At 46.2% G+C, this 68,753-nt stretch overlaps 6 protein-coding genes and 1 long non-coding RNA gene across 11 annotated transcripts in view; 4 read left to right on the plus strand and 3 right to left on the minus strand.

Annotated features, from left to right (window-relative positions):
• LOC308109420 (uncharacterized protein) overlaps positions 1-5,066 on the plus strand; it is a 7,793-nt gene extending 2,727 nt beyond the window's left edge. The window contains exons 4-6 of one of the 2 annotated variants that reach the window (XM_080462961.1): positions 1-528; positions 2,097-2,220; positions 4,079-5,066. The exon at positions 1-528 is cut by the window's left edge and continues 1,137 nt beyond it. In XM_080462961.1, the coding sequence (XP_080319087.1) occupies positions 1-528; positions 2,097-2,192 (624 nt within the window). In that variant the 3' untranslated portion in view covers positions 2,193-2,220; positions 4,079-5,066. The remainder of the gene's footprint in view (positions 529-2,096; positions 2,221-4,078) is intronic. The other variant, XM_080462962.1, reaches the window with a different exon arrangement.
• Positions 4,865-9,239, minus strand: LOC308109421 (group XIIB secretory phospholipase A2-like protein). The gene is made up of 4 exons (XM_080462963.1): positions 8,797-9,239; positions 8,159-8,247; positions 7,599-7,764; positions 4,865-5,298 (listed from the first exon to the last, which is right to left on the minus strand). Exons 1-4 carry the CDS (start codon positions 9,047-9,049, stop codon positions 5,180-5,182), a joined length of 627 nt encoding a protein of 208 aa, XP_080319089.1. The 5' UTR covers positions 9,050-9,239; the 3' UTR covers positions 4,865-5,179.
• Positions 9,240-10,792: 1,553 nt separating this feature from the next.
• On the plus strand, positions 10,793-12,363 carry LOC308109758 (uncharacterized protein; the record flags this gene model as incomplete). Its single annotated transcript, XM_080463558.1, has 6 exons — positions 10,793-10,879; positions 10,957-11,114; positions 11,283-11,417; positions 11,971-12,081; positions 12,177-12,286; positions 12,351-12,363. Exons 2-6 carry the CDS (start codon positions 11,007-11,009, stop codon positions 12,361-12,363), a joined length of 477 nt encoding a protein of 158 aa, XP_080319684.1. The 5' UTR covers positions 10,793-10,879; positions 10,957-11,006.
• A 4-nt stretch (positions 12,364-12,367) lies between these two features.
• Positions 12,368-13,657, plus strand: LOC308109592. Its single transcript, XR_013935336.1, has 3 exons — positions 12,368-12,504; positions 12,626-12,798; positions 13,418-13,657. It is a non-coding gene; the product is annotated as an uncharacterized lncRNA (long non-coding RNA).
• A 9,163-nt stretch (positions 13,658-22,820) lies between these two features.
• On the minus strand, positions 22,821-52,793 carry LOC308110026 (integrin alpha-M). Of its 3 annotated transcripts, none has more exons than XM_080464027.1 (31): positions 52,661-52,793; positions 48,347-48,467; positions 47,392-47,483; positions 45,814-45,893; positions 45,617-45,731; positions 43,498-43,628; positions 43,260-43,402; positions 43,023-43,173; positions 41,191-41,326; positions 41,036-41,109; positions 39,800-39,917; positions 39,194-39,336; positions 38,158-38,304; positions 37,128-37,325; positions 35,894-36,024; positions 34,602-34,756; positions 34,212-34,369; positions 33,783-33,899; positions 33,363-33,433; positions 33,140-33,281; positions 31,631-31,732; positions 31,441-31,520; positions 29,603-29,677; positions 29,432-29,507; positions 27,966-28,073; positions 27,835-27,876; positions 27,469-27,594; positions 27,260-27,373; positions 27,102-27,155; positions 26,254-26,364; positions 22,821-24,602 (listed from the first exon to the last, which is right to left on the minus strand). In XM_080464027.1, exons 1-31 carry the CDS (start codon positions 52,707-52,709, stop codon positions 24,399-24,401), a joined length of 3,564 nt encoding a protein of 1,187 aa, XP_080320153.1. In that variant the 5' UTR covers positions 52,710-52,793; the 3' UTR covers positions 22,821-24,398. The 3 variants fall into 3 exon arrangements, with proteins under 3 accessions (XP_080320153.1, XP_080320152.1, XP_080320154.1); XM_080464026.1 differs by having other exon boundaries at positions 48,347-48,470; positions 52,661-52,784; XM_080464028.1 differs by having other exon boundaries at positions 27,102-27,152; positions 48,347-48,470; positions 52,661-52,749.
• A 2,002-nt stretch (positions 52,794-54,795) lies between these two features.
• On the minus strand, positions 54,796-60,211 carry LOC308109747 (nicotinate-nucleotide pyrophosphorylase [carboxylating]-like). Its single transcript, XM_080463548.1, has 5 exons — positions 60,167-60,211; positions 58,362-58,642; positions 55,995-56,305; positions 55,284-55,415; positions 54,796-55,064 (listed from the first exon to the last, which is right to left on the minus strand). Exons 2-5 carry the CDS (start codon positions 58,612-58,614, stop codon positions 54,834-54,836), a joined length of 927 nt encoding a protein of 308 aa, XP_080319674.1. The 5' UTR covers positions 58,615-58,642; positions 60,167-60,211; the 3' UTR covers positions 54,796-54,833.
• Positions 60,212-61,937: 1,726 nt separating this feature from the next.
• ppp1r12c (protein phosphatase 1, regulatory subunit 12C) overlaps positions 61,938-68,753 on the plus strand; it is a 16,725-nt gene continuing 9,909 nt past the window's right edge. For both annotated transcript variants that reach the window (XM_080464887.1, XM_080464888.1), the window contains exons 1-6: positions 61,938-62,251; positions 64,710-64,872; positions 66,390-66,520; positions 67,023-67,141; positions 68,275-68,434; positions 68,569-68,713. In XM_080464887.1, the coding sequence (XP_080321013.1) occupies positions 62,076-62,251; positions 64,710-64,872; positions 66,390-66,520; positions 67,023-67,141; positions 68,275-68,434; positions 68,569-68,713 (894 nt within the window). In that variant the 5' untranslated portion in view covers positions 61,938-62,075. The remainder of the gene's footprint in view (positions 62,252-64,709; positions 64,873-66,389; positions 66,521-67,022; positions 67,142-68,274; positions 68,435-68,568; positions 68,714-68,753) is intronic.

Raw genomic sequence — 68,753 nt, forward strand, 5'->3', positions numbered from 1 at the left:
CACTACGTCGGCAGCCCGGGTCTGGCGTCCTATCCCTACTGGACGCCGGACTCGGCTTCTTCCTCCCTTTCCCTTGGCTATCCAGACCGCGGGACCGCCCCCGACACTTCTTACTCCAGCAACGAACACATTAAAGACCTGGTCACCCTGATGAACCCCGACCTGGCCGAGAGCGAGGGGCAGAGTGGGAGTGTCTCCGACAACCGCTGCCTCAGGTTCATCAACACAGAGCAGGCCGCCGCCAAGCGCTGCCTGACCACCGTGGCCCAACACACACGCAACCGCAGGGGGCTCAACAGCCGGAAAAAAAGGGAACGCAAATTCAGACACCTGGTCAAACTGAAATATAAAAACCGAAAGATCCAGCAGTTCCTGTTTCAGACAGCAGCGGCAAACGCCAGCACGCAGAGCCAAGCGGCCGCGCAGAAGATGGAGGCGTTGCGCCGAGGAGACGACCACAGCGAGGCGTCCGAAGACGAGAGGCGGCAGCCCACCGAGGAGGAGATCAAGGCCAACCTGAGGAAGAAGGTGAGCATCAAACATCTTCAGGTGTGAAACCATCAGACAACGTCTGACGGAAGGTTTTTATCTGGAATCTGAGCAGAAAAAGAAAAATACGATTCTGTTACACATGCCCACACAAATATTTAAACCTTCCACAAAACTCTTAAAACATCCACAAAGACAAAACGTTCATCTTCATGTGATCACTGTTTGAGATAAGAATCTTTAAATTAGAAGTCGAAGATGATTCAGGGAGGTTAGGTTCTCTTTTCTCCCTTTGTGGACATAAATCATGAGTCTTTTCATGATAAACGGCAAAAATGACTTTCGCCTTCAGTTCTGCTCCGAAATTTGCAGTAATTGACATGATTCACATGTTCGTTAATGTTTCATATCTGTGGTCCACTCATCAGAAAGCTAAACTATACATTCAATTCAATTCAATTCAATTTTATTTGTAAAGCGCTAAATCACATCAACAAACATCTCAAAGCGCTCTTACAATGATAGAGTACAACAGGACCCAACTAAATCCAGAACTGTAAACTGTACCCGATCCAGAGGTGAACGACTGGCCCTTCCTCCACACTACAAAACAATCTAATAATACAACATAAGAACTAAACTCCCTGGAACAGGAACTTTAACTTCTTTAAAGGGATGCACCGGTACCAATACTGGGACCGGGTATCGGTCCGATACCAGGCATGAGTACTCGTACCCATAAAATTGCCACCGTTACCACGACACCTATACCACTGTACGGCAGCGCGCCGTTTACGGGCCTTCGCTGCAAGGCGCGGGCCGGTAAAGGCTTTGAGCAAACTGCTATTATTTCGGCCGTCTTTTTCTAAAAGTGACCGTCTAAATGACGGCTGGAGACGGAGCTGAGCGACTGAAACTGGCTTGAGCATCCATCTTACAGTACATGTGGCCGTGCCATATATGAACTCATTTTGAATGTCAGTACCCAATGTAGGAATGTTGTTCAAATAACATCTGTGGAAAAACAATAAGTGTGTATTGGCCGAGGTCCTCAGTATCGGTGAGTACTCATACACTACTCATTTTGAAAACAAACTGGTATCGGTTGATCCCTACTTCTTTAGTTTCTGTGGGAAAATGCAGAAATAAAATATGTTTACTGAAAAGCAAATGAAGTTTTAAGGTGTGATTTCGCCGTCCTCAGGTTTTCTTGTGGCGATAATCAAACCGCACGTTACAGAAACGGTGTGAATGCAGAGCGCTGAGGACACGCGTCCTCTTGGTTTCCTTCTACTGCAGATTATTGACCATTGAAGTCTTCAGATTATTGCACCATTGAAATGTTGAGATTAAAAAGCAGTCAGGGACTCTTGAAGATGGATGCAAACAAAATGTTAATTTAGTTTTGCTGAGAAGGAAGTTGGTGTTATTATGAGTGAATCAGGGTGTGATCAATAAGCTGATCAGCTTATTGATATGGGCGGGAAAGCAGTCCTGTATGGAGGACATGGGTCACAGTTTGTGGAGCTCCTCTCTGGTTTTTGTTTTGGATCATTTAGCCCGTTTGAAATTGTTCATTTGTGTTTTTGTCCTTGTCGTTTTTCCAGCTGGAAGCGTTTAACCAGAAAGTGAAGCTCAACAACAGACAGCCTGAGTTCAGCGGCGGCAGCGAGCAGCCGGCCCCCTCCAACACCCCCGGCTGACTGACGCCAGTCCTCTCTCACTCTCCAGGTGAGTCTGACGTCCAGTTTAATCTGACGGAATATTTAATCCTGACCACTGAACACCTCAGACTCGGAAATGTGCTCCGTTGGCTCATTTAGTTGCTCTTTGTTTTTTCCTCTTTAACAACTCCTTCAACTCCTTCAACTAAAACTAAAACCAAGCAGATTGTAATTGAACTCTTTGTCCATGTCTTTATAATGTGTGTCTCTGGAGTGAAAGCAACACCAGTTGCAGCCGATGTGAGAAGTTTAGACTTCAGCTTCCTTCAGAGTGTTGAAGGTGAAGACGACTCGTCATAAACAGTCCAAACGCCATGGAAGCACAGCAGCTGTTACTAGAAACTGAGGAAGATGAAGAAAATGGCTGCTCAGTGGCGTTCTTCCTCTCAGTCTGTTTGTGTGGTCTGCATTCTAAATAAACCTGGTGTGAGCGTAAAACCCCGAACCCTCGTCAGGCTCTGCCTCAGCAGCAGCACTGCTGAAGATAATACCGATCAAACAATAAGAATCAGACGCCGTCTCCACGGCAACGCGCTGTCGCGCCACGGCAGCGTTTCAGCTTCACTCCGGACGATCTTCCTGGGATTCAAACCCGTTTCCCTCTCAGCCTCACGGTCGAGACGCATCACAGTGGAGTCTGTACGTCGGTAAAAGAAACGTCAGACTGAGGTTTATTTCATTTAACAGGAAAACTGGATTTTTAATGGAAAAATCTTTTCTAAAGAAAAACTTAAAATGAAAAAAGTTCTGATTTTGGTATTTGAAATTAAAGACTCGTGAAACCTTTTAATGGAAGTGTCTCTGTGTGGAGAGGGAGGGGGAGGTGCAGGAGAGGAGGGGGAGGAGGTGCAGGAGAGGAGGGGGAGGAGGTGCAGGGGAGGAGGTGGTGCAGGGGAGGAGGTGCAGGAGGGGAGGGGGAGGAGGTGCAGGGGAGGAGGAGGAGGAGGTGGTGCGGGGGGAGGAGGTGGTGCAGGAGGGGAGGGGAGGAGGTGCAGGGGAGGGGGAGGAGGTGCAGGGGGAGGAGGAGGAGGTGCAGGGGGAGGAGGAGGAGGTGGTTCAGGGGAGGAGGAGGAGGTGCAGGAGAGGAGGGGGAGGAGGTGCAGGGGAGGATGAGGAGGAGGTGCAGGGGAGGGGGAGGAGGTGCAGGGGGAGGAGGAGGAGGTGGTTCAGGGGAGGAGGAGGTGCAGGAGAGGAGGGGGAGGAGGTGCAGGGGAGGATGAGGAGGAGGTGCAGGAGAGGAGGGGGAGGAGGTGCAGGGGAGGGGGAGGAGGTGGTTCAGGGGAGGAGGAGGAGGTGGTTCAGGGGAGGAGGAGGAGGTGCAGGAGAGGAGGGGGAGGAGGTGCAGGGGAGGGGGAGGAGGTGGTTCAGGGGAGGAGGAGGAGGAGGTGCAGGAGAGGAGGGGGAGGAGGTGCAGGGGAAGAGGAGGGGGAGGAGGAGCAAGGGAGGAGATAGTTCAGGGGAAGATGAGGGGGATGAGGTGGAGCAGAAGAGGAGGAGGTGCAGCAGGGGAGGAGAAGAGAAAGGAGGTGCAGGAGGAGGAGGTGCAGCAGGGGAGGAGGGGGAGGAGGTGGAGCAGAAGAGAAGAGAAAGGAGGTGCAGGAGGAGGAGGTGCAGCAGGGGAGGAGGGGGAGGAGGTGGAGCAGAAGAGGAGAAGAGAAAGGAGGTGCAGGGGAGACGACCTGTGACACCATGTGGGCGGAGCTTAGAAAGTCTGTGCTGGTTGCAGCAGTGAAAAGATGAGAAACTGAAAGAATGAATTCAATAATGGAAATAAAAAAATAAATATTGATCTGGGACATGAAAAGAAGGAAACTTGTTTTTTTCCACTTCAGCATCATTAATCCTGTTTTGTCGTCTTTGTACAGATAGATGAAGACTTCCTGTGAACTTTGATGATGAAGAGGCCGTCATGATGAACACTCCTTCATCCGTCCTGTCGTTCGTCTTTTCTCAAGGACAGAATCTGGATTTCACTACATGTCCTCTCCGGCCTTCTGACCTTCTGAGCTCTGACCTCCGACCTTCTGACCCTCTGAGCTCTGAGCTCTCCCAGCCTGCAGGAGACCAGGTCCTGGAGGTTTTCTTTCTCTGATGGTCTCCACTTTGTGAAGCTTGTGCGTTTTGTCGGCGTGTGAAGAAGCAGAATGTGTTCAGTAGGTTGTCGTCGTTTTGAGGAACAGATGAGGTCTAATGAACCTGAACTCTTCCCACTGACTAGAAGGTTTTGTAAGGTGTTGGAGATGGAGGAAGACCTCCTACATCACTGCAGTACCAAAGTATTGTGAGCAAGACATCAATTTAAATACGAACTTCAAGAAAACTGGATATTTTTTACAAATTCAATGAGAAAAAGAAAAACAGGTGAAACGAGGACGATGTTTGGTGACTCTGTCAAGGGTCTCAATCTCAGCCTCAAGCAGCCCGAGTGTGAGATTATAGTGTTTGTTTTTATTCACACACAGAACTTTATAAAGACTTTGATGTTTTACAGAAACAAATGTGCTGTTTTGTTTCATTTCTACTCAGAAGAAACACGACTGGACGAGTCCAGACCGTTTCCTGACCCTCAGGAAACCCTGGATTCATCCCGGTGTCACATAATCCCACGTGTAATCCAGGACGGAGCAAGTGAAGTGAAACACGCTTGTTTTGGATCACATTTTATTGAGCCACGTTGTGAACTGTTAACAGAAACACTGCAGACGGAGGTTCTTCTCTTGACACCAACACTTTTCTTTGTAAATCCGGATTCAGAACAAACCAAAAGCACAAACTTTCTAAATAAATTAATCCAGTTTTCGGTTCCGTGTCCCGGACGCAGCTTCTTTAAAGGCGTCGTATCAATACGTCCTGAAAAAAAAAAAAATCATCTCAAGCAAAGACGCTGCTGGCTCCGTCCTGTAATACCACTGTGCACCACTAGAGGGTGCAGTGAGCACGTTGGAGAGGCGAGTGGCTGTTGGGGCCTAGAGTTCGTCTTTGTCCTCCCCCTGACAGAAGCAGGCCAGCCGCTGGCTGTTCATGTACGGCCGGCAGCCCAGCGTCCACACCGTGTTGAACAGCGTGTCGGCCACCGTCTCACAGGCTGCAAGACAGGAAGACAAACCAGTCACAGTCTGAGGACAGGAGGACAGTCACAGTCTGAGGACAGAAGGACAGTCAGTCTGAGGACAGAAGAAGAGACGGTTGGCTCCGGTCCCGTCCACACTGAAACTCTCTGGATCATTTGAAGTACAAGTTTTGGTATTGAGAACATTTAAATACAGCGGTGTGAAGAAGTGTTGGCCCTCTTCCTGGTGTCTTACTTTTTTGCATGTTTTTCACACTTAAATGTTTCAGATCATCAAACTAATGTAAACATTTAAAGATTATACAAGGAAACACAAAATGCAGTTTTTAAATGAAGGGTTCTACATGTCCCTGAGTGATAAAGTGTTTCCTGGTTGGGCAACCCTGAGCAGCAACTACTGCAATCAAGCGTTTGTGATAACTCGACGCTCTGGAGGACTTCTGGCCGCTCATCTTTGCAGAATTGTTGTAATTCAGCCACATTGGAGGGATTTCCAGGATGAAGCGTCTTCTTAAGGTCCTGCCACAGCATCTCCATAGGGTGGAGGTCAGGACTTTGACTTTCCACTCCAAAGTCTTCATGTAGTTTTTCCTTCAGCCATTCAGAGGTGGACCTGCTGGTGTGTTTTGGATCGTCGTTCTGCTGTAGAACCTAAGTTCTCTTCAGCTTGAGGTCACCAACAGACGGCCGGACGTTCTCCTCCAGGATATTTTGGTAGACGGCAGAATCCATGCTTCCATTTATCACAGCAAGTCTTCCAGGTCCTGAAGCAGCAACACCGCCCCAGACCATCACACCGCCACCACCACATTCTACTGGTGGGATCATGCTCTTATTCTGAAATGCGCCGTTACTTTAACTCCAGACGTACTGGGACACAGACCTTCCAAAAAGTTCAACCTGTGTCTCGTCAGTCCACAGAATATTTTCCCAAAAGTCTCGTTGATCATCAAGATGTTTTCTGCGGCGAGCCTCAATGTTCTATTTGCTCAGCAGTGGTTTGGCCTCGCAGAACCTTTTCCAGACTGATAGATTTCAATTCTTTTTGTCTCATTTGTTCCTGAATTTCTTTGGCTCTCAGCAGGATGTCTGTAGGTTCTGAGGATCTTGTGGTCGACTTCACGTTGTCATGTCGGTCCTATTTAAGTGATTTCTAGACTGAGAACAGGTGAGCAGTGATCAGGCCCGGTGTGGCGACAGAAGTAGAACTCAGGTGTGATCAGCCACAGTTCTGCTTTAACAGGAGCTGGGAGGAAACACGTTCTCACTCAGGACCATGGAGTGTGGATTTGTTTCTTCCTCATTAATAAAACCCTTCATTTAAAAACTGCACTTTGTGTTTACTTGTGTAATGTTTAACTAATGTTTAAATTAGTTGGATGATCTGAAACATTAAGTGAGGAAAACATGCAAAGAAGTAAGAAATCAGGAAGGGAAACACTTTTTCACTCCACAGTACTTCCTCTGGTTTCCTGTGTACTTGTTTATTTTGAACTTTTCTCTTTGCCTCGTCTTCTTTGTCGTCTCTTTGAACGTCTCTTTGAACGTCTCTTTGTCGTCTCTTTGAACGTCTCTTTGTCGTCTCTTTGTTGTCTCTTTGAACGTCTCTTTGTCGTCTCTTTGTCGTCTCTTTGAACGTCTCTTTGTTGTCTCTTTGAACGTCTCTTTGTCGTCTCTTTGAACGTCTCTTTGTCGTCTCTTTGAACGTCTCTTTGTCGTCTCTTTGAACGTCTCTTTGTCGTCTCTTTGTTGTCTCTTTGAACGTCTCTTTGTCGTCTCTTTGAACATCTCTTTGAACGTCTCTTTGTCGTCTCTCTGAACGTCTCTTTGTCGTCTCCTGTCTTTTGCTCACGTCGTCATTAGTTTAGTTTTTCTCTCGTTGCTCTAAATCTGTGATTTGTTGTGTTTGTTTTGTGTTACTTTGAGATATTTTGTGTTTCTTCTCGTTCGTTTTGTGTCGGTGTCTGTCTCCACTCATGTCTTTGACATGTTTCTATGTCTGCTTGGACATTTGGTCTCATATTATTGTGTTAATTTTTTGGTCTTTTAGTCCTTTGTTGACTGTTTGTCTCGTGCCGGGATGTTTTTTGTTTTTGTTGCTCAGTGTGTCTCGCTGCTTGTTCCGTTTAATTTCAGTGTTTTTTGGTCCGTTTGCTTCGTCCTGTGGTGGTTTCACCTCAGACCCTGGAACCCTCTGGACGGTGCTGGTCCAGTCCAACTAACTTAACAACTGACCGACTCAACATGTCCCTGCGCCGGGTGAAGCTGGTGAAGCGGGTGAAGCGGGATGAATGAAATGAAGCAGGGGAACCAACCTTCCACCTTGGAGACGAAGCCGAGGCTCTTCTTCAGGTCGGAGCAGATGCTGTGGAGGCACCAGCGGAACTTGGAGTCGCAGCGGTACTTGTTGGAGCCGCAGGTGTCGTAGCAGACGTCCAGCTGGTTGCAGCACTTGGTCATGGCCGGGATTCCGACGTCCAGCTGGAGGCGAGCAGAGAGAAGCTCACCTCACGTTCTGTTTGGACTCAGTCAGACTTTCATTCATTGTCACCATGGCAACGGAAGAGCGCTTCTAACACATGGTGTTTAACGCACTCCTCCGTGGTGTTTAACTGTAATCACTGCACTGCAGGCTTCTGGAAATATCTACTTAGTTACAGTTACTTTCATAAGATAAAAAGGAACTAATTTCCTTGGAAAAGTAACTTCATATTTTTATAGTAGAGTGATACAGTAGCTGGACTGAGATCAGTTGGAGGAGGAAGATACTCTATAATCTGGATGTTTACTCTTAAAGAAACCTCGGCCACTGCCTCCGCCTCCACCTCCACCTCCACCTCCACCCACCAGTCTGCTGTAGCTGAAGGAGACTCACCCCGTCAGGAACCGGCAGGCCAAAGAAATACGAGCTGCATCCGTTTGGTTCTGGCATCTGGTAGCCGGGCCGAGGAAGAGGAGCTTTCCCTGTGGAGACAACATCCGTCAGCCTCCACCACCCGACAACATCCGTCAGCCTCCACCACCCAACAACATCCGTCAGCCTCCACCACCCAACAACATCCGTCAGCCTCCGCCACCCAACACCATCCATCAGCCTCCATCACCCAACAGCATCTGTCAGCCTTCATCACCAAACAGCCTCCGTCAGCCTCCACCACCCAACAGTCTCCGTCAGGGTGGAGCTAAGTTGTTACTTTTCTCACCATGCCATTTACTTCATTACTTTTAAAATCACGAGTAACTTTTTAGTATTTCAGGGTTCGAACGAAGATTCAAACATTTTAATCAAAACTTAATAATTCTTCACTTTCCAGTAATGAATCAAATGTTGTTACATGAGTCAAAAGTAACTGAGTACTTCCTTAAAAGAGCACTTTGTACTTTTCAGAAGAGTAGTTTTCTGTGTAACTAAATACTTTGAAGCAGTACTGGAGTACTCACCATATCTACAGCGGTACTGACACACTCCTTTCCTTGTAACTGAGTACTTTGAAGCAGTACTGGAGTACTCACCATATCTACAGCGGTACTGACACACTCCGTCGCGGCCGCCCATGAACTCCAGCATGGAGTCGAAGTAGCTGCTGACGGCCTCGAAGCCTCCTCTCAGGGAGTCCATGCCCCACTCCCCGTCCTCATCGTCCTCAGAGCCAGGACCCCCCGGTGGGGGGGCCGCCGTGGGGTCTCCAGGGTCCTGGCTGACCACAGGGTGGACCACCAGGCCCAGCAGGACCAGGACCAGGGAGAGATGGGTCAAGAAGGTCATCCTGCAGCTCGGAGGAGAAAACAGTGAAGAGACTGAGACTGAAACGCAGAGACGCCACAGGAAGGGTGTGTGTGTGTGTGTGTGTGTGTGTGTGTGTGTGTGTGTGTGTGTGTGTGTGTGTGTGTGTGTGTGTGTGTGTGTGTGTGTGTGTGTGTGTGTGTGTGTGTGTGTGTGTGTGTGTGTGTGTGTGTGTGTGAGAGAGAGAGAGAGAGCTGGACTTTGACAGCACTGGCCTCATATGTGGAGGAACAAAGTTCAACTTCTATCTCATCTTTTTTTAAACGTGTCACAGTTTTTTTTTGTTTTTTTTATCATTTGTGTGTTTGATGAGTTTGTTTTGTTTTCACGGTTAATCTGATTCAATCAATACAAATCACTTCTATCCGTCACGAGGGTGAGTGTGTCAGCACAAAGCACAATGAGGAGATGAAGACACACGAACATCATCAGTATGACACAGATTCATAAAGTGACACGAAGCAGATCAGATTCAATTCGATGAGCGAAGGCAGAGACTCAGATTAAACCAGAACAAAACCTGAGACACAAAACAAGAATCATGCAACACGAGAGACAAATTGTGACACAAAATAGTTTGTAATTCAGTGAAAACGGACACTGAAAGATCCTCAAATGTAACATGAAGAGACGCAAACGACAAAAAGATAGAAAAATAACCAAGTGACATGTTTCCACATTTATCAACAAAATGAGAAATAAAAACCTGTCGATGAAAACTCTGAGCTGCAACATGAAGTAATGAGAAATAAAGTGAATTCATTAAATGGAAAGTACCACAAAGAAATACAAAACCAACCAAACAATTCAAAAACCAACAGGAAATGATGCAAAAACAATGAAATGCAAAGAAGATTACCATTTCATGCAAAAACTATTGATATGAGAAAAAAAACCAAAAAACTAAACAAACAAACAAACAAACAGCAAAATCAGACACCAAAAGATCCAAAACAACAAAATAATATAACAGAAAACACAAGTCAAATTGAGCAGAGTCACAGAAATAATCCAGAAAAACAAATCGGGAAAATAATAGAGAAATAGAGAAAAGTGTAACAGTGAATACGTGCAGGTTAAAGTTAATAACATGAGAAAGGTGACAGGCAGAGGAAACTAAACGATTCAACACAAAAGTGAAATGTAACAGAACATCACTAAATGACAGAAAACACGTTTTTTCACGACTCCTGACCAAAACTGTGGTCCTGCAGCCCCCCCCCCCCCCCGCCGCAATGTGCAATTTGGCTAAAAGTACGAGATCAATATCAAACTGTTTGGGGGTTTTTTTCTCAAAGAAGAAACTCCCTTCATCTATGTGTACTTGGTACAGTCCCGGAGGTAGCAGTCCCCCCTCGATCTGTGTGTACTTGGTACAGTCCCGGAGGTAGCAGTCCCCCCTCGATCTGTGTGTACTTGGTACAGTCCCGGAGGTAGCAGTCCCCCCTCGATCTGTGTGTACTTGGTACAGTCCCGGAGGTAGCAGTCCCCCCTCGATCTGTGTGTACTTGGTACAGTCCCGGAGGTAGCAGTCCCCCCTCGATCTGTGTGTACTTGGTACAGTCCCGGAAGTGCTTCAGCCATGCGTTTCCTACGTCAAAACTGAAAACTGGAATCTGTTGATCAGAATGACTGGACGGCTTTTTATCAGATCATCTCGGCGAATTTAACTCCTTAACAGACCGTAACGTTAGTTTGTATGTTTCTTTGAAGGATCTTTGAGGAGAAACTGATGAAAATGTCTTTCTCAGACCTGTTTAGGAATCTGTCTCCTGCAGGTTTGGACCCTGCAGCTCATTCATTCACACACAGGTAGCTCCTCTTATTGTTCTGTTAAAGCTGCGCGAGGAGAACTGGTTCTAGGCTTTTCAAACTGTTTTGTTTTGCAGGAAACAGAGTGGGGCTGAAAGGAGTGGCAGAAAGAGGAAAGTATGGGGCGATGGAGAACAGCTGCATCAGAAGAAATTCTGTGGAGAACAGCACCATCAGCTGCATCAGAAGAAAGCAGGTGGAGAACAGCACCATCAGCTGCATCAGAAGAAAGCAGGTGGAGAACAGCACGCCCAGAAGGTTCAGTTGACTTGTTTTGTCTTTGTGAAGCAGGAACCGTAGAGGAGATGTTTTAGAGACTTGATGTTTCCTCATATTTAAAGTTTGTGACGATGCTGAAACCATCAAACTGATGTCCTGTCCTCTTTCTTTGTTTTCCTCACAGAAGCAGTGTTTTCAGACAAATCAACACAACCAGACAAATCAACACAACAACCAGAAGAAGAATCCAAAGTGGCAGAACAGAGGAGGAACGTACAGGAACAGAGGACGAGGACAAAGACGTGAAGACACCAGGAGAGTAAGAAACATGTTACTGTCAACAGATTCTACTGCGGTTTGAGTCCCAGAGGTTCTACTGGTTCAGTGGAGACGTGAACCTTGACCTTCCCATCCTGTCACTTCTCATCCTGTCATCATCACAGACGTGTTGAAGTCGAGTTATTGTCGCCTTCACTCAGACTTCTCATGTTACTAAACTTTGCATATTGAAAGTTGTAGTTCAGTGTTTCTTTACTGCCGGTGATTAAATCTTAAAACATGAAGCTGAAAACCGCCGAACAGGAGAGGACGGAAGGAGAGAATGGACGGAAGGAGAGAATGGACGGAAGGAGTGAATGGACGGAAGGAGAGAATGGATGGAAGGAGAGGACGTTGCGGTCAGAGCGAGGTTCATGTCTCAAGCCCGGCGGCTCCACCGTTCTGTATGAGACAGGATGGGGCGAGTTTTCATGCATTTCCACTGACAAGAATTGTCGGTACATCGGTACGAGTTCCATAAGGAGGAGCTACAGTACCGGTACATACTGCGAAGTGGAACCGCAGCTTGAGATCTTCTTCTCCTGTCCTTCCAGGACGTTGGGGTCAGACCGAGGTTTATGTCTCAGGACTTCATTGAGCAGAACGCTGTGGAGGTGGACGGACGTCGGCTTTGCAAACACTTCCTGTTGGGCCGCTGCATGAAGGTGGGTTGCACTGTTTTTAAGCAGAACATGTTCCATTGCCGTTGTCCTGACAGGTCCTGACGGTTCTGTGGTTCTGACGGGTTCTCTTCCTGCAGGGCGAGGACTGCCAGCTGGAGCACGTTCAGGGCTACAATAATCTCTTCAAGCAAAGCTGCAAGTTCTACATCCAGGGCTTTTGCCTGAAGGGAGACTCCTGCCCCTTCATGCACCATATCCTTCACCTGCTGGTCGGAACGCAAGACGTTCTGATGGTGGAGGTTCTGTTGGAGGAGGTTCTGTTAGAGGTTCTGATGTTCCCTTGACTGAGTTTCACAGTCGGTTCCCTGCAAGTTCTTTCACAGAAAAGCGAAATGTTCTCAGGGAACGAGCTGCAGGTTTTCTCACGAACCGCTGACGGAGCAGACGGAGCAGCTGCTGGAGACAGTGAGTCATCAGCCATTACATTATGACCACCTGCTGGAATGTTGTGACTGAGTCCCGTCAGTGTAGAAACATAATGAAACCTGAGGTGATGATCTTAATCTGGGTCCTGTCCTTACTGCAGTTATTGAAACGGGAACATGAACAGCTCGAACTGGCTCAAAGTCAGAAAGCTTCGGGACAGGAAGCTGTGGGACAGGAAGCTGCGGGACAGGAAGCTGCAGGACACCAGGCTACAGGACACCAGGCTACAGGACACCAGGCTGCAGAGACAGAAATCCTTCTACGACCTGTCAGGTACAGCAGGAAGAACAATGCCTCCTTTGGTCCTTTTAACTTTTAGTATTGGGAGAAAATGTGGATTAAAATTCATATTTAGGAGTTGTTTATATCGAGAGTACTGTGTGTGTGTGTGTGTGTGTGTGTGTGTGTGTGTGTGTGTGTGTGTGTGTGTGTGTGTGTGTGTGTGTGTGTGTGTGTGTGTGTGTGTGTGTGTGTGTGTGTGTGTGTGTGTGTGTGTGTGTGTGTGTGTGTGTGTGTGTGTGTGTGTGTGTGTGTGTGTGTGTGTGTGTGTGTGTATAAATCTTCATGAAACTTTTCCTGCCTTTCGATTCTACGTTTCACTAAACTCAACCTGTTTTTCTGCCTCTTGTCTGCTGGGACTCTGTGTCGTTATCACTTAATGAAAACCTCTGAAAATCATGTTTCTATGAATTATTCCACCTTTTCTTTCGTGGTTCTGTCATTTTGGACTCACGGTTCATGAAACACAGTTTGTGACTCTCCTGATGTCCAAAACATGAAGGATGTTGACGTTGTGCTGTTGGATGATTCCTCCTCTGTGTCAGCGTTTCTTCTCTTTGTCACATCTCAGCAGAGTTGACTTTAACCTGCTTCTGTCATTTCTGTTTTTCAGGCCCAATTTTTACAACTCTGGAATAAATACTGAAAGTTTACATGAGGCAGAAGAAGCGTCGGCGAGGACAGAAGAAGCCCCAACCCCGAACGAATCAGAGGAGCCCCCCCACGGGAAACCAGTGTGTTACTCAGTGGAAGCCATGCTCGGACCTCAGCTCTCCAAACCGTTTCCTCGTTTCTTCACATCCAGAAATCAATCTGCTTCCTGGTCTCCTGAAGCTCCTGCAGCGTCTTCCATCCAGAGAGAAGCTCCTGCAGCGTCTTCCATTCAGAGAGAAGCTCCTGCAGCGTCTTCCATCCAGAGAGAAGCTCCTGCAGCGTCTTCCATTCAGAGAGAAGCTCCTGCAGCGTCTTCCATCCGGAGAGAAGCTCCTGCAGCGTCTTCCATCCAGAGAGAAGCTCCTGCAGCGTCTTCCATTCAGAGAGAAGCTCCTGCAGCGTCTTCCATCCAGAGAGAAGCTCCTGCAGCGTCTTCCATTCAGAGAGAAGCTCCTGCAGCGTCTTCCATCCGGAGAGAAGCTCCTGCAGCGTCTTCCATCCAGAGAGAAGCTCCTGCAGCGTCTTCCATTCAGAGAGAAGCTCCTGCAGCGTCTTCCATTCAGAGAGAAGCTCCTGCAGCGTCTTCCATCCGGAGAGAAGCTCCTGCAGCGTCTTCCATTCAGAGAGAAGCTCCTGCAGCGTCTTCCATCCAGAGAGAAGCTCTATACTCGGTCAGCACCGTCCTCAGGTCCTGGAAACCAGACACGTCCTCTTCGTTCCAAATCGGACTTTCTCCTCCTGTGGAATCTGACCTGTGTGACCCGAGAACGTCTCCTGAAGACGTCGGTGACCTTCTGCTCAGCTCACGCCCCGACGAGAAGCTGATTCAAGGATATGAAGCAAACAAACCTTTGGACAAAGTCTTTAAACGTCTGCCGTCTCTCCGAGGAGTCGCAGCTCCTCCTCTGAGCTCTGGAGGTCAGGAGAAGCAGTGTGGACATTTATCGCTGAGAACTGGTCCTGCAGCTTCTCATGACGTCCTGCTGAAGGCGCCAGAGCTTCCTGACTGGTTTGTTCAAACCAACAGTAAAGAAGAACGTCCTGTACTCCCCGTCAGACCTGGTTCTGTTGGGTCCCGCTGGTCTTCACTGCTCCAGTCTGGACCTGCTGGTGTTGGACCTGGAAGCTCAGTCCGGGATCGTCTTCCAGTGACGCCGCTGACGGAGACCCAGCAGGTCTCCAGAAACCCTCCAGCGGACCTCAGACGTCCTCTCAGAGCCTCACAAGAGTCCAACAGCAGAACTTCTCCTGCAGGGAGGAAGAAATCCTCGTTTCTCAGCCTGTTTTCAAAGCCCGTCGCTGACGGAGAGACTGCAGTTCGTCCTCAAACTGATGTTCAGTTAAAAACATCAGAACGTGACGACGAAGACGCTGCAGTTCCACCTGACGAGTCCAGGTCCAGGTCTTTCCTCCACCTCTTTGCTGCGCCGCTCCGCTCTGAAGCTGCTGCTGATCGACAGTTTCTATCATCAGACTCTCAAAGCAGAGCTCGAGGCGACGTAGTGCAAAGACCAAGCAGGCCACCGTCTCCCCCGCCCTCCAGGAGACCTGGAAACAGACCCTCAGTTAAAGGTCCAGGGCTGCTGGAGGAGCTGAAGTCCAGTCTGGCTCCTGGTGACTCCGGTCCAGGTCCTGGTGACTCCGGACCAGTTCCTGGTGACTCCGGTCCAGGTCCTGGTGACTCCGGTCCGGTTCATGGTGACGCCGGACCAGTTCATGGTGACTCTGGTCCGGTTCCTGGTGACTCCGGTCCAGGTCCTGGTGACTTCGGTCCGGTTCATGGTGACTCTGGTCCGGTTCCTGGTGACTCCGGTCCAGGTCCTGGTGACTTCAGTCCGGTTCCAGCCCTCCTGTCCTTCACAGGTAAGAATATTGAACTGGAATTAAAGCTCATGTTGCCTCCAGAACCTGCATTTGTAGGATGAGCAGCAGAGGTTCCTCCACCCAAACATCTTCTGCTTATTTACTTTAATAATAACTAGTAAACACACACACACACACACACACACACGCTTAATGTATATTTTGGCTCTGTTGCAGATTCGGTCCTGAAAACCTTGTTTGTGAGTTTGAGTCCGTTTGAGGAGGAAGTTGGAGTCCAGAGCGGCGTTCAGGTCCTGGACGGAGGTACGAAGCTCCGCCTCCGGCTGAACCTTCATGAAAGACGATCAGATGATCTGCAGCAGCAGTCATGTGTGATGTCATTTCAGAGAATGAGACGAGGGAGCGGCTGAGCCGGTCAGTGCAGCAGCAGACGTGTGAAGACGAGGACGGAGGGACAGAGCGGCTCAGGGTGAGTCTTCAGTCCTTCTGTTCAGACCGTAAGGACACGCATTCATCGACACATCTCAGCAGCTGGACAGACGCTTCGTCTCTGGACGAACGAACCGTAAAATCCTGAAATGGACAGTCAGTTTGAAGAAAGTACAGAAAACCTTCCAGTGTAGTTAGAAACAGAAACAAAGTCTTAACCCTTTATCGGGCAAGTGACCGTTTTTGGTAATTTCCACACACACTACATTTGGCACCAGTACTTTGCCTTGGTGAGATCAAGAACCATGTGGTCTTCAACCCAGCCAATCAGCAGAGATTACTCTGTATCACAGACCACATGATTGTGACATTGGACCAATCAGCAGAGACCTCCAATTTCCTGTTTTCTCTGATGTCAGAAAGGGGTCCATTTCTCTAAACTTACTGTGCATTTACAGTTGAAACATCAAAACTAACCATGGTACGTTGATGAAACTCACACATTTTAATGTTGAGTAGTTGTGCTAAGTCATGAAATAAGTGTTATTTGTGAGCAACTTCATGAAATGAGTAAAATTACAGCATGAAAAATGTGGGTGCCAAATATGATCATATGCCCGGTTCACCTGAAAATGAGAATTGGCTTGGTGTGACCTTTTTTGGACATATGCCCGATGCATCTAACTAGTCATACTCAACACATTTTCCTTACAAATAAGGCAATACAAGTTAGGGCATTATGTTTTAATGTTGCTAAATGTTTTTAAAACAGTAATACCTGCAATACAGTGAGTCAGAACTAATTTGAACCATTAATTTAGAAATCCTAAAGGTATGAATAGCAATTTGTTAGATTTTTCCTAGTTTATGACCTAATACCAGTTCTATTAGATAATTTGTTAGCAAGTGTCTGCTCAGATGTTTTATGGCAAATGGGGGGTCAGTGTTGTCATGCCAGCCGATCATGCCATCAGTGACGATGATAAGAAGGAAGATGAAGATGTGGCAGACCCTTATCTTCCTCCACTCAAGTCTATCAAGGAGATGGGGACAATGGTTGTCCGGCGTGGTACATATGACTCTGTCACCAGTGATGATGGGATACTGGCCATCAGGTGGAAGGACAACAAAACTCTCACTCTGCTGTCAACAGACATGCGGGTCGAGCCGATGTCCTCAGTTATCAGGGACTGCAGTGAGACCAAGATGAAAGAGCCAGTGAGTTGTCCAGCTGTCATCAAGAGTTACAATGCCAATATGGGGGGCATTGATAAGAGTGACATGCTGGTACACCTCCACTGCACCCCCATGAAGTCCAAGAGGTATCTGCATCTGTTTGCATACGTCATTGATGTCAGCCTCACAAATGCCTGGGTCATGTACAAGCGGGCCCGCAAGGCCCTTGGTGTGAATACCCAGTCTCTGAAAGAGTTCAGAATCCAGGTATTCCAGGGAGCCAGCAGCCAGAGGCCAGTCACACCCAGCTCCAGAAGAAGTTCCTCTTCATCTGACAGCCTGGCCACCACTGCTGATGTCCCGACACCTGTCCCAGGACAAATGTGGCTGTGCGGTTTGACCTCTTCCTCTCCCATGCCCCTGTACATGCCAAACGGCAGACCTGCAAGTACTGCATCAGGAAAGGCAACATTCTCAGGTCGAATGTGGTCTGCAGGGTCTGCAAGGTCCACCTCTGCATGGACAGTGAGCGTATCTGTTCGTTACTTCAAGAAGTGTCCTAATGTTGTCTAAAGTTACACCATGTTGGCAGGTGTCTGAATCAGCACTTATGTTGTATTGTTCTAAACTTTATTCTAATTTTAAAGAAACACATGTTCCTTTCAACTTGTATGTTTTTTCCTTGTATTTTTTATATACAAACTTCTTGGATTTTTTTTTTACCATTAACGGGGCAAGGACCCAACTATGGTAACTTCATTTATGTAAATTTTCTCCATAAAAATTTTCAAACAGTAATTATGTCATGTTAGGTCCCCAAATAACACTCCAAAGTTGAAATTTTGAATTTCAAAGTATTTCGATGAGTGCCCTATAAAGGGTTAAGTACAGAAACAAACCGTTTGTGATTTCATCCTTCAGCTCAGTCTAAAAACCAGACGTGGTTTTGATTGGTGTGTCAAACATGTGACCTGCAGGTCAGAACCCCAATGTTTCCTCAGGGTCCAGTAACATCAGCAGCTGTTACTGGATACTGGATTGGAAATCTGCAGCCGCTTTGCCGTTAAAACTGCCTTAAATCCAAACTGAGGAAATGAGCAGGAGGCAGCAGAAATCCTGAGAAGTGAGGAAAGATTAAAAAGATGTTTCAGGTTGTTTGTATTAGTTTTAGTGCCCAAAAGCAAGACATTCATAAAATCTACAAAAACTGAGGAAGGCGTGACAGTTGCAGTCATTTCCAGGTTCTTATTTTTAACCCTTGTGTGTCCGCTCCGTGATTCTCGACACGTCGCACTATAGCCAAAATATGGCGTACGCAAAGCATGTTAAATTTTATTGAAGTCTGACAGATGTCTCTCTCCATGGTTTGGGCCCTGATGGCTGATTTTCTCAGTCAGCAGCTCTTAACCTCTGTGACCTCTGTAACCTCTGACCTCTGTAATCTGTGACCTCTGTAACCTCTGACCTCTGTCACCTTTGACCTCTGTAACCGTCGCTCTGTGTCCCATGTCCCACTGACAGTCGGCTGACGCAGCAGCAGCAGGAGCAGCAGCAGCTTCTTGCCCGAACCAGCAGAACTCTGAGGCTCAGCGGTCCGCCTCTGGTCCGTCTCCAGTTGAGAAACACGCATCACTTCCTGTCCAGAGCAACGAGGAGCAGGGAAGGAGGTTAAAGGGGAAACCATCGGCGACGTCTCTAAAGGGGCTTTTCCAGACTTTAGACACCTCGGTGTTCCACTCAGGACGTTAACACCACATGACTGTTTCAGGATCGGGACCCGATGGACGTCTTTCATAGACGAATCATGAAAACGTAAGAATCAAATGGTCGGTGGAGCGACCGAGCCATCGGGTTCTAAAAGTCCACCCTATTGAACTAAATCATGAACCCGACGGCCCAGTGGAGTCTTCTGCTTTTGCTTTTTGTTTCTCAGCAGTTCTTCCCACGAGTTGGACTTTAAGGCTGAGGACTGGTTTTGCACTAAAATAACCTTTTGATTCAGATGTTTTACTCTTTATTTTCAAATACGTAGAAATGATTCTGCTGGTTGTTCCTCATCAGAATTATGAAGTTCAGAGGTTCAGTGGAGCTTTTCATTGACTTCATCTGCAGCTGACTTGTGACTCTGGACATCTTTATTATAATTTTTTTTATTAGTTTATTTGTAGAGGACAGTGCACATTAATGGACACTTAGTACAGTTACTTGGTGTAAATGCGCCAGATTTAGCCATGGGCTACACTCCACCCAGAGTGCTCGTATAGTTAAGACGGTTATTTAAAACATTGTATTATACACTATGTACAACCACCCCTGCAATGTAAACAAATTCCCTAATCTAAGACATTTAATCAAGTCTTACAAATGATCATGAGATTGATTAAAGTGGAAGACTCTGATAGTAATTGGAATACTGTTCCAGCTTGTTAACCCTTTTGCTGAAATGGTGTTTTGTCCAGTGGTGGTTCGTCTCAATGGAACCTCACGGTCTCCTCTCGTGGCTGATCTCGTTCTAAGATTAGTCTTTTCATCTAATAAATTCCTCCAATGGGGGAGGGGCCAAACCATAGAGGGATTTCCAAACTCAAGATGATACTTCTCTATAATTGGACAATGGTGAGGGGAGTAGGGTTTTTTGGCAAAAACCTTGATGGTTTTTTTTATACAGCTGTTCTACAGGTTTTAGGGCGGTGATGCCAAACAGTAAAACAGTACTCCATATGAAAGAAGCTCATACAATGAAGATACGATTTAGCAGCAGTGGTGAAGACAAAAAGACAGATTTGCTTAAAATTTTGGAGGTTGAATTTTATAGTGTTGACAAACATTTTTTGAAGGTAAAGTTTGAGTCCATTACGACTCCAAGGTACTTAAACAGAGAGACCAGTTCAAGTACCTCTCAATTTATATACCAGGGGTCCTCAATGGGCGGCCCGCGGGCCACATACGGCCAACGGGAGCCTACTGTCTGGCCCGCGCCGGCCCATGAGCTGCAAGTCAACGTGAAATAAAGTGGGAAATGCGCTGCTCTAACTTGTTTGGATCTCGTCCCTCACCGTAGTCGGAGCCAGAGTCTGTGCGCGTCTGACGTAATTACGTCAATGCTCGCTCTCCTCGGACGTCCACGGATTTCAATCTCACGACCCGCGAAGTAAAGTCAAGTTTAAACAAAGAAACATGAGCTGCAGCGTGAAAAAGCGACTGGAATGCGGCGAATCGGGAGAGTTTGTTCTATTCAGTTGTGGGTTTTGCTGTGAGAGACGTGTCCGGCCTGAGCTGAGGATCCACCGCTCTCGTGAGGTGCAGCTGAAGCTGTGATAAGATGCAGAATGATTCAAATATTCTCTAGATTAAAGAAACAACGCTTAGTGGAACAAACCAATCTTGAAAATAAAATGAAGTTATTAGAAATTGAACGTACAAATTCTGGATCAAATAACACACTAATAAAACTAAAAGAAGCTAGAAAAGAATTAAATAAAACTCACATATAAAGCAGAAGGAGCTCTGAGATTTACGAGACAAAAATATTACGAGATGGGAAAAGGAGCTCGTCGCCTGTTCGGTTTCCAACTCTGCAAAGCACAAGCTGATGGAGTAGTACGTGATCTAGTTGATCCAGTACTTAATAATCATGTGTACAGACCAAAGGAAATGGCCAATGCATTTGGAACCTACTATAAAAAGCTCTATGAGGAACCAAATCCAATGAACGGCCAATTTAAAGACAAATGTGATACTTTTCTTACAAACCTAAATCTTCCTTCGTTGTATAGAGAAGCAGCATTAAGGATGGTCGGACGTCACGGAGGGTGGCGTCCGAGAGGCACTTCAAAAACAACAAATCTCCAGGAGCCGATGGGCTTCCTGGGGATTTTTATAAAGGTTTTATTGATGTTTTATTGCCATTGCTGACTCGGGTTTTTAACTACACACTGAAGAATGGTGACATGCACACTTCGTTTCAGTCAATCATAAAGAAGGAAAAGATGCAGCGCATTGTGATGGATGCAAACCAATTATCCTATTGTGCAATGATTTTAAATTACTCACTGGTATCTCAGCTAAAAGGATAGAAAAACATAAAGAAACTCATCCACCCGGATCAAACAGGTTTTATTCCAAACCGACATATTCACAATAACATAAGAACTTTAAAAGTCATAACAGGCCGACAACAAGAAGCAAAATTCATTGTGACTCAGCTTTGATGCACAAAAAGCCTTTGATGCGGTTAATTGGCAGTTTTTATATAAAACTCTGACAGTTACGGGTTTTCATCCACAGTTTGTGGAATAGATAAAGATAATATACACGAATCCCAAATCACGTGTTGGAGTGAATGGATGTTGCTCTGGTTTCTTCTATTTCGAAAGACGTGTCCGCCAGGGCGACTGCCTCAGTCCTCTTTTATTTGCAATTAATACTGAGCCACATGCAGCTTCAATCAGGATGAATACAAATACTAGGGGCATTGAGGATAAGAAAGAACATTTTAACGTGTATCGGTGACCCTGCGACATCTTCGACTCCACTAATAAAAACTTTAGAAAGCGACAGCAATCTTCCTGGCTGTCAAAGAAACCTTTCAAAATCAGACTCAGTGATGATAAAAGGACAATGGCCCATAAATTCAAGAGGCAAAGTTCATTTTCGACTCTCTAATCAAGGATTTAAATACCTTGGAATTATAACTCCACGAGCATCGCAATTATTTAAAGCCAACGATAGTAAACTAAAGGATGAAATTAAAAAAGACCTTTCAAGGTGGGACGTTTTACCTCTCTCACTAGTCGGGAGGATAGAAACGATTAGAATGAACATATTACCAAGATTACTTTTTCTGTTTCAATCACTTCCTATAAAAATCCCACACTTAATAAATGGCTCTCAAAATTTATTTGGCAGAATAAAGGTCCAAGGGGTTAGACTCCGAACCTTTATGTGTCCTAAAGAAACCGCTGGATTGAATATACCAAACTTAAAGAATTATGCAGCTCAACTTCGGTCATTGCTGACGTGGGTCTGTCAAGAGGAAGACTCCTTATGGTGGGAGATGGAACAAGGTGAGTGTCCAGAAGTACTTCTTGATACGATCCCATTCATAAATCCAGGCGCTTGGTCCAAAACGAAGAAGAAAGTTACAAATGAATGGGTTAAAACCGCTCTGTCTATATGGTCAAATGTTAGAAAGACACTAAATCTTCCTGGTTCCCTTTGTGGATTGATACGAATTCATCATAATCCGGAGTTCCCACCTTCCTCTGGTTTAAAAAATTGGGCTGAAAAAGGCCTTATTGTGCTGGATGAGATGGTTGAGAGTGGAAGTCTGATGTCCTTTCAGCAGCTCCAGCAGTACTATGACCTGCCAACCCAAGAACTGTATAAATATTTACAAGTAAAGAATTATCTACATAAACATAATGACCTAATCCTCTTACAAGCTCCACCCACAGATTTAGAGCAAATCAACAGTAAATGTATATCTCAAAATATTACAACAAGAAAACAAGGGAAGTTTTCCCGAACAATATAAGATTAAATGGTATCAAATTTATATTTAAAATATTACTTTTAGTTGCTAAGAAAATGATTACAGTCTCTTTCCTCAAACCTCAACCCCCCACTATTATTCAGTGGAAGAACAAACTAAAAGACGTTTACCGTTTGGAGCAAATAACAGCAAGACTGCGAATGAAAATTGACGTATTCGTGGATAAATGGTCCTTAATTCAGAGATACATTTCAGATAGTTCATTTGCTTAGATTACTTAATTTAAAAAAAGAAAAAGGAAAAAGGGAGCTACATGTGTATAAGTCTATATTTAAACTTATATATATAATGCTGTCTATTTTATGGATACAAGAAGTAATGTACAATGTACCTATGTTCTATCTGATGGATAGCTGGATTTTTCTTTTTTGTTGTATTTGACCTGTATTGAAGATTTCTAATAAAAATAAGTAAAAAACAAAAATTTGATTATCTTCAGTTCCGGTGTCACGTGACGGCTCGACAGTCTGAGTTAACGTCAGGAAGCTTCTGAATCCAGCTGGAGCTCCCCGTCTTTCCCTCCACGTGTCCAGTTGCCCGTGAAGTTCATTTAATACACACGACACCGAGGGTCCCTGAGCATGACCTTTGACCTCAGCGGCTCCCACAGGGGAAACCCAGTGGCTGCTCCACGGGTCGCTCTGGGGAACTGTGAAAGGTTAATGCAGGGATCAACAGTTTTCTTTATTTCTTTTAAAGGGATTTTCCTGAGTGTCCCCGGTTCGCTCAGTAGGTAGAGCATGAGACTCGCAATCTCAAGGTAGAGGGTTCATGTCCCACGCCGGGCACCACCTTCCTGTGGGCTCTCCACCTTCCTGTGGGCTCTCCACCTTCCTGTGGGCTCTCCACCTGCAGGAAAGGTTCTTCATCGGTGCAATCTGATCTGGGTGACGGTGCTCAGACCGACACCCCCGGAAATGGATAAGATGGAGGGATGGAGGGATGGATTTTCCTGAAGGTTTGAGACTGAGAGAGAAGCTGCCACCCAGTTACAAACTAGCTTCACACCAGTTACAAACTAGCTTCACACCAGTTACAAACTAGCTTCACACCAGTTACAAACCAGCTTCACACCAGTTACAAACGAGCTGGTGGCAAAGAATTGGCTGATAGGAATGTGTTTATGCTTGTTCTGTTGGTGTTGAAAGGATCCAGAGAAAATAAAAACATGTTGCAAACTAACGCGTCGACCTCAGAGTTTGAAAAGGAACCATCAGGATGTAAATTGTATTAAATTATGTTTCAACGTACACTTAAATCCATTGAGACATGACAAACTGTACAAGTTGAAATGTTTGTGTGCATCATGCTGCTCGGCACCTTGAATAGTTCCTGACTACTGTTGAGATGTAATTCCACTCGATAAATACTATCGGACTCCGGAAGAGTATTAGGGCCACAGAAGGAATCAGAATATTCACCCTGCACTTCAAAAAAAAAAAAAGACAAATACAAACAGGAAACGTCTGCTGTGGTCTATCCCTCATCATTTACACCCAATTAATCCCATAATTCTGACAATAGAGGTTTACTGACTGAAGAAGTGTTCAGAAGCAAAGTCCTGATGCTGACAACTTCACTGTTTATGAGCTCCAGCCTCTTCTGACGTCGTTTCACCGCTTCATCAAACTGCCTGCGAGGCGTTTGGTAGGAGCAGTTACTGGCGATTTAGCCTTTCTTTCAAAGTGCATGATGAAAAATATTTAATCTCGACACTGCATTTGGACTTTTTCCTCGAAGTACATTAAAACATTTTTTTTTACCTCCTATACTTTTTTTCTTGAGTGGAACTAATACTCGTCCATATCAGACTGATGAAAACTAGCAACGGCGCTAAAGAAAATAATAATCACAAACCACATTTGATCATTTGTGGTATTAAAGGCGAAGCTGACGGCTCATCGGTCCTGAAGCTGCTTCAGTCACTGCAGGTTGTCGTTCACCAGTGAACAGAACGTTAATCCAGGTGGATCTTTGAATCATCCGGGGGGTCGCTGCTGTTCTCCCCACCGTCACTGAGGAGGGATTGCTCCTCAGCTTTGAGGTCGACCTTCCCGTTGACGGGAGCAGAGGTGGGTTCAGTCGGGGTCCCGGTCTGCAGAGCGGCTTCTTCCTCCTTCTCCTCGAAGTACTCTCGTGTTTTCCTCTTGAAGCAACCCAGCTGGTGACAAACAAGAACAAAACCACCGTTGAAGCGTCTTCCTGTGAATCATCATGAACATTGGTAAACTTGTTCAGACTGTCGATGAGGCTGTTTCAGCTCATCGAGGACTTTTCTCTCAGACTTTGAGACCTCGTTGGCTTTATTAACTGGTCCTCTTACATTTGGGATCTGCGGCTGTGGAGCTGAAAGGTTCTGATCTACAGAAAGTCCTGTCTCTCTTTACGCTCCGACATCTGACTAAATGTTCTTCAGCTGTTTCCGCTGCAGGCGTCTTCTGGTGGAGCAAGAAAACTGTGTGCTTGTTTGTATCTTACAAACTTTTCCTACTTTTCTGTTGATGTGCCGAGTCTTGATACAACCGTCTTGTAATTTGTGCCTTAAAAGTACAACTAAATTCACATAAGTTTAAAAATCTCTCCTGTAAAACTTTAAGAAGCTTGTAAGAGGACTGGGGGGTTCTGGACGTGTTGGTGTCATGGCCACCATGGGTTCTGGACATGTTGGTGTCATGGCCATCAGGGGTTCTGAACGTGTTGGTGTCATGGCCATCAGGGGTTCTGGACGTGTTGGTGTCATGGCCATCAGGGGTTCTGAACGTGTTGGTGTCATGGCCATCAGGGGTTCTGGACGTGTTGGTGTCATGGCCATCAGGGGTTCTGAACGTGTTGGTTTCATGGCCACCAAGGGTTCTGGACGTGTTGGTGTCATGGCCATCAGGGGTTCTGAACGTGTTGGTGTCATGGCCATCAGGGGTTCTGGACATGTTGGTGTCATGGCCATCAGGGGTTCTGAACGTGTTGGTGTCATGGCCACCAAGGGTTCTGGACGTGTTGGTGTCATGGCCACCAAGGGTTCTGGACGTGTTGGTGTCATGTTGGTGTCATGGCCATCAGGGGTTCTGGACGTGTTGGTGTCATGGCCATCAGGGGTTCTGAACGTGTTGGTGTCATGGCCACCAAGGGTTCTGGACGTGTTGGTGTCATGTTGGTGTCATGGCCATCAGGGGTTCTGGACGTGTTGGTGTCATGGCCATCAGGGGTTCTGAACGTGTTGGTGTCATGGCCACCAAGGGTTCTGGACGTGTTGGTGTCATGGCCATCAGGGGTTCTGGACGTGTTGGTGTCATGGCCACCAAGGGTTCTGGACGTGTTGGTGTCATGTTGGTGTCATGGCCATCAGGGGTTCTGAACGTGTTGGTGTCATGGCCACCAAGGGTTCTGGACGTGTTGGTGTCATGTTGGTGTCATGGCCATCAGGGGTTCTGGACGTGTTGGTGTCAATTACTGGAAGGGAAGAGTGTAGGTTTCTGTCCTCTTTTATCCTGGAAGGAGAAGAAACTCTGGAAGCTACAAGAGGATTTTTAAAAGAGGATAAATGTTTCCTGGCCACTGTAGGTTCTCTTAAAAATGTGGAGAGTGACATTAAGGTGTTTTGGCCACCCCCACGTTCTCTACCATGCTTGAGGTTCTTTTAGATGCGGGTGAGGAAGGTTTGACCTTCGGTGCCCTGACATAGTGAAGAGTCAAGGACGAGATTCAAAACCTCCTCCTGGCCTCCAGGAACGGATCTCAGTGACTGACATCGAGGTGGCAGCTCTTTAGTAGAAGATAGGTGAAATCCGTCACTCTGATATAAAACAGACTCTCACCTTGAACATGATGACGGTGATGATGATCAGGAACAAGAATCCCAGTCCGGCTCCAGTTAAGATGATCAGGAGCTGATGTGGAGGAATAATGAACTCGACTCGAACTTCAGTCTGATGGAGCAAAACAAAAACAAAAATAACAATGGCTTGGATTTATATAGCGCTTTTTCCACGCTGACTCAAAGCGCGTCCAGAGACCATCATTCATTCACACCAGTCCCACCAGTGATGCTAAGCTACGTTGTAGCCACAGCTGCCCTGGGGCTGCTGACAGAGGCCTGGCTGCCATTTTGCGCCAACGGCCCCTCCGACCACCACCAACATTCATACGAGGTAATGTGGGTAAAGTGCCTTGCCCAAGGACACAACGACAATGACGGTTTGATAGAGTGAGATTCGAACCACCAACCCTTCGGTTATTGGACGAATGACTCTACCGCCTACCGCCGAGCCCCAAAATCCACTTCTCAATATTAAATTTAATGTAGATGATCTTAGAAATAAGATTCTGTTCATGTTGAAGCTTTTACTGCAGTCCCCCGGTCCAGATTAACTCGTGATCAATAACCGCTTTATCCAGAATAACTAACCCTAACGCTTCATCAGCCAGTGGCTCAACGGCCGGTTTCATGGAACAGGCCAGTTCATCACAGAGCATCTGGATGAACCAGGAACAAAAGGGCAGTAGTCTGTGCATCAACCACACTTCAGTTGATTCCTGCTTCAGACTGAGAAGCAGAATTTATCTTTGCTCAAATGATCCGTGCAGATGAATTTCACTGGTTTACGATAACGAACCCAAACCTGAGCTTTGTGAACAGGATCAGAGTGTCAGGAGCAGAAAGTACCTGTTTCACTGTCGGACTGTTGCTCCACGAGTCTGCTGGCACAGGTTTCTTCTTCTTCCGTGGTGGAAACGATCGTTATGAGGAATCATTGAAGAGGTTAGATTAAAGTCCTGCAGAACATTAACTTGAACTGCTGCAGGTAAATGTCAGTATCGTACCTGGTGTTTGAACGGATCCAGAACGTATTTCTGGGTGTCGTATTGAACATGAAGGAAGTTGTTGAATTTAACTTCTCCTCCGTCTCCTGTGTATCGCTTCAGAAAAGCAACGTTCTGCAAACGAAGAGTTCATTCAGAGGCGCGTGTGTGTGTGTGTGTGTGTGTGTGTGTGTGTGTGTGTGTGTGTGTGTGTGTGTGTGTGTACGTACGGCTGCGAGCTGTGTGAGGTCTTTAAAGAAAACGTCTCCGGACCACGTGAACTCAACTGATGAAGTTTTCTCCAGGTTGAAGGTTTCACACACCATGGAGACACACTGGTGTTCTGCAGGGCAGTGCTGAGACACACACACACACACACACACACACACACACACACACACACACACACACACACACACACACACACACACACACACACACACACACACACACACACACACACACACACACACACACACACACACACACACACACACACACACACACACACACACACACACACACACACACACACACACACACAAATCATTTGATGGCGTCTTCAGTGTTTTGATGCTGAGGTGTGTCGTTCTTACCTGGTTCTCCAGTGTCTCGGTGTTTGTACAACGAGTTTTGTTCTGTGAAAGGAGGAAAAGAGAAGCAGTTCGACCCGGTCCGGTGCTCAGCAGGAAGATCAATACAAACTGTTTTGCAATCAGAATATCACCTGTCCAACAACAACTTCATAGTTGGTCATTTGAAAGTTGTGCTGCAGTTTGGTGGGGAAGGACAGGGACACATTGATGGGAAAGTCCTTGAAACCGGTGTTGTCAACCTGGAAATGGAAAGAAAAGAGATCCATTGAAGATACACAGATCTCCTATCGATCGTTGTGATGTAGATACTGTGGCTCCGCCGGTAAAGTGGCTCGTCCTCCAGTCCCATAGCTGCTTGTCTGATACCGTCCACCTCAGGTGTCCAACTGCCTTTGGGCAAGGCACTGAACCTGAAGCTGCAGCTTGATAGTTGTCACTGTTGTGCGAGTATGTGAGTGAATGAGTGAGTGTGACGGATCATGTGAAAAACATTGAGACTGCGCAAGTTGTAAAGTGCAGTAAATCAGTAAAGTCTGTTCACCGCTGGTGTGTAACAGTCTCACTTAGTCAACCCATCATGCAAACACACGGTAACTGTACAGTATCTTTACTGGTCCAGTGTTTTATACAGCGTCACACAACCAGCCAGATTCAGCCATTCACACACAATCAATGGCTGCCATGCAAGGTGCACACACACCGTTCCGTGTCCTACCCCAGGACAACATGCTCAGGACAAGATGGAAGAATAAATCTTGACAGTCGGGACAGTAAGTTTACCTTCTCTATGATTAAATCACAGCTGCCCAAAGTCTCAGACTGAGGTCTCAGCAATACTTCCACCTGTGCAGCTTCAAGCTTCGGGACAACCTGCAGAACTCTGCATAGCCGACTTCCAAAGTGTGATCAGAGAGTCTCTGGATGCAGCTAATAAACTTGATGTGATTTAAGTTTCACCACCTTCCTCATCGTAGTCACCCTGTGCAGTGATACGCTGCTTCGTGTTCCTTCAGACCTTCAAACACTTCCGGGAAGTTCTTTTTGTGTCGCGCACCAGCTGCAGTTAACTCTGGATGTCGGTCTGTCTCTCTGTCCTGTGATGTCTGTCTCTCTGCACTGTGATGTCTGTCTCTCTGCACTGTGATGTCTGTCTCTCTGTCCTGTGATGTCTGTCTCTCTGCACTGTGATGTCTGTCTCTCTGCACTGTGATGTCTGTCTCTCTGTCCTGTGATGTCTGTCTCTCTGCACTGTGATGTCTGTCTCTCTGCACTGTGAATTCTGTCTCTCTGCACTGTGATGTCTGTCTCTCTGCACTGTGATGTCTGTCTCTCTGTCCTGTGATGTCTGTCTCTCTGTCCTGTGATGTCTGTCTCTCTGCACTGTGATGTCTGTCTCTCTGCACTGTGATGTCTGTCTCTCTGCACTGTGATGTTTGGAGCTCCACCATGTTGACGCACCCACTCGCTCTACTGACTGAGCCCCAGCCGCAGCTTAGAGGCAGTCCTGATAAAAGAAGTGCTGTTTCCATCTTTCTGACGGCCTTTTGTTGTGATTCTAACTGAAAGACTGAACTGCAGTCATGTGGAAGTTCCTCACCTTGTATGTGATAAACAGTTTTTTAGGTGCAGGCTGCTCCGATGTGAAGTTCAGGTAAGTGATGCTGTCTTCTTTACTGGGAGGGAAACACAAAGATTACAAAGGTGAATAAAGCTATCCTATCATACGTTACACAGTTTCTATATCTGTACAATCCTCATGAGTACTTACATTGTCAGCACCATCTTGACTTCAAACTGCACAGGAATGCTTTTGGTCAAGGTCACGGTGGAGTTTGCGTTGTCACTGAGGATACATTTAAAACAACAGTAAGCTCAGTGGCCTGTGGTTTTGCTTGTCAGGGCTGTCCGATTCACTCCAGAGGTGATCCCACATGCGGCCAGGTGTGATCTGCAGTGGTGATCAGTCACATCCACACACTGAAGTATGTTGGATCATATGCAAACTGCTTTTGATAACGACTGTTACAAGCTTCAACATGTGTGGCTCTGATGGGAATCTGCTCACTGGCAAGGAGACGACAAAGCTGCGATATGGATCAGTCTGCTATGAGCATCACTGAAACCTGCCATGCAGTTCTGGATCGTTGTGTTCTGGGTCCATGTGTTCTTGTGTTGTGGGTCATTGTGTTCTGGGTTGTTGTGTTGTGAGTTGTTGTGCTCTGGATCGTTGTGCTCTGGATCGTTGTGCTCTGGATCGTTGTGTTGTGGGTTGTTGTGTTGTGAGTTGTTGTGCTCTGGATCGTTGTGCTCTGGATCGTTGTGTTGTGGGTCGTTGTGCTCTGGATCGTTGTGTTGTGGGTTGTTGTGTTGTGAGTTGTTGTGCTCTGGATCGTTGTGCTCTGGATCGTTGTGCTCTGGATCGTTGTGTTGTGGGTCATTGTGTTGTGGGTTGTTGTGTTGTGAGTTGTTGTGCTCTGGATCGTTGTGCTCTGGATCGTTGTGCTCTGGATCGTTGTGTTGTGGGTTGTTGTGTTGTGAGTTGTTGTGCTCTGGATCGTTGTGCTCTGGATCGTTGTGTTGTGGGTCGTTGTGCTCTGGATCGTTGTGTTGTGGGTTGTTGTGTTGTGAGTTGTTGTGCTCTGGATCGTTGTGCTCTGGATCGTTGTGTTGTGGGTCATTGTGTTGTGGGTTGTTGTGTTGTGAGTTGTTGTGCTCTGGATCGTTGTGCTCTGGATCGTTGTGCTCTGGATCGTTGTGTTGTGGGTCATTGTGTTCTGGGTTGTTGTGTTGTGAGTTGTTGTGCTCTGGATCGTTGTGCTCTGGATCGTTGTGTTGTGGGTCGTTGTATTCTAGATTGTTGTGTTGTGAGTTGTTGTGCTCTGGATCGTTGTGCTCTGGATCGTTGTGTTGTGGGTCGTTGTATTCTAGATTGTTGTGTTGTGAGTTGTGCTCTGGATCGTTGTGCTCTGGATCGTTGTGCTCTGGATCGTTGTGTTGTGGGTCATTGTGTTGTGGGTTGTTGTGTTGTGAGTTGTTGTGCTCTGGATCGTTGTGCTCTGGATCGTTGTGTTGTGGGTCGTTGTATTCTAGATTGTTGTGTTGTGAGTTGTTGTGCTCTGGATCGTTGTGCTCTGGATCGTTGTGTTGTGGGTTGTTGGGTTGTGAGTTGTTGTGCTCTGGATCGTTGTGTTGTGGGTCATTGTGTTCTGGGTTGTTGTGTTGTGAGTTGTTGTGCTCTGGATCGTTGTGCTCTGGATCGTTGTGTTGTGGGTTGTTGTGCTCTCGATAATTGTGTTGTGAGCCATTATGTTGTGGGTCGTTGTATTCTAGATTGTTGTGTTGCGAGTCATTATGTTGTGGGTCATTGTGTTGTGGGTCATTGTGTTCTGGATCATTGGATTCTGGATTGTGTTCTGGGTCCATGTGTTGTGGGTCATTGTGTTGTGTGTCGTGTTGTAGATTGTTGTGTTGTGGGTCGTTGTGTTCTGGATCGTTGTGTTGTGTGTCGTTGTGTAGTAGATTGTTGTGTTGTAGGTCGTTCTGCCCTGGTTGTCGCTGTTGTGTTACAGTGTTTGACTCCCCTGTGCTTCAGCATATGTTTTGTACCTTTTTCCTGCGACGGTCATTGTCACTGTGTCGTTCCAGTCGTAGTCGCTGAGGATGAGGAAGGAGGTGTTGAACGTTGCCTTCGCGGGAAGAGGAAGACAAAGATTTCAGGTCTGACTCAGAAAAGCAGAGGCTGTGCAATGGAAGTGAGTTTGTGGAGGATTGAGGGAGCTGGTTCAGCGAGACTCACTGAGGACCTGCTGCGATAGACAGGAAGACTGATGCCACAGACGGTTTTATCCAGAACTCCTTTCAGATCGTTGCAGCTGTGGAGGATCTGTCGCTTCGTGGCCTGTTGGGAGGGAACAGTGAGAAACAACATGAGGGGACACCCGAGGCCACATTTCACTTCCTAAAAGTGGGAATAAAACAGTTTATGGCTGCCTGTCATGGCCTCCCTGGAAAGGAGGGGGACATGGGGAGAACATGCAAACTCCACCCAGGGGGCTTTTCCACCAGAAAGAACCGGGGACTAGTTCTGCTCCAGGGCCAGATTTAGCACCAGTTCTTTGTCTTTCCACCACCAAAGCCCCGGCCTATCAGGGGCTAAACTGGTGCTAAGCCGGCCCCACATCATTGCTGGGCCAGAGCGGAGCCAGAGCGGAGCCAGAGCGGAGCCAGAGCGGAGTCTGACAGCTAGGGGGCGGAGTTACCGCTACCTACGAGGCAGAAGAGACGCTGAACCGGTATTCTGAAATCTAGAGTGAACATGGAGCCGCAGTGGTTATAGAGAAAAAGAAATATTGAAACTAACTTTACTTTCATGTCTGGTACGGCGTTATGACCACAGGCTGAGGTCTGCATGTGGCTGCGTCGCGCTCCGTTACGAGACGCTCCAATTTTATTTTCTACCCACAGAACTTCTTTAAAAAGGAAGCTATACTTTTGACTCGTCAGTAACTACTAAACAAACTACACACTACTGTAAATGAAAGCCTTTTAATGGCTTCATGTGAAAGAACGTTTGTTGTTAATCAGCGTGTTTACGGAGGTTGCCATTAAAAAACGGCTGTAGAGCAGCGTTCTATCGTTCTACACCTCCATTCCTCCATGTTGAAGCTTTTGATTCAGACACGTCCAGAAATAAAGTGAAAGGAGCAGAAGTCACTATGTAATGCCCAAATGTTGAAAAATAATCCCCAAACTCATTCACACTTTGTTATTTCTATTTTTTCCCTCTATTGTCACTCCGGGGCTCCGAACTAAAACAAGACGGACGAGAAAAAACAGCAACAGAGTGACGAGGAGACGTAATGTCTTCTGGCTCTTTGGTTCATCTGAGGTTCAGGCCAGACTAGATGGAGCGACCAGGACCAACCCGATGAATACAGTCCGTCTCCTGGTTCCTGTAGGAGCGCTACATTGGTGAAATCAGTGATGAACAACGTTTTAAAGTGACGCAATGACGTGGCTCTCACTTGGCTCCGTTGACAATGGAAAAACAACCGGTTCTTTGGCGGTGCTCATTTAAGTTCTGGGTCTGGCCCTAAACTAGCACCTGGTTCTTTTAGGTGGAACAGCCCCAACAGAAAGGCCCCAGCCACTACTTGATCCAGGACGTTCTCACTGTGAGGCGAGAACGCTAACCACTGCCCCACTGTGCCGACCCGGGAGTCTTTAGCTTTAGGGAGTCTAACTGCAGTGGAAGGACGAGCTCCAGTGAGTCAAGGACGAGCTGCAGTGGGACATGAGTAGAGACCTTTGCGAGCGTCATCATGGAGAAGGACAGGCCTAGAGGGTAGAACATGGTCAGGCTGGTGTTGTAGGAGTCATCCCCATGGTTGTCCAGCTTCACTGACATGTTGAAGTAGCTGTCTTCTGTCACCAGCAATGTGGGAGTCCTGGAATAAAGGCAGTGTGTGTTGAACTGGTGGATGATTCTGGAAGCTGATGTTCATCCGACGTTCGTGTGGAGTTCGTACATGAAGCTGGTTTCCACCTGCAGCTCGGCCACACATGTGTCGTTCTTCCTGCACTGCTTCTCAAAGGGAACCTGTCAAAAACAACCAGGAGCTTCATTATATACATGAAATGAAGAAGCTGCTTCCTCTGAATACATCTCTGTAGCAGTTGAGCAAGCCACAGAGACGCAGAGTCAGAGCTTCTCAAAACCGTAGTTCTTTTATTAAATCAAACCAAGTCTCAACACAGGCTTTTCAGCCTGGTGGCTCCTCCTTTTATGGGCAGAGAGGTGAGGCAGCACACCTGATTCCCATCAGGGGCTCAGTCACCTCTCCGCCACAATCGCATTTACTTCACAAGATGTAATATAACTAGAGGAAAGTAATGTGTGGAGGTGTGTAGTGGTGGAGGTGTGTAGTGGTGGAGGTGTGTGACGGTACCTCCACGGCAGACTGCTTCACGCTGTCCGTGTTCAGGCTGGAAGCCTCGTTGGCGCCATCGGTTTGGGAAAAGTTCAATTTGATGCTGATTGACGACAAAGTGTCAAACACACATTTCTGTAAAACACAAAGACGAGTCGAGTGTGTTTAGTGTGTGTGTGTAGAAATGTGCAAATATCTTCAGAAACAAAGTTTTACTGTTGTTTTCAACAGCTCAACACTTATACTTGACCGGACGTGACTCGATACTCATAACACTGTTCATGATGACTGTCAGAGGAATAAAGCTTCATGTCCAGGAAGACTGTCATGTTGAAGAGTGTTAGAAGGACAAACAGGCGGCAGCTCTCACTCGTCACCATTAAATCTCAATCAGCCTGCTCTTAAAGACTGTATCAGAGTGTAAAGATGTCGAATTAGTCTTCGTACGTGCATGTAGATGGAGTAGTTGAAGCAGGTTTCTGCCTCCGTCAGCTCGTAGCTGCTTGTGAGGTCTCTGCTCTTCTTCTCAGCTTCCTTGAAGAAACCTCGGTTCTTCTGTCTCTTCGGATCCACGTCCAGCCTGTAGGTGATGTTCAGTCCGTCGCCTGGAGAGCCAGAAAACAGGATTACAACCAGGCAGCGACTCCAGAAAGATCCTCAGCAGCTCGTCCTCAGCCGCTCGTCCTCAGCAGCTCGTCCTCAGCAGCTCGTCCTCAGCCGCTCGTCCTCAGCAGCTCGTCCTCAGCCGCTCGTCCTCAGCCGCTCGTCCTCAGCAGCTCGTCCTCAGCCGCTCGTCCTCAGCCGCTCGTCCTCAGCCGCTCGTCTCGAGTCTCTTACCGTCTCTACTGTTGGTCACTTCAGCCATGTGAAAACAGACTCGGAGGTCGACCATCGGTAACGTGTTGTCTTCGCCCTGACATTCCAGGCCCTCCGTGCTTATCTCCGCAGGGTGAAACGACAGCTGAGCCTCCACGTTGAAAACAGGCTTGGATCTGGAAGATGAGCATTAAAATGAGGACTGTTAAGACTTCCTCTCTGCCAAATGAGGAAACTGAAACATGAAACCAGTCTGCTTTTCACTTCCTGCTTCGGGCCCACACAACGCTTGCTTTATGACTATCTGTGTGTAGCAGTTAAAGACGTTATAGCACGTGAATTATGATCAGAATCCAGAGACCTTGTTCAGTCTGAACAGAGATCTGCCTTTGTATTTAATTCAGTTTTGTGTGACTCAAAGAGAAAAGAGCTTTCCTGGTTAAAAAAAAGGTCAAAGCATCCTGGTATTGGCCAGTAGGTGGCAGTGTTATAAGTGAGTGAATGAAGGAAGCCATGTGCCATCATTCAGATTGAAGCTGCTTAAGTTCTTCTGGAAGCACAACGATGGCCTCGTCCATATAAACCAAATAAGTGTTCAGGCTGAAAAGAAGCAGACAGTGCTCAGAAAGTGAAGCTCACGGCTGTTTAAAGGCTGTAAATACATTTCTGTCCCGAGCTGGATAGATAAAGTGATCTGCTCGTGGCAGGACGGGGCAGACAGAGGGTGCGTCCAAATAGTCCCTTCTATCTCCTTTCCTATCCACATTTCCTTAACCCCTGGAAGTGTTTAAGTGGCGACCATGATAAGGAGCGTTCGAATAGCGGATAGGAAAGGAGATGGGAGGGACTATTCAGAAGCACCCAGGGACTTTGCCACTAGCTGGATGACGCTATCAGCTGGCAGCAGGACGGGACAGACAGACACTCTGGCACTGACTAGATAATGCTATCAGCTGGCAGCAGGACGGGACAGACAGACACTCTGGCACTGACTAGATAATGCTATGAGCTGGTGGCAGGACGGACGGAGAAACAACAGCGCTGCAACAGCTTCCATCAAAGGAATCAGTTTGGTGATCTATGACAGGGGTTCTCAATCTTGGTCCTGGAGGGCCGGTGTCCTGCAGGTTTTAGCTCCTCCCAGCTTCACCACACCTCAATCTGATGATGATGTCATCGTCTGGCTTGTGAAAAAGCCAAGTCACGAGGCCTTATTGCATTCAGGTGTGTTGCAACTGGGAGAAACCTAAAACATGCAGGACACCGGCCCTCCAGGACTAAGATTGAGGATCCCTGATCGATGAGATCTCTACCTTAAGACGACTGCGGCGCCCTGCGATCCCACCACAAGGTCTGGGAGTCCGTCCTCTCCAAGGTCCATGTCTCCGCTGATGGCCTGTCCAAAGAACTTCCTCCCAGGATTCACCGTCTCTCCCATGATCCTCTAGGACAGCAGCAGGCTCATCAGAGTGACGCTCAGAGTGAGATGGTGCTGAGAGGGTGTTGGTGGTGTTGATGGAAGGTGTTGATGGAAGATGTTGTCGATGATGGAGGATTTTGACGGTGCTGATGGAGGATGTTGATGGTGTTGATGGATAATTTTTATGGTGCTGATGGAGGCTGTTAATGGTGTTGATGGAGAATTTTGATGGTGTTGATGGAGGATGTTGATGGATAATTTTTATGGAGGATGTAGGTGATGTTGATGGAGGATGTAGGTGATGTTGATGGAGGATGTTGATGGCGCTGATAGAGGATGTTGATGGTGTTGATGAATAATTTTTATGGTGCTGATGGAGGATGTTGATGGTGTTGATGGAGGATGTAGGTGATGTTGATGGAGGATGTTGATGGCGCTGATAGAGGATGTTGATGGTGTTGATGAATAATTTTTATGGTGCTGATGGAGGATGTTGATGGTGTTGATGGAGGATGTTGATGGATAATTTGTATGGTGCTGATGGAGGATGTTGATGGTGTTGATGGAGAATTTTGACGGTGCTGATGGAGGATGTTGATGGTGTTGATGAATAATTTTTATGGTGCTGATGGAGGATGTTGATGGTGTTGATGGAGGATGTTGATGGATAATTTGTATGGTGCTGATGGAGGATGTTAATGGTGTTGATGGAGAATTTTGACGGTGCTGATGGAGGATGTTGATGGTGTTGATAGAGAATTTTGATGGTGCTGATGGAGGATGTTGATGGTGTTGATGGAGGATGTTGATGGATAATTTTTATGGTGCTGATGGAGGATGTTAATGGTGTTGATGGAGAATTTTTATGGTGCTGATGGAGGATGTTAATGGTGTTGATGGAGAATTTTTATGGTGCTGATGGAGGATGTTAATGGTGTTGATGGAGAATTTTGACGGTGCTGATGGAGGATGTTAATGGTGTTGATGGAGGATTTGGACAATGCTGATGGAGGATGTTAATGGTGTTGATGGAGGATTTGGACAATGCTGATGGAGGATGTTGACGATGCTGATGGAGGATGTTGATGGTGTTGATGGAGGACACTGATGGAGGATGTGACTCTCACCTGGCTGTAGGTGGAGCGTATCGCTCTGCGTTGCTCTCCCAGGTAGATGTACACGGCTCCTCTGTCCTCGTCCTCCAGCGGAGCTCCGACCGCGACGTCTCGCAGTCCGTCTCCATTCAGGTCGGCCAGACTGGAGATAGTGCTGCCAAATCTCCCCATAGAGGGCGCCGTCACAGTCATCACCGCTTTCAGCTGCATCTGTTGGACAAAGTTTATGAATGACAGCAGAATGACCTTAACGTGGTGCGTTTGTGTTCGACATTGAACAATTACTTTCATGGATGCAGTAACTCAGTTACAGTTACTGAAGTTTCAGACAGAAACTAGTTGGAGATGCAGACGTCATCTTCTCCATCATGTTAGCATCTGCTTCTTATTCACTCCTTCATCCTCAGAGCAACATGAAGGATTTGAAACTGGCTGTAGCATTAGCATTAGCGTTAGCCTGTATCCATAGTAACTGTATAGTAACTAGCATTAGCATACTTGAATAGCAGTTAGTTTAGGTTGGTGGTTTATCAGCTGGTTATGTTGCTTCTACTGGTCATTAGTTCTTTAATCTTTTTGTTAAGAGTTAACATCCAGATTATAGAGCATCTTCCTCCTCTAACATCCAGATTATAGAGCATCTTCCTCCTCAAACACCCAGATAATAGAGCATCCCCTCCTCTAACATCAAGATTATAGAGCATCTTCCTCCTCAAACACCCAGATAATAGAGCATCTCCTCCTCTAACATCCAGATTATAGAGCATCTCCCCCAAACATCCAGATTATAGAGCATCTCCTCCTCTAACATCCAGATTATAGAGCATCTTCCTCCTCTAACATCCAGATAATAGAGCATCTCCTCCTCTAACATCCAGATAATAGAGCATCTTCCTCCTCCAACATCCAGATTAAAAAGCATCTTCCTCCTCTAACTGAAGGAAACAGAGTAACACAGGAGTTACTTCCTGAAGTAGCCAGTTACTTTTTTCTTCCTGGTTCAGACGGTGTCTCAGTAGCATCACGAACCATCTCAGCTCACCTCCTCCGTCAGCTGGTAGACGTAGATGCGTCCTTCCTTCTTGTCTTGCGGCTGGTAGAAGAGTGGCGCGCCGACCAGCAGGAAGTCGGTGTTGCCGTCTGAATTCACGTCTACGGAGCAAAGCTCTGCCCCGAAGTAGGAGCCGATCTGGAAAAGAGGCACGTCATGACGGGGGCTGTTTCATTGAACTCAGGGAGACATTAAGTAGTACTCGGTGAGTACTCAATAAGTAACGTGTTACGTAGTAACACATTTCAAAGGAAGACAAGTTTCTTGTCTGCAAATGTTTTGTGGACTTTGGGGGAAAGCAGAGTACCCGGGAAGAACATGCAAAGGCCACACAGAAAAGCTCTGGCCTGTATTTGAGCTCACGACCTTCTCACTGTGAGGCAACCACTGCACCACACGATGGCTGAACTGAACGACATAGATTAACCGGCTGCTCCTTCATTGCTCCTCCTCCAACTGAACACACACACACACACTCACAGACAGTCTCCTGACCCGCCTCCCTTCTTCACTCTCAACCAATCACAGGCCAACTCACTGGAAGAGTCTGAACTAACAGAACATCATCATTGAACCGTAACATTGCAGTAATAACTCAACTGCAGAAACGTCACAGTATCTTTGTAATTTTCCTCAGTAGAAACATATATTGGCAGGAGCCTCCCCAGTTCTCAAAATGTGTGTTTGTACAATTCAAAGCAAAATGTGGGAAGCAGCTGTTCGGATTCAGACGCTGTTTTCATTTATGTGAAAATTGACTGTGTGAACTTGAAATGTGCTTCAAGATGTTCGTTGCTCCTCTGGGTGTTTTTCTATATATGCACCAGCGAGAGGAAGCTCTGTGGTTTCTTCTCTGCACTTTCTATGTCAGCAGCTGACATCCTGCAGAGATAGTGAGAGATAGTAAACCCCCTGCAAACTGACGAATCGTCCCCCCGTCAGTGTGTGAGAGGAAGCACAAACAGCAGATTATCCCCAGGCTGAGGTTCAAACTCCTGTGAGATGGTCTCACCGGCTGGTTTCCCACCTGATCTCCCGTTATTCTGTGAGCTGCCGTCCAGGTTCCCCCATCTTGTCTGAAGAGGACGACTCGTCCGGTGTGTTCAAACCTCGGAGCGCCCGAGAAGTACACCGCCACGCCGTTCCTGCCTCCAGCGGACACAGAGTATCCTGGAACAGTGTTCAATCAGTGCAGAAGAGCAAGACTTCATCCATCTGTGCAGGAAACTCAAGGAACTCAAGTCAAATGTCTGACTGGGACAGGGAAGCAAACAGACTTTATTTCTGTTCTCTCCCTGACGTCTCTGGATAGAAACACTCCATAACCTCTCCGTCATTAACTTTTGGAATTATATCAAACTTTAAAAATGGACTATGTGTATTATCAAGTTCAGGAAAACTAAAAGTCAGAAAATCCTTTTTTGGGGAAAAAACGTTTTTACTTGATTATATTCTCATTTTAACCTTCTTTTTTTTAAATCTCAGTGTCTGGCTGCATTTCAATGGATGAATGATGATTGTGATTGTTTCGGTTTATTCTGATCGATATCAGAACAGAAGGTCAGGAGGGAAACCCGGGGAGAAAAATACTGTATCAGCTTTGCTTTATAAATGAGCTTTTCACTAAATGTACCCATGTAAGAGTCCATCTTCATTTCAGGATCTTCAATCTGCGCTTTCTTCAGTTCTTGACGTTCTTGTAGGGACCCCTGCCAGCTGTTGGTTCCCACTGAACCCAGAATTAACTTATCCTGTGAAGAGAAATGTCTGGTGAGAACATGAGCAAGAGCAAAAGATTGTCTGAGAACCGTTTGGAGTCAACAAAGTTTCTCACAGGAAAGAAATGTTGGAAAATTAACATTTTGGGTGATTCCACAGATAATTGTTAATTTTACTCACGTGTGTGTGATTTTAGTTGTTACAGTATTTCTTGGTTTGATTGGTTGGTTGGTTGGTTGGTGATTGGTTGGTTGGTCAGTGGGTTGGTAGCGTGGTTGGTTGGTTGGTAGGTGGCTGGGTGGTTGGTTGGTTTGTGATCAGTGGGTTGGTAAGGTGGTTGTTTGGTTGTTGAGTTGGTTGGTTGGTAGGTGGCTGGATGGTTGGTTGGTTGGTGTGGTCGGTGGTTGGGTGGGGTGGTTGTTTGGTTGGTTGTTCAGGTGGGCGGATAGTTGGTTGGTTGGTCGGTCAGTTGGTTTCTTGGTAGGCTTGGTGGTCAGTGGGTTGGTAGCGTGGTTGGTTGGTTGGTAGGTGGCTGGGTGGTTGGTTGGTTTGTGGTCAGTGGGTTGGTAAGGTGGTTGTTTGGTTGTTGAGTTGGTTGGTTGGTAGGTGGCTGGATGGTTGGTTGGTTGGTGTGGTCGGTGGTTGGGTGGGGTGGTTGTTTGGTTGGTTGTTCAGGTGGGCGGATAGTTGGTTGGTTGGTCGGTCAGTTGGTTTGTTGGTAGGCTTGGTGGTCAGTGGGTTGGTAGCATGGTTGGTTGGTTGGCAGGGTGTGTGTGTGTGTGTGTGTGTGTGTGTGTGTGTGTGTGTGTGTGTGTGTGTGTGTGTGTGTGTGTGTGTGTGTGTGTGTGTGTGTGTGTGTGTGTGTGTGTGTGTGTGTGTGTGTGTGTGTGTGTGTGTGTTCTGTGAAATAATCTCTCAGATAGATAAAGCAACACCACGGTGTTAACTTGTGTAATGACTTATCTTGAACAGTGAAAATGTGTTTTAGGATTTCCTCTTTCAGTATGTGCAAGAGAGTCACCTGCTTGTGCAACGTCTGATGCTCGTGAACTTTCGGGTCCATAATGAGCACCAACGTGTATTTTCAACAAAGAGGAAGTCAGTGTTTGTCGAAGGGACAAAGTGAAAGTTGAAAAGCTTCTGTTGGTACCTGATAAAAGGCCGAGCTGAATCCACTCTGAGACATCTCCTGGGTCAGGTTTCCTGCTCGAGCTGTGGTGGAGCCTGAGGGGGACACGGCCGCGAGGTAATGTTACTGTACCCGGGATAACAGAGTCAGAACGACGGGAGATCGTGGTACCTTACCCTCCATGTTGAAGATCTTCTTCTGGAAGTTCTCCAGCACTCCGGTCAGTCCGTTGTAGTTTTCGATTTTGAAGGCGTTTTGGTCTTTGGGCTCTGAAGCGATGGCTTGAAATTTATCCAACGTTGCAACTTTTACCTGAAATCAAAACAGCTTCAATGACGGGGAAACAATAAAACCTTCAACCTTTAGAAAACTTCTGCAGTCGTTACATTTATAATTAAATATTTACTACATCTAATACCACAGAAACCACTACTACTAATATTACTACTGCGAATGTAACTACAACGGGTACACCTTGAACTACTAGTACCTCTACTGCTACTAAAACTCTTCTACCACTGTTTCTATGGCAACTGGAACCACAGCAAAACATACTACTAGATTTCCTACTAGAACAGAACATACTACTATATTTACTACTAGAACAAAACATGATACGATATTTACTACTAAAACAAAATATACATTTACTACAAGAACAAAACATAAAACTACACCTCCAACTGCACCAACTACTTCTACTACAAGCACAACTGCTAATACTACTACTACAACCACTTGTACTATCACAACAACTCCAGATGCTACTCCTACTGGTACTACTGCTACTTTTGCTACACCATACAACAGCCGCTAGCACAACTACAACAGGAGGCAATACCGCTGCTACTGTTGCTACTACTACTACTACTACTACTACTACTACTACTACTACTACTGCTAGTATTACTAAAACTACACAAGCTCCTACTGTTGCATTGGAAGAAGATCAGCTACTACTTCTGCTACTGCAACTGGTAGTGCTACTGCTGGTACTGCTACTGGTACTGCTACTACTTATACTGCTGGTACTGCTACTCTAACCTCTTCTACTATCACTACAATTACCAAAGCTGTATATGACTACAAGAACACCGGCAACAACTACTACTATTACTGCTAGAATCTCTTCGAGTACTGCACCTACAAATAAATTTGCAATGAACAACTTCAGCAGCAATTACAATCATATGTACTCCTACAACTACAAATATAGCTACTTTGTTGAACTGCATAAACTACAAATACCAGTACTACTACTACAACATGAGCAGTTCCAACAGTGATGATTGACATTGCAGTAACAACGAGTACTAGAACTACTATGACAACAATTAAAACCAGTACAACAGCTTCTGTTGGTACCTCAACAACTACTAGTTCCATCACATTCTCCAACAACTACTAGTTCCAAAACGTTACCAAACAACTAGTAGTTCCAAAACGTTATCCAACAATTACTAGTTCCAAAACATTCTCCAACAACTACTAGTTCCATCACATTCTCCAACAACTACTAGTTCAAAAACATTCTCCAACAACTAGTAGTTCCAAAACGTTATCCAACAATTACTAGTTCCATCATGTGTTCTCCAACAATTACTAGTTCCAAAACGTTCCAATGCAGTCCAATCCAACTTTATTTGGATAGCACATTTTAACACAACAGCCAAGGTTGACCAAAGTGCTTCACAGTTAAAAGTAATAATAAAACAGTGAATAAAAAAAAAAACAGGGTAACAGTGAGTAAATATCACAGTAAACAGTGACTTAAAAACAGGGTAAAAACAATGCCACAGTATCCTGTTATCCAAAAACTACTAGTTCCGTCATGTGTTCTCCAGCTTGTAAAAGATCATGACCCGTTATGGACGTTGTTCCTTCACGTCTACTGTCCAGTATTCTGCACTGAATGTTTCATAACATGATGAAGATTTGCAGTATGAAAGTGAAGAGGATGTGACCTGAAGACGGGGTTTGGCCTTTGACCTTGACAGGATGAGTTTACCCCGATAACGAAGCGAATCACGTTTTTGGCATCGTATTTCTGTATCGTGTTGTTTCTGTCGGTGTCACTGGGATCTCCATCTGTGATCAGCACCAGGACCTTGGTGGCATCGGGGGAGGCTCCTGCTGACGAGTCCTCTAAGATTCCATGCCTGAAACAAACAGAAAATGAGAGAGTTCCATCTTCAGAGATGAGATCTGGACGGAGCCCGGCTGTTTGCAGTGTGACACTACGTACAAGATGAATGTGAGCGCTCCATGTGTGTTGGTCAGGCCCTTCATGTGACTCTCCTTCTTCAGCTTCTGTTTAGCACGTCCAGCTACGTAGTCATTGAAGTCAAACACTTTGGTGTAGACTGTAGAGAACTGAACGGCAGCAAACTGAAACACACACACACACACACACACACACATTAGCATTAGCTTTACTGGCCTCCAGTGCATGGCGGCAGTTGGATGTGCCGCGGCGCAGTGACCTTGATGGATGTGTTCCGAAGGTTGTTCATGATGTCCAGGATGAAGTCTTTGTTTTTTTCGAAGTCTTCTGTGGTCATACTGTTGGAGCCGTCGAATAGAAAAACCAGGTCCACAGTTTTCTTTGTGCAGTCTGGCAAGACGAAAGTTTGAAAATGTCATTTAAATGTCATTGAAACATTCAGCGGCCACAGCGTTAGGAAGGCCTCATCCACTGTCCAGACGATCACATGACAGCGGTGTGACGCAGGTCAGTAAGGTGAAGGGGAGCCGGGGAACTTTAAACTGGACTTCAGACCGAAACAAGGCCGCACGGCGGCTCTGTGATGGACCAGGAACCTGTCCGAGCTGTTTTAGGCTGTTCATATTTGTTCGGACTGGATTGGTGCTGGGAGCAGTCGTAAAGCCGTTCTGTCAGATAATACTACTGGGTTGCACACATGTGTGGAATGGTTGAATGGGTGCTGCAAGACAGGGAACAAACTGGCTGGAGCAACAAGCATGACCCTCAGTTCTGCTTGAGAACCTCCCGTTTCTGGAAAGAAAGACATGGAGGGAACTGAAGATAAATAACGATGCACTCAAAGGATGTGGTTTCTGGTCAGGAAGAAGATAGGTGTTGGATTCAAGACATGGACAGAGAAAGGAGAAATAACTAATAACCAAATGTCCGATGGAGGAACCCTAAAATCCTTTAAACAACTGCAAAGTAAATTTGGTTTCTTATCTATTGACTTCTTCAGATATTTACAATTGAGAAATTACTTAATGTCACACAATGACGGGAAAACACCTAAACAACAACCCACACATATGGAACACTTCCTCCAGACACACCTAACAGGATACTTGATTTATGGAAAAGAGAGATGGGAGTGAGGAATGAATCTCATTAAAGAGGATGAAGAATGGGAAAAAAAACCTGTGACAAAGGACACAAAGTCACTGGCAGTTCCATATGGAAAGAATTTAATTGGAAATTAAAAAATGAGGAAGTTTAAAAATCCCGCTATCACATCAAAATGAGATTGTTTTTAAATGTATTTCATTCAAAAGTAATTAAATCATTAAATGAAATGAAAGCAGGTCAAATCTATGCTGGAGAAACTGTAAACAAGCGCGAGACACACTCTGACATTCTCTGGGACTGCCCGATACTAAAGAAGTTCTGGATCGGGATTCAAACCCTCTTGTTCTGAGCTTCATGTCCTGGCAGGTGTGTGCCAGTCACAGGTTTATGGCCGATGAGCACCTGATTGACAGCACCTGTGTGCTTGGGTCCTGCAACCTTGTTGAGTTTGTGTTGCTCCAAGCATCAACATGCCACGTCCCGTATGTCCCTTCAGGATAAGGCCTCTGCAGTAGGGCAACTGGAGGCTGGTGTTCTGGTTTTTCTAAGGTGCACAACTTGAAATAAACATTTTTGTTCGAAGAAGAAAAGCCGTTCTGTCCCTTTCCTGCTCACTGTGACGCTTGTTTGGATTGTTCAAAGCTGTAGAACCAAATATTCCTGAACTAACTCAGTCCTTCAGCTCCGTTAACGTTCACAAACAGCCTCTGTTAACACCGTGAGGATGAACATACAATAGGATTTACAGTCACACCAAAAGTGTTTATAAGGCTTTAAGATGACTGGTTTTACAGTTGGAGACCGAAAATGTTTCCTACTCATTCATTTCTGAAACATTCCGTTTATGTGGCAGTGCTGGAGCGCGTGGTGGGACTGTGTTTGAGTTTGAATGATCTGAAAAAAAATAAAAAAAGAAGATTGGGTGGTAGTGTGTGAGTGGCTTTTCAGACGCTAATAAAAGTAGAGAAACATTTTAAAAGTCAGACTTTGCTATTAGTTTTGGTTCACCCTGAAGAAAACACATGTGTTCCTGTTCACATGAGAACGACCTGGGCCCCATAACCCAAACCAGAATCAGGCCACGGTGCCACCTTGCTCACTGACCCACATCCGGTTGCCATACAACTTGCCATATCAGCAGGCGGCTACCAAACTGTCAATCAAACAACTTCCTGTTGAATTGATTGCAGGTTGATTTCCAGAATGCTGATCATGAGCTGTTCCTAGTCATTTGGCCAGTGAGTGAGCGCTGTGGAGAGTTTTGTTTTTACTTTGGAAAGCCGGTGTGAAGGAGGAGACTTCCTGCAGTGTCTCTGTGATGTTGAAACAGACGCTGTTCAGGTAGAAGTTCTCGTAGCACTCGTGGGCCACGCTGGGACTGCACACCTGAAGTCACAAACGACACGACAGAACTTAACTCCTCCTGTTGGTTTGTACTGAAAGAAAGACAGGAAGTCGAGGTTCTCACGGTGAAATGGGAGCCGGTGGAGTCGGCAGCAATCGACAAGCCGAGGTGCTTCACCACCGCCGCCTCCGGCAGAGACGTTTCTGGAACATGAACATCTGATTAGTGACACGACGACCTCCTCAAGGCTCCAGTGAATAAAAGCTAAAATGTTAAAAAAAAATTATGCAAAATTAGATTTGGACATAAATATTGTGAGACGTGAGATATTTCATCTGGACAAACATGAAAATTATGGTTTTGTAGTTGTATATTGTAAATACTTTACAGAAATGCACACAAATATGTGTAAAACGGTAAATATTTAGAAAGTTGGACAACAAAAATAATAGACTGATGTAAAGTGATTTTAAGGTAACAAAGGGGCAGATATCATAAGACTGATCTTCTCTTCTGCTCCTTTTCATTCAGACTGTGTCAGATTAGAAGTTTTATTCCAAGGAGTTTTTTTAATTATTAATTTTGAATGAAATAAATAAATTAAATTAATTTAAATGGAAAAAAAAGCTCCAGACTAACAAAGCTCCAGATTAATGGAGCTCCAGATTAATGAAGCTCCAGACTAACAAAACTCCAGATTAATGAAGCTCCAGACTAATGAAATTCCAGATTAATGAAGCTCCAGACTAACAAAACTCCAGATTAATGAAGCTCCAGACTGACGAAGCTCCAGACTGACAACGCTCCAGATTAATGGAGCTCCAGATTAATGAAGCTCCAGACTAATGAAACTCCAGATTAATGAAGCTCCAGACTGATGAAGCTCCAGATTAATGAAGCTCCAGACTAACAAAACTCCAGATTAATGAAGCTCCAGATGAATGAATGTCCAGACTAACAAAGCTCCAGACTAACAAAGCTCCAGACTGACAAAGCTCCAGATTAATGGAGCTCCAGATTAATGAAGCTCCAGACTGACGAAGCTCCAGACCGACAACGCTCCAGATTAATGAAGCTCCAGACTAACAAAACTCCAGATTAATGAAGCTCCAGATGAATGAATGTCCAGACTAACAAAGCTCCAGACTAACAAAGCTCCAGACTGACAAAGCTCCAGATTAATGGAGCTCCAGATTAATGAAGCTCCAGATTAATGGAGCTCCAGATTAATGAAGCTCCAGACTGACGAAGCTCCAGACCGACAACGCTCCAGATGAATGAAGCTCCAGACTAATGAAGCTCCAGATTAATGAAGCTCCAGACTAATGAAGCTCCAGACTGACAAAGCTCCAGATGAATGAAGCTCCAGACTAATGAAGCTCCAGATTAATGAAGCTCCAGACTAACAAAGCTCCAGACTGACAAAGCTCCAGATTAATGAAGCTCCAGACTAATGAAGCTCCAGATTAATGAAGCTCCAGACTAGCAAAACCCCAGGCTAACAAAGCTCCAGACTAACAAAGCTCCAGCTTAATGATGCTCCAGACTAATGAAGCTCCAGATTAATGAAGCTCCAGACTAGCAAAACCCCAGGCTAACAAAGCTCCAGATTAACAAAGTTCCAGGCTAATGAAGATTTGTTGGGTTGATGATGATGATGATGATGATGATGATGATGATGATGATGATGATGATCCGTACCCCCAGGGCTGAACCATGTGGAGGTTTGGTCTAGACCTCGTCTGTTAATCCCGCCGGATCCGTTCAGCTTCAGAGGAGAGCTGATGATCATCCTGAGGATCAGAGAGGAGAAACTCACTGTCTGCACACAAGTACAAGTACAAGTAGCAGTAACAGTAACAGTACAAGTAGCAGTAACAGTACAAGTAGCAGTAGAAGTATCACAATGCCAATTTTTCCCTGCTGCTTTTCTGTTTCATGTTTTGTAACTTTAAACTCTAGTTTTTCCTGCTCTGGTTTTTACTGGATTTCTGGTTTCGACTCCTCTGAGTTCAGGTCCTGGTGTCTTCCTCTTCCTCTTCCTCTTCAACTTTCTCTTCCTTCTCCTCCTCCTCTTTCTCCTGTTCCTGCTCCTCCTCTTCCTCCTCCTGCTCCTCCCCCTGCTCCTCTTCCTCCTCCTTCTCTTAGATTAGATTGTGAGATTAGGCCACGTTTACACATGCCCGGGTTTAAAAAAAAAACTTCATTGTCACGGACCCGCATATACACCTGGTTCAGAGCTAATGAGCAGCCAAACCTGTAGGGGGCAGTGTAGCGAGAAGCATGATTCCATAATAGCCAATCAGAATCCTGGAAATAAAAACAGGACGTCACGAATTATGAGGAAAATATCCGCCCACCCCCCTATAGATGCAACTGGAGATAGAGTTTATCCAGATCTCCACTGTAGCCGGGGTTTTCAGGAACCATCATTTGTGGTGAGTCGTTGCTGCGTTTATTTGTAAATTCGCGGCTCAAACGCAGAGAAATGTCACCGTTTTTTCAAATACCCGGGTACGTGTAAACGTGGCCTTAGAGTCGATTGTGATTGTGAAATTTGTCACAGGACGCTGTGTGCTTCGAAGATGCTGAAATGATTCAGCATTATTGATGACGAAAGCTCAGGAACGCCATGAAGATGCAGATGAACGCTCACCCTTTGCTGCCACCAGACGAGTACTGAAGCACTTTGTATCCGTAGAAATCTCCAGCTTCGCCGCCGTAGACGTCAGGACTGGACACGTCGATGTTGAAAGCCACAGAAAGTCGGACGGCTGCTGCTGAGAAAACACGAGCATGAGTTATGGAGGCAGAAAGAATAAATGCTCATGCTGGGAATCATGCGGTAGAACCTTGAGAGCATTGTTCCACAGCATTGTGCTTCTTTATGGTGTTTAATCCAACCACAGAGCAGACTGATAGCACCCAGGTTTACAAACACATTCATATGTTACAGGAGCGTGATGTTATTTATCAGGTTTAGAATTACAATATTCACTTCATATATTGATAATAAGTGGTATTATCAATTTGTTGGGTCTCTGGCCACATTTACACGTTACCTGGGTTTTTACAAAAATGGACATTTCTCCCACCACCTTTAAAAGAAAATCTTAATTCACACTGACCCGCATACACACCTGGTTCAGAGCTGCTGTGAGCAGCCAAACCTGTAGGGGGCAGTGTGGCGAGAAGCATGAAGCCATGATAGCCAATCAGAATCCTGGAAAAAACCACCAAGTCACGAATTGTGACTCAAATATCCGCCCACCCCCCTTTTAGATGCAAACAGAGACACAGATTTTATCCAGATCTCCACTGTGAACCAAGTTTTCAGGAACCATTGTTTGTGGCGAGTCGTACTACGTTTATGTGTAAATGCGCGGCTCAAACGCAGAGGAATATCACAGTTTTTTCAAATACCCGGGTACGTGTAAACATGACCTTAGAGTAGATTGTGATTGTGAGATTAGTCACATGACACTTTTAAAGCTTCACACACGGCATGCACCAAACCATTATTACTGGCTTATTATTTTGATAATATTTTTGGTACAAATGTGGTTTATTTGAACTAATATGAAGTTTAAAACATTGTACTTTTCCTAGATTAGACATTGAGGGGTGCAGTTTGTTTTTCATGATATCGGGGGGTCAGCTTTGCTCCGTTTGGCTCCGCCCCTCCAGAACTTCTCCAGAATGTGCACAGTTGAAATGTAATGAGGTTTTTAAAGTGACACTTTCCTCCTCAAAAAACAGAAGAATACGGCATCAGTAAACATGAGGAGGACGTGTAGATTCAAATATGGTTGACTTGGTTTCAAAAGACATTTCAGACTCATCGAGAGAACATTTACTTTTTAGAACAACAATCTCTTTCCTGAAAACAGATATTTTTCATGTATTTTGTGGCTTAAAATTGGTTTAAAGAGTACAACTATCAGGGCTGCTAGAAGTCTGTGATCTAAACAAGTAATGTTGAAAATTACCATGAAAACTTTTACTGCTGAAATCTCCTTTAACTTGGCTTTCAGAGTGTGAATTATTACTTTTATCCTGCAGCTTTCAACAAGCCCTGACTTGAGAAAAATGCAGCAGTGGAGCTGATCTGTGAACAGATAAAGAGATATGAGAGTGTCAAAACAATCTGCATGATGATCACTTCAATCTGATATTAGATCATTTTAAAGATCTACTTGTTCCATGTTGTGACTTTTTCAAGTCTTAAAACACAAATATTTTAATGTCATTCATAGAAATCCTTTGGAAAGTGTAAACCTGAACAAAATTGTACTTTTTCGTGTGTTTTTTTTAAAATGTGAAACCTTTAAGATCCTGAGTTTTCTCACCCGAATCACCTCGAGGATTTTTTCCGGAACACTATATGCTCAGTAGCTCATTAATGTGAAGCTCAAAACTATTTTTAAACACGTGTTTCTGAACTGGAGCAGGGAAGTGAAATAACCCCACCATGCATCAGGAGAGAACATGCAAACTCCACACAGTCTGGACTCAAACACAGAAACTTCTCACTGTGAGGTGTAGTGCAAACCACTGCACCGCCCGGTGTTCCCTCAATGAGTCAGAAATGTTGATTGAGGCACTATGATGGAAGTAAACACTGGAGATCAGAACAACTTTACTACGGCCGCGGACCAGGACCAGGACCCGGACCAGGACCAGGACCAGGACCAGGACCAGGACCAGGACCAGGACCAGGAGCAGCGTCTCTGATGTTTCAACAGAGACGGAGTTGAAGCATTTTCAGAAAGTTCTGTTTTCAGTAACTCTGAGGTCCGTTGTCGTGTAAACAAACACAAAACACAGCGACAGTTTAATGTTTTCACTTGAGCTTGTTGACGTGTGAACGACTCCGGTGGAGGCTCTCTGTGAACAGTCACAGTGCACATCCTCCTGATGCACATCCTCCTGGTGCTTCACTCTGCACATCCTCCTGGTGCTTCACTCTGCACATCCTCCTGATGCTTCACTCTGCACATCCTCCTGATGCTTCACTCTGCACATCCTCCTGATGCTTCACTCTGCACATCCTCCTGATGCTTCACTCTGCACATCCTCCTGATGCTTCACTCTGCACATCCTCCTGATGCTTCACTCTGCACATCCTCCTGATGCTTCACTCTGCACATCCTCCTGATGCTTCACTCTGCACATCCTCCTGATTATCTGAAACCTTCACAGCCTCTCACTCGACTCGTTCTTGTAGGCTGTGAAGTTTCACATGTGGTGGAGGATTGTGTCAGCGTCTCAGCGTCTCAGGGTCTCAGGGTCTCAGGGTCTCAGCGTCTCAGGGTCTCAGGGTCTCGTCATCTCAGTCTGTGTGAAACCACTAAACTTACCTTTGAGCTGCTCAGTTTGAACTGAGAAAACTTTTCTAAAGGGACTAAACACTTTTAAGTTTTCTACGTTTACTAGCTATGAATCATGTGCAGGTGGATTCGAATCCGATTGATTTGATAGCTTTTTTAAATTTTTGACTTTCTCTCCAAAAGAAACAATCTTTTACTGAGTAAATAGTGTAAAAACTATCAAGGGGCTGAAATGTCCCAAATGTGACGAGAAGTTTCAATGTGCTCAGTGTTTCTAAAAGAGTCCAGAGCAAGAAGAGGAACTCATTTCCCGTGGTTCCGTCAGTCGTCTGACTGCAGGAGGTGGAAAATATCTGCCTTTGCGCTGCGATAAAGAAAAGCTTTGCTTCCTGTCTACACTCACCACCTCCAACACCGTCACCAACTCTCTGCTTTTCTTTTTGTGAAGGAAGCGACAGTGAAACGTGTGAAAACATTTTAATTTCCAGTCAGAAGGCAACAAGGTCAGATGGAAAGGTTCTATCTAGGGTGTGTGTGTGTGTGTGTGTGTGTGTGTGTGTGTGTGTGTGTGTGTGTGTGTGTGTGTGTGTGTGTGTGTGTGTGTGTGTGTGTGTGTGTGTGTGTGTGTGTGTGTGTGCGTGTGTTGGCAGGGGGATTTTCTTTTGAGAAGAAATTCCGAATTGACTAAGATGTTAATACCTTCTGAGAGGTGAACCGCAGACGACTCAAAATGATGAATAAGCTTCAGTATAAAAACTCAATATAACCGACGAGTCATCAAGATTCACCACAAATTTCAAAGGGAAGTAGTTTTTATTGGATCCCAACAATTACTATCTTCAACTTCAGAAAAAAAGTATAAAAATCCGGCTTACATCAAAAAACAAAAAAAAACCACACAGTTTTCCCACAACTTCATTGATTTGTCTCGTTTCTGCTTCACGAGCGTTCAGTGCATTTCAGAGGAACAAACATGAGATGAGTGTAAAAAGTACAATCAAACCTGAAAGTGTAGGTTGGATGTGCTCGAGGGAGAGCTGTTGATAATAACGATAATATTAATATCTTATAATGTTAAAAAGGAGTGAGTCAGACGTTCAGTGAGCAGGACTCTGTCGGAGCCGTTCTCCTCCCAGTGGCTCTAAAAGCTTCGATTCTCAGTTTCAACTCACATTCTGACAAGAACGGCATGAAGCCGCAGACGAGTTAATCCAGCGGTTGAACGTTCTGACTCACTGTGAGGAGTAACCTCCAGAAAAGTCTGATAACTGCAGAACGTCTAAACTGAACAAAACAAAACTTTCTTTTTGTTTTTAAACAAAAAAAAACATTGTGAGTAATTTTACAACCGAAATAAGTCGAACCCATAAAATCATAGCGTCTCTCATCACACTCGAACTCAGTTCATGTGCTGAACCAAAATAAAACAGGCCATTTTAATAGAATTGCTTCCATTGTGAACATCGAGCGCTTCAAACTTAACTTCATTAACTTGACTTAAGTTAATGAATTAGATTAAGTTGGAAGAACTTGATTCATTTCGATCTTACCAATTCAAGCACTTCAGTGAAGTTGGTCAAACTATGTGGTTTTGTGGAGGAAAGTGGAGGTTTGAGGGTGGAGGAGGTGGAGGCTCTTACCGACTGACAGCAGGATGGTGAGCAGGTGGAGGCTGGTCAGCCGGGCCATCGTCTTCCTCCTTGTCTTCCTCCCCCTCCAGCCGTCTGACCCTTCTGGCTGTCGGTTCGAAGCTTCCTGTCTTCTTCTTCTTTCGAGAAGGGCGTTTCCACACTGAGGGAGTTGTGACACCGTTTCACTTCGGGGGGTGGTGGCACTGTGTTCTCCTTGAATCAGGGCTGTTTCACACCCGAGGGTATGTGACAATATCATTTCCTCTTCCTCTTTTTCTTCAATAATTCTCTTCTCTGTGACTTTTGACTCATCAGAGAAAAGATGAGCTGAAGATCTCCGGCCTTGTGTCAGACAGTGTGAGGGGTTCACAGACAGCCCAGGACTTTCTGAAGAGCAGGCAAAACGTTGGACCACGTGAAGAATAATGGCTGAAGTCTGTGAGGACGGTTGTTCGGCTGTCAGAGGAGATTCTTTTTTTAAACACCTCAGTTTTACATTTCCATCTCGCCAAGTTCTCGGAGAATCAGGGATCATTATAGGTGGTTTTTTTGTTTGTTTTTTGCATTTTAGTGACCCTCGCCAGCCCTCCCTGAAGGTGAATTGTCACATTGTATCATTAAGCCACGTTTCCACCGCACAAAAAGTGCAGGGATGGAACGGAGCGGTATGGAGCAGTATGGCAAAGTGTAACCAGAGCCAAATCTGGGTCACCGTTTCCTCCGCAGAAGGTACGGTTAAAATGTAGGCGGGGTTTAGACCGCCGCCGATAAGGGATGTTGCAACAGTAATCTCAGCCGGGGCGGCAGGTCTGGACCTTATGAATCCTCCGTTGTTGTTGTTTACATACTCCGCTTTGCACTAGTTGTTCTGTTCAGCTGCAACTTCCGTGTCGGTTCCGAGAGAGCGAACGCCGGCCGGCCCCGGCTAAGTCCACCAGAGAGGCGCGGCGACGTGACAGCCGCAACTTCTGTGTTGGTTCTGTGGAGGAGAAGAAAGAACAGAGCAGAAGTGAACAGGGCTGAGCTCATAGGCAAGGGGAGGGGTGAGAGTGAGAGAGTGGGGAGAGAGAGAGTTCAAACGCAGGTGAAGCACCTGCAGGGAAAATCAAAAACACTCGCGAAGGACCTCCGAGGAATAAGACACACATTCAGGCTGGATGGCGTCGCACTGACACAGCGACACCGCGGCAGAGTAGTGAACTAGTGCAAACAGCTGAATGTCTGAACACGCAGGTGTGATCACTCTGGCCGAACGGGATGGAGATGTGTCCACTGGAAGCAAGGGAAGAGGGACACCACAGGGGTTATAGACGGGAGAAACAGCAGAAGGAGTTCACTCCTCGGAGTCAAGTTTTTCACCATTAGAGTTGGAGAATCAGAGAAAATGCTCGTGGGATCATCCAACACCACGCCTGGCCCAGATGGACGTGCCAAGATTAATTCCACGACGGTTCTGAGAGGGCAAACGTCCCCCCGGCTTTGTGACACCCTGGATGTGACGGCCGTAACTTCCGCGTTGGGGCAGAGATCGGGGGCGCAATTTCAGGACAGACGCCGTGGCCTCGGGGCTCGGAGCAGCTCCGGTGTCCCGGCACACCGTGTGTGGTCGCGGTCCGAATCGTCACGTTGACTCACGTCGCGCGCACCGGCAGGTTCCGGAACTCCAGCAGCAGGGAACCGGAGCTCACGCAATGGAGCACAGGCCAGCGACGCGACGTGACGAGCGGACTCGGTGGTTCATCGGTTACGACTGTAGCGTCTGCCCCCGAGTCCCGGTCTCCGTCCTGCCTTGTGTCTGCTCTTTAAGGCAGGACGAGGTGGTCTGAGCTGTTTACCAGCTCTTCGTGTGGAGTCTTCATCGTCATTAGAGTTATTCAGCCAGTGTGCGTGAGGGATGGTGAAGTGGTTGAAGGAGAAAGAATCATAAAGTCCGGCCTTGCATGGCTTTTTTCCCTCTCTCTCTCTCTCTCTCTCTCTCTCTCTCTCTCCCTCTCTCTCTCTCTCCCTCTCTCTCTCTCTCTCTCTCTCTCTCTCTCTACCTTCTCTCACAGTCAGCCGGACCAGGTCCAGCACACTGTCCTCCCATATTGATAAAGTTGTGTGAAAGGTTGATGAAGGAATGAAAACAAAAACCTCAAAATGTTGCTATGAGAATATCTGGTCGCTTTATTGATGAGCGGGTTCACTGTGTGCACGTCTGATTTGTGGCGAGAAGCTTTGCATCGCCACCCGATGTTTGTATTTTGAGTGAGAAGTCTACGACGGGGCATCCCTGCGTGATGCAGCCCAGAGAAACGACGTCCACATGTGAGGAGAAATACAAGGCAAGGTTTTCCGGAGTAACTCCTCCGCTGGCCTCGATGAGCAGAGCCGGGAACTCGTCCTTCAGTGTCCGAGCCGCGGTGTGGAGCTCCTGCAGGTAGGAAATGTCACGGTGAGAACAGGAAATAACCGCGGCGCAGTGCTTTCTGTGAGGAGTGTATCAACAATACCCCTGTTGATGATAAAATGACATATACCTCTTACCACAATGATACAAACACCTTCCAACAAGCAACCATCATTAAACTAAATGAAGCTGAACAGCACTTTCCAACAACAAACTTAAATTACTTATCAAACAAACAAAAACCTGAGGGAGGAAGTTGTCCAGCATCACAATGTCCGCCCCAGCCGCCGCCGCCTCCCGGCCCTCCGCCGTGGAGCGACACTCCACCTCGATCTTACTGCTGAAGCCGCACACTGAGCGGGCGACGGTCACCGCCTGGAAAAACAAACCAACCTTCTTACTGGTGTATAACACAGGTGCACCTGTCCTCACCTATCCTCACCTGTCCAGGTGTACCTGTCCTCACCTGTGCAGGTTTACCTGTCCTCAGCTGTGCTCAACCTGTCCTCATCTGTCCTAGTGTACTTGTGCTCAACTTGTTCACACCTGTCCAGATGTATCTGTCCTCACCTGTCCAGGTGTCCCTGTTCTCACCTATCCTTGCCTGTCCAGGTGCACCTGTCCTTACCTGTCCAGGTGTACCTGTCCTCAACCTGTCCTCACCTGTCCAGGTGTACCTGTCCTCAACCTGTCCTCACCTGACAAGGTGTACCTGTCCTCACCTATCCTCACCTGTCCAGGTGTATCCTGTCCTCACCTGTCCAGGTGTACCTGTCCTCAACCTGTCCTCACCTGATGAGGTGTACCTGTCCTCACCTATCCTCACCTGTCCAGGTGTCCCTGTTCTCACCTATCCTTACCTGTCCAGGTGTATCCTGTCCTCACCTGTTCAGGTGAGGGCAGTAACTGTATCACCTGTACTATTTTTAGTATTGTTGTGGTGTGTTTGCTGACCTCTGTGATGCTTCCTGATGCCCACACGTGGTTGTCCTTCAGCATCACCATCCCACTCAGGTCATGCCTGTGCGTGGACGCGCCGCCGACCAGCATGGCATACTTCTCCACCAGTCGAAAGCCGGGGGTGGTCTTGCGTGTGCCGGCCACTTCTCCATGCCAGCCCGCTGCCTTGGCCACGGCCCGGAGCTGAGCACAGCGGGTGGCGATCCCCGAGGCGCGGGCCAGACAGTTCAGAGCCGGACGTTCCCCAAGGAGGAGGCACCTCGCTGGGCCTCGCACCACCGCCGTCACGGTGACTGCGTCTGCACCTGGAAACATGGAAGATCTGATCAGAGGGACAGCGGATTAAATACTCTGATCTACAGCCCTTCACCGTGTCAGCACCTCACAGAGTGTCTGGTGGGACCAAACCACAACATGCAAACATCACACGCTGAACTAGATAAACAGTGCTAACCTCAGTGCTAGCTTCAGTGTTAGCCTCAGTGATAGCCTCAGTGCTAGCCTCAGTGATAGCCTCAGTGCTAGCCTCAGAGTTAGCCTCAGTGATAGCCTCAGTGTTAGCCTAAGTTATAGTTCAGTGTTAGCCTCAGTGCTAGCCTAAGTGATAGCCTCTGTGCTAGCCTCAGTGTTAGCCTCAGTGTTAGCCTCAGTGATAGCCTCAGCGATAGCCTCTGTGCTAGCCTCAGTGCTAGCCTCAGAGTTAGCCTCAGTGATAGCCTCAGTGTTAGCCTCAGTTACAGCCTCAGTGTTAGCCTCAGTGTTAGCCTCAGTGTTAGCTTCAGTGCTAGCCTCAGTGCTATCCTCAGTGTTAGCCTCAGTTACAGTCTTTTGACCAGCATGCGACTCATGTGGAAGTTCTCGGTTTCACATCATGCCACATGGTTGAAAACCGCAGGCATTCCTGTTTTTATTCAACAAAAGATTCTTCCATGTCATTTATTCTCTGCAAATGATTTCAGTGTTTCCTAAACATCTCTACTTGCACGCTTTAACAGGTAGTCCCTGCACAATTCTGAATGTTTATGTGATATGCAGCCACAGATACACGATATAAACTGAAAGTTATGAGAGACACCACTTAATGCTCCTGAAGCATTTCAAGTTTCATTGTGGCTCTTCTTCTTTGGACAAACGGGGAAGTGACACCCGCCCATCACCACCACAAAGATATTGTTTGAGAAAACCTGAAGAATGTTAAACCGTCAGAAATTCACTGAAAGGACTTATTATATAACTAATGCACTTAAAAACACATTTATAACTTCTGCCTCACGTCTGTCCCACCTAGAGGAGAGAAGCCCCCCCCCCTCAGGTGAGTAGGTGAGGGATGCATTTGATTTGAGCGTTTGTTGAAGAGACATTTGTTGTATAGACATATCTGTGAAACCACCACGAGACCCAGAGCAGGTCCCCAGTCCAGTGGGGTATGGCAGAACCAACAACCCTCCTGGGCGCTGGAACAACCAAGCATCCCTCACCGAGTCATGGAGACCACCGAGTCAGAGACCACCGAGTCAGAGACCACAGAGTCGTGGAGATCACCAGCTGCAGCCACATGTAAAGCCAGACCCACAGTGAAAAACATCTCCCCACCATCCTGCCTTCACCTGTCCCAGTATGTTCTCCTTCATTCCGGGACAATATGAAGGATTAATGAACAATTTGTCAATATGTGTCATATTACACTCATTTAAACTACACATACATCCGTTTCACAAATCAGCTCAACATTTTGAAAATATTTTTTTAGAGAAAATTTCTGTTTGAAAAGTGAAAACCTTCTTTAGGAGTGAGATTTTGAAATAAAACTGTATTTTGTTTAATCAACTTCAAACTTTAAATAACTGAATCTCAATAAATTAGATCATCAGAAAACATTAGATTTATTACAAACAAACTGATTCATGTTAAGTGTTTGATTCTTTTGATTTTCAGGATTAGAAGTAACAGATCATGATAAATGGAGGTTTATTAAGATGCCTGTGTCCCTCTGGAGTTACATGAATATGAAGAGACGGGCTGCAGATTGTTGTCACAAGGTTTTACTGGTTAAATGTGTTTGTTTTCTGTATTTTGTCTCTTTTCTTGAACGTCTGCACTCATCACTGAGTGGAAGCTGTGGAACCTTAAACTGGTTCTGGTTGTTGATTCTGAAACTTTGATGCAGACAGACGAGGACTCGTCCACTGAGTTGGTTTGAACCTGTAACGATCCTGGACAATGGAACGGATTAACTGGTAAACCACATTTCTTTCCTTGCGTTGTTTTCTCCTTTGTTTTGTTCACTCTCCTTTTCAAAATGTTCCTCCCTGACTGAGGGTGTAGTTTAGAGCTCATGCTGCAGGAAGCAGCCGGTCCTACCAGTCCGCTCCCCGTCCTGGTGGATCCAGTCTACGGTGCAGCCCAGCTGGGAGAAGACGGCGGTGAAGAAGGGGCTTCCTGCCAGTACGCTGTTGGGGGTCTTACATAGCAGCCGGGCCTCCACCTCCCCAGACCCCACGCACGCTCCAGCTGGGTCCAGACTGGGCGTGTCCTCGGCCAGCCAGTCCTGGGCCAGCCGGGTCAGGGTGTGGCGGGGCAGCGAGTCGGCTGCCGGGTGATTTGGTGAGGACATTCTCCAAACACAGGAAACGAGTCACGTACTGTACAACAGAAGAAACTAGTCAATTGTCATGTTAACTGCTCCAGTTTACGTGACAATGGGAAACAAATAAATGCTGAGAGCAGGGGTGGGCAGTCCAGGTCCTTTAGGGCTGCAGTCCTGCATGTTTTCAATGTCCCTTGCTCAAACACATCTGAGTTATCATGATGAAGCTCTGCAGAAACTGATAACGAGCCAATCATTGCTATCAGCAGTGTCGAAGTGAGGTCACATCGAAACCGTGGAGGACTTCAGCCCTCCAGGACCAAGATTGCCCATCCCTACTTCAGAGGATTTTATTGTCATCGTCATCGTCACGTTACCACAGTCTGAGGAACAATCACAGTTTATGGAACTAATTTGTCCAAATGCTAACACTAACCATATAACCTCTGACCCTAGAACCTGTAACCCCTAACTTCTAGCTCTTTACCTCTAACTCCTAACCTCTGACCTATAACCCCTAACCTCTAACTCTTTACCACAAACTCCTAACCTCTGACCTATAACCCCCAACCTCTAACTCTTTACCTCTAACTCCTAACCTCTGACCTATAACCCCTAACTCTCTAAGCCTCTAACCCTCTAACCCTCTAACTCTCTAAGCCTCTAACCCTCTCACTCTCTAACCCTCTAACCCTCTCACTCTCTAACCCTCTAACCCTCTAACTCTCTAACCCTCTAACCCTCTAACCCTCTAACCCTCTAACCCTCTCACTCTCTCACTCTCTAACCCTCTAACTCTCTAACCCTCTAACCCTCTAACCCTCTAACCCTCTAACTCTCTAACCCTCTAACCCTCTAACCCTCTAACCCTCTAACCCTCTAACCCTCTAACTCTCTAACCCTCTAACTCTCTAACCCTCTAACCCTCTAACTCTCTAACCCTCTCACTCTCTAACCCTCTCACTCTCTAACCCTCTAACCCTCTAACCCTCTCACTCTCTAACCCTCTAACCCTCTCACTCTCTAACTCTCTAACTCTCTAAGCCTCTAACCCTCTCACTCTCTAACCCTCTAACTCTCTAACCCTCTAACCCTCTAACTCTCTAACCCTCTAACCCTCTCACTCTCCAACCCTCTAACTCTCTAACCCTCTAACCCTCTAACCCTCTAACCCTCTAACCCTCTAACTCTCTAACCCTCTAACCCTCTAACTCTCTAACCCTCTAACCCTCTAACCCTCTAACCCTCTAACCCTCTAACTCTCTAACCCTCTAACCCTCTAACCCTCTAACCCTCTAACTGTTCGGGGTTATGCTCCAGAAAACACAGGCTGCCTAGATAATTTAAGCAACTTGAAAAACAACAAAAGTTTTGGTGACTTCAAAATGTTTTGATGGATACACATATTCACCATATTTTAAACTATTCGTTCCCATTACTAACTGATAATTGGTAAAGCACAGTGTTAACTGAAGTGTCGATGTTGGCCCAATGACATGTTTAGAGTATATTACACACAAAACAATTCCAAGCAGTGAGTAGTCACTGGTAAGATGGTGTGAATGAGATGAAAACTCACCTGAATGAAGGACTCTCCGTATTGCTGCTTCGCCGGCTGCAGACTGGAGGAGCTGAACGAGCTGAACAGAAGAATGTGAGCTGGAGTTTGACCCTCAGTCTCTGGTGGAATGTTTACAAGAGCTGCATCGATCGTCGGCCTCCACATTCATGGGAAACTCATGACAGCGTGTGCAGCTCGTGTGAATTGATCTGAATGTGGCCCTTTAGTTCTTTAATGATTGTGGGATCAGTTCACTGACGCACTGATTCACATGCATCCTTCACTTTCATCTTATTTATTTACCCTTTGGAAAGCTGACATGTTTCATCTGAAACCTGGTCAAAGCTAAATGATGAAGTAACTTCTGCAATGATGGTTTTTCAATATAAATCTAAAACCTTTAGTTTAACCAATTGCGTGCTGATTAATCCATCCATCCATCCATCCATCCATCCATCCATCCATCCATCCATCCATCCATCCATCCATCCATCCATCCATCCATCCGTCCGTCCGTCCGTCCATCCATCCATCATTTATCCCTCCATCATCAATCATCATCCATCCATCATTCAACCAATCATTATCCATCCATCCATTATTTATCCTTTCATCATCTGTTCATCCATCTATCAATCCATCATTTGTCCATCCATCATCCATTCATCATTCATCATTCATCATCCATCCATCCATCCATTTTTTTTTTGTCTGAGGAATGTTTTGAACATTGACAGTTAATGTCTGAAAACTAAGGTGTGTTTTTGAAAAAATACTTTATTATTACTACTATTATTCTTATTATAACAACAATAAGTTCACTTTTATTTTATAACAGAATTGACTGATCTGACAGTTGTGTTCTCTTTCTCATGATGATTATTGATCAAGGTTAAAAGAGCTTTCAGAAACTTCCCACTTGACAACAGTCACTTGTTTCTTTCAAACTTTGCAGTGGGAACTTTTCAAATGTCTGTCTCCTCATGATTCCAGCAGGAATATAACTAAAAGGTCAACTCTATAGCAATGTTAATCATGTCTTATAAGAAATGTTCTATTGTCATAATACATGTATTTTATGATTTTACATATTTTTATTGACGATGTTGTGGTTTGTTCGTTTAAACATTGTGTTTAAAAGAGGTTTTACTGAAACATGAAGCCTCCATTGGCTCACTGAGGACAAAAGCAGGAAGAGCTTAATGCTATTTCTGGATTTCCCTTCCAGGCTCCTCAGTAGTAGGGGTGAGAGCTTAATGCCCCGGTGTGGGGTTGATTAATACCTTGATGTAGGGTTGTTTAATACTCCGGTGTAGGGTTCTTTAATGCCCCGGTATTGGACTGTTTTATACCTCGATGCAGGGTTTGTTTAATACCCCAATGTAGGGTTGTTTAATGCCGCAGTGTGGGGCTGTTTAATACCCTTATGTGGGGGTATTTATTGCCCCGGCCAGGACTCATCATTTGCTCTGGTGTGGGGCAATTTAAGGCCCCAATGTGGGGTTGTTTCATATCCCAATGTGGGGCTATTTAATGCCCCAGCCAGGGGTTATTTGTTGCCCCGGTTTGGACTGTCTATTGCCTGGGTGCGAGGTCATATATTGCCCCGGTGTGGGGTTGTATAATGACCTGGTGCGGGTCAGTTAAGGTTAGGGTTATTGCTCCGGTGTGGGGTCATTGCGGGATCATTAATTGCCCGGTGCGGGGTCATTGCGGGGTTGTTTCTGCGGCGTAGCGGTGTGACGTCACCGACAGGCCTGCACAGCCCTGCGCGCACTCGCGGGCGCGCGACTCGTCGGCTCCTGGAGAAGAAGCAGGAAGTGAAGGACACATGGAGGGTGTGTCCGCCGCCGCCTCTCTGTCCGGGTGATTTTCACAAAAACACCGGCCTCCACCCGCTGCGCCGCCGCCGCGGTTAGCCAACCAGATGGGGGACTCGGCGCGGACCAAGCGGCGGGAGCAGCTGAAGCGCTGGGCCGGCTCCTGCACCGACCGGGCGCCGGACGTTCCCCGGCGGAGGTGGCGCGGAGACGCAGAGCCCGAGGCCGAGCGGAGCGAGCCGAGCGCGGGCAGAGACGAGGGCAGCCCCGGCATGAGACGACGGTGAGGCGGGCTGTGAGGACTGGCCCGGGGTAGGAAGGGGGGACTCGCGGGGGGTTCAGTCCGGCTGTGGGGAGGTTTTCTGGGGCTTGTTGGTGTTTTTAACCGGTTTTATCGGAGAGTTCGAGGCCGGGCGCAGCGCCCTGTGCTAGCCTGCTAGCAGAGCGTTTCTCCGGACGCCTGCTGAGTTGAGCTCCGGGCTTCTTCCTGCTGCTCTCTTCTGCTTTTATCAACATGGATTTATCTTATATGAGACATAAAGTTAAATCTGACTCAAATACATAATCGGTGCTCCGAAACTACACTTCTTCCCCCAGACGAACCCAGTGGAGCCTCAGATTAACATCACACTGCACATTGTCTGAAATGATCAATAATCATTTCTGTTATAATAAAAAAAAAGCTTTATAAACTATCCAGATACTGTAAACATTCCAGATCAGTACAGTATTGTTGTAGTGAAGTTAAAGAATGTAATCGTCTTCCTTTATCCATTTGCAGTCGTTGACATCTCTTGTATCAACACAGGTGTTAAATAATAATAATCCAGTTTCAGGTGCTTCTTCGGGAATAAATTCATCTGCAATAGGCTGGATTACATGTTAACGTAGCAGAATTTCCCATATATTTTCTGTTAGAGTGGAAAACGTGTGAAGAATTTCAGAATATGTTTTTATCCCATCTACTGAAAACGTCTCTGTTTTTGTTCAGAATAACTTTGGCCGGATTAGAAGCTATGCCGGCCTGTTTCAGCCTGCATTCCATCATTTTAAACGACCTGAATCTCAGTTTTCTGAGTCTTGTCTAACACCAGCTCTGCTCAGACAGCTGCCCATCCATCACTGCTCTTCAGATGGTTACAGCTGGTTTCAACTCCTGATCTAAAGCTTCTTGTACCGGCTGTCTCCTTTGACCCTCTTCCCAGCTGACGCATCCAAGAACGTTTCAATTTGCAGAAGTCCTTTATGGTCTGATTGATTTCAACTTTCCAAAAGGTTTTTTTTAATTTGACTTAAAGCCTGAATTTATGCTGAACACTTTAAAAACCATCACTTGTTTCCCGTGTGTCGCACCTGAACCCAGCACACAGGAAAATACGGCAGCTTCAAAATGTCTGTCAGCGAGTTCAGACCGAACTTCAACTGAAAAGCTTTCAGGAGAGCTGGAGTCTGCCACTGCAGTGAGAAGAATTGGAAGCATAAAACTAAATATTTAACACGCGGTAGTTGAAGTTCCACAAACTGACTGTCCGTTGAGTTTCTTTGGGGTTCTTAATGTTTGGTGCCTGCAGGAACACCAAATACTTCTACCCTCGATAGAAACCGGGGATGTTGATGGATAGGAACCGGGGATATTGATGGATAGGAACCGGGGATATTGATGGATAGGAACCGGGGATGTTGATGGATAGGAACCGGGGATGTTGATGGATAGGAACCGGGGATATTGATGGATAGGAACCGGGGATATTGATGGATAGGAACCGGGGATGTTCACATGCAGTGTTTGGTTTGTCTTCAGGAAATTGATAGGTTTCTTTTGCACGTCAATATTTAACATTTTGGAATTGTGAATGTTTTTATAGTAAATGTTGAGCCTTTGATGATCATCTGTACAGATTGTGCTGCAGAATGAAAATGACTGCTCCTGAACAGTGAAGCTATTCGGTGCTGGAGTTGGACTATCTGTCTACCTTCGCCTCTCATGAATGAAAGAACAAGCTGGTGAATACAAGTGGCCAATATTGGTTTGCTCCGGGGCGGTGGAACTCACTCTTCCTGATGGGATCAGGAGAAAGAATGAAAGTGAAGCTGCTGCACGTTGTACTGGTTCATGTGAATAAAAACTCCTGTTGGGGGTCAAGCAGGCTCCTCCAGGTTGGGTGAAGCCTGGACTCTCTGGAGAGGTTATATCTCTCAGTGCTGCTTGGGTTTGTAAAGATGAGCTGGAGAAAGTTTTGGTGGATGTCAAGATATTTTTTACTCCTCATATTGCCACAAGAAAGAAGATTTATGGACTTTAAATGAACTGTTGTATTTCATGTTTCCACGGGACCAGAATGCATCCCTGTCACTGGCCACTACCGCCAGTCTTTACCTTTCAATCAGCTGTCACCCAAACACAGGACGGCCTTCAGCTGCTAATGCTAATGCTGAAGACCAACCTGAGAAAGCTAAAGATGATGGTGTGGATGACGAGATGAAGCTTCTGTGGTTACGGGGAGTCTCTCCTGTTAGTTCAGATAATATTTTATTCAAATATTATCTATGTGAATCTTGTGAAAAACACGTTTGTGGAGAAGCTCGTGCCAAACGAATTACACACATGAAGGAATCAAAAAGAACAATGACCAGTTTCAAAGAGAATATAAACATTTATCAGTACGTTCATGAGGAATTCATTTGTAAACATATTTACTGAAAGTGAAGATGCGAAATGGTCTGAATCCTTTTGTCTGCAGCAAGCGGGTGCGGTTCGACCGGGCTGCAGAGTTTCTGGCCGCCTGTGCGAGCGGAGACACGAAGGAGGCCCAGGTGATGCTGGAGGAGGTGGAAGTGACAAAGGACAACGTGGCGGACATCATCAACTGCTCAAACGCTGATGGGATCACGGCTCTGCACCAGGTGAGGCTACCGCACCGTTCACACCAGGGATGCAACGCTGCTCCGTAACACGGCGAACGCTTCGCTTCAACCTGAATGCTTCAATATGCCCCGATGGACTGCCGGATTAACTTTGTGTTAATGCTTTACGTGTGTGTGCGTCCGTCCGTCCTCCGTCACGCTGCCTTGACGTCTGGTTCAGTCCGTTCTGGTTCAGTCCGTTCTGGTTCCTCAGAAGACGCGGTTCATATGGGCGCTTTATTTCAGCCTCCGTCTGTAGTGCGTCGCACGAGATGGGACTTCTGCTGCATCACTGCTGCTGCCATCTTGAAGTGTTAAAATAACTTCATACAAATCACTGATGTGGATCATTTTGGTTTTGTTGATGAAAACGACAACGGGAGAGTGAAAACAGTTAAAGCAGTGAAAGGTCACGCTGTCATTTACCTGGTCCGACCCCCCCACCCCCCCCAGGTCACATTGGGTTGCATTTCGAGTGAAATGAGTCTGATCCTGAATCTATAGAGGAGAATCGCTCTGTTGATCAGTTTACGGAGGACAGTGATGGAGGGAATCACCTGAGTTGTGTAGAGATCAGCGTTACCAGCAGCTGAAGGCAGCTCCAGCCACCAAACAAAACGAGTGTTGAGGTTAAATCCAGGTTTTGCCTGTTTCTCTCTCCACCTGCTAAACTCTATGTGGACTGATGTTGTGCCCCAGGTTGAAGAAACTCCATGTTTATAATCAGCTTTATGGAAAATGTCAGCGTTAATCAGCTCAGTTCTCAGATTTGGAAAATAACTAATGAAATAACATTTTAAACGTATAATGTAGGTTTCTATGAGACACAATAAGTTGAAGGGACTTTAAACGCAGCATTTGAAATTCTCATCAGGTTTTGAACCCTTCCTTCATTCTCTGAAACTTTACCGTGAAGTTGAGCGATCGATCGCACCTGAAGTCAAAGTCACACTGGCTATGATTTAAAATAATCTATAAACTCTCCTTTTCCCCGTCACTCTGCTTTGCAGATACAGGTTTTCATATTGAAGCGACAAATCATTTTAACCAGTGGAACATCCCAAAGCTTCACTAATCACTCTGCTGCGAAGATAAAACACTTCACCTTCGTACCTGCAGCGATCAGTGTGAAGAGCCTGGAGTCGGTCTGAGGTTCACGGGTCAAGGTCCTCGGGTGAACTCGGGACATGAGAAATGACTGATGAGCACCTTTCAAGATGCCTGGGGTCACTCTACTCTCTGGACATGTTAAAAAAACATAGTGACATTAGCATCAGCACTTTGATCACCCAATACTTTATTTCCATTGTACTAAATACACAGAATAAGTTCTCATATTTCCTGTGGCTCTTCTAGAGGTTGTGGAGTTTGTTTGTGTTTTGCCAGTTTAATTAAGTTGTAGCTGTCACATGGTGCTTCGAACACATAAGGAAAAGCCGAACATCTGCTTGGAGGATCTGAGATCACAAGAGACACGATGCAGCAGGTGACTGATGGTGTTTCCTCTTTGTGCTCAGGCCTGCATCGACGGGAGCATGGACATGGTGAACTTCCTGTGGCAGCACGGCGCCAGCATCAACCAGGTGGACAATGAGGGATGGACGCCGCTGCATGTCGCCGCCTCCTGCGGCTACCCCGAGATCGCAGAGTGTGTAGTTTACCTGCTAACAGTTCACCGTGTGTGTGTGTGTGTGTGTGTGTGTGTGTGTGTGTGTGTGTGTGTGTGTGTGTGTGTGTGTGTGTGTGTGTGTGTGTGTGTGTGTGTGTGTGTGTGTGTGTGTGTGTGTGTGTGTGTGTGTGTGTGTGTGTGTGTGTGTGTGTGTGTGTGTGTGTGTGTGTGTGTGTGTGTGTGTGTGTGTGTGTGTGTGTGTGTGTGTGTGTGTGTGTGTCAGTATTTATTCACTCAACATTACTAACATTGTAGTTGTGTTTGGCAGCACAGTGATTCAGCAGAAGCACGAGCTTTACTGCCACACACACACACACACACACACACACACACACACACACACACACACACAAATGTAATCTGTTTTGCTTCAGTGTGAGATGTTTGGTCCTTTGCTCAGAGGTTCTGCATCGTACACTCAGATAAAGTCTCTTGGATAATTAATTTAGCTTTAAGTTGATTGTTTCTGTGTTTTGAACAGCTTCCTGTTGCAACAAGGAGCGTCTCTCTCTGCTGTGAACTGTGACGGCGACGTTCCTCTGGACATCGCTTTGGACGAGACCACCGAGACGCTGCTGCAGGGCCACACCCTGAGACAAGGTGAGCGACCGAGTCACTGCAGACACTCCGAGTCACTGACATGAGTCACTGCAGACACTCCAAATCACTGAAACGAGTCACTGCAGTCACACCGAGTCACTGCGACGCGTCACTGCAGAGACATCGAGTCACTGAGACGAGTCACTGCAGACACTCCGAGTCACTGAAACGAGTCACTGCATAGACATCGAGTCACTGCAGACACACCGAGTCAGTGCGACGCGTCACTGCAGAGACATCGAGTCACTGAGACGAGTCACTGCAGAGACACCGAGTCACTGCAGACACTCCAAGTCACTGAAACGAGTCGCTGCAGTCACACCGAGTCACTGAGACGAGTCACTGCAGAGACACCGAGTCACTGAGACCGAGTTGCTGAGACGCGTCACTGCAGACACACCGAGTCACTGAGACGAGTCACTGCAGAGACACCGAGTCACTGAGACCGAGTTGCTGAGACGCGTCACTGCAGACACACCGAGTCACAGAGACGAGTCACTACAGAGACACCGAGTCACTGAGACGGAGTTGCTGAGGATCACTTGAGATGAAGTGAGCGACCGAAAAACAAGTAGTGAACAAACCGATGCGAGATGAAAAAGAGAAGACTGTAAAGATGTGGAGCAGCCGAGAAGCTCAGTGGAGGTCGGCTCAGACCAGCGTCACACATCAGGACGTCCTTCAAAACATATGGAAGGTCATCACCGGAGATGTACTATCACGTCTAGGGCTGCAACAACAAATTGATAAAATACGATTATTAAAAGTGTTTGCAACGAATTTCATTATCAATTTGTTGTGTCGCACGATTTATGTACAGTAGTACATAAATATATTGTATACATCTTTGTATTGGTTCAGTTATGTTCTTTTAAATAACCATAACATCTTTGGTGTTTGGTTCATTCAATATCAACTGGTCCTACAATTTGAAATGTTGTTTTTTTTTTCATCCGATTCTTCGAATAATCCCCCAAAAAACTGACCAATTAATCGATTATTAAAATAATTGTTAGTTGCAGCCTTGATCACATCGCCGCACTACCAAATTAAACCGAACTGTGACTCAGTGCTGCCCCCTATTGAAGTGCAGTGGAAGTTGGGTGAAGGTTTGAATGTCTTTCGTTCTCCAGGAGTGGACTTGGAAGCAGCAAAGCGTTTCGAGGAGGAACAGATGATGTCGGATGCTCGGACCTGGCTGACTGACGGTGCCCCTGCTGATGTACGAAACCCCAAAACCGGGGCCACGCCGCTGCATGTGGCTGCAGCCAAAGGCTACCTGGAGGCCCTCAAGTAACTAGTTTGGATTGGCTCTTTTCCATGAACATTGACTCGCTCGTGGTTTTCCAGCTTCACTTGCTGCCTTGTTGACTTCTGTTCCACGTTAAAGTTGTTGTTGCCGTGTCGCTGTGGTCCTGCTCCTCCAGGATACTGTGTCAGTGTGGCCTGGACGTGTCGGCCGTGGACTTTGATGGCTGGACGCCTCTCCACGCGGCAGCTCACTGGGGTCAGGGCGAGGCCTGCTGCATTCTGGCCGAACAGCTGTGCAACATGGAGGCTCGCAGCAACGGGGTGAGCCTCAAGTAATAGTTCCAACTGTCTCATCACACTG

Source organism: Lipophrys pholis (genome assembly GCF_963383615.2).
Source record: "Lipophrys pholis genome assembly, chromosome: 5".
NCBI classification, from domain to species: Eukaryota; Metazoa; Chordata; class Actinopteri; order Blenniiformes; family Blenniidae; genus Lipophrys; species Lipophrys pholis.

What these genes read in the sequence shown, in the direction of transcription:
- LOC308110026 (XM_080464026.1), bottom strand. Translation starts at nt 52,709, where the DNA reads ATGGCCCGGCTGACCAGCCTCCACCTGCTCACCATCCTGCTGTCAGTC. An exon ending in TCGTCTGGTGGCAGCAAAGG is followed by an intron (nt 47,484 to 48,346) that starts GTGAGCGTTCAT and finishes TCTGATCCTCAG; the next exon opens with GATGATCATCAGCTCTCCTC. An exon ending in ACCTCACACAGCTCGCAGCC is followed by an intron (nt 27,374 to 27,468) that starts GTACGTACACAC and finishes CTTCGTTTGCAG; the next exon opens with AACGTTGCTTTTCTGAAGCG.
- LOC308109747 (XM_080463548.1), bottom strand. Translation starts at nt 58,614, where the DNA reads ATGTCCTCACCAAATCACCCGGCAGCCGACTCGCTGCCCCGCCACACC. An exon ending in CCAGGACGGGGAGCGGACTG is followed by an intron (nt 56,306 to 58,361) that starts GTAGGACCGGCT and finishes CCATGTTTCCAG; the next exon opens with GTGCAGACGCAGTCACCGTG. An exon ending in CATCAGGAAGCATCACAGAG is followed by an intron (nt 55,416 to 55,994) that starts GTCAGCAAACAC and finishes TTGTTTTTCCAG; the next exon opens with GCGGTGACCGTCGCCCGCTC.
- LOC308109421 (XM_080462963.1), bottom strand. Translation starts at nt 9,049, where the DNA reads ATGACCTTCTTGACCCATCTCTCCCTGGTCCTGGTCCTGCTGGGCCTG. An exon ending in TCAGTACCGCTGTAGATATG is followed by an intron (nt 8,248 to 8,796) that starts GTGAGTACTCCA and finishes TTGTCTCCACAG; the next exon opens with GGAAAGCTCCTCTTCCTCGG. An exon ending in GCCTGCCGGTTCCTGACGGG is followed by an intron (nt 7,765 to 8,158) that starts GTGAGTCTCCTT and finishes GCTCGCCTCCAG; the next exon opens with CTGGACGTCGGAATCCCGGC.